This window comes from Cygnus atratus, chromosome 9 (genome assembly GCF_013377495.2).
Source record: "Cygnus atratus isolate AKBS03 ecotype Queensland, Australia chromosome 9, CAtr_DNAZoo_HiC_assembly, whole genome shotgun sequence".
Classification (NCBI taxonomy): domain Eukaryota; kingdom Metazoa; phylum Chordata; class Aves; order Anseriformes; family Anatidae; genus Cygnus; species Cygnus atratus.
In genome coordinates, this window is record NC_066370.1 from 7,205,582 (window position 1) to 7,277,670 (window position 72,089).

A 72,089-nucleotide genomic window follows, 5' to 3' on the forward strand; every position below is an offset into this window, starting at 1 on the left:
CCACTTGAGAAGACATCAGTAAGAGATGCAGTAATGTGATTTGAGAATAATGAAACTTATTGTAAAGATGCATAATATATCCTGACAGCTTTCATACACAGTGTTTTTATATTTATAAAATGGCCATTGCCCCTTGGCTCTTGGGCTGTGTGACTGTCTCAGGTGACTTTTTGCTCCAAATGATATGGGGATTCAAATCAAGAGGAAATGTTCAAATGATAAAGAGGGGGAGAAGGGGGAAGGACATGTGAGATCATTCTACTCAGGAGAACAAATTAAAATAAAATAAAGGCAGATCAGAATAAATCAAGACTTTAACAGAAGATTTTAAGATTTCCCTTGTATTCCCCAGCCTTGTTTTTCACTTAAAAGGATATTCATCTTAAATAAATGGGGAAAAAGAAAAATGTTTAAAAGATTGCTACAAAATACAACAGCAATGTTCTGCAGCAAGCACAATGACTATAATATCAGTCTTTGCAACAGTGCTGGGACTTTCTTCTTTGCTCTTTGTATTACATCCTTAGGCAATGTTTTCTGCAATTGGCACAGGAAGATCAGAGTATTCTTCCATCAGTGACAAAGTTGGGAATTTAGTTTCTTATTCCCTCAGCCTTTCCAGACAAGATAGCACTTCAGTTAATATGATCAATTCAGGAGCATCTCTGAGGTTCCATTAGCTTCAAAGGTTGCAAAACAAAGCACACAATCTGCCTACATAATCTGTGGGCACCAACCATACATTGGACGCTATGAAGAGGTAATAACTCTCTGGTACTGCAACTTTATGGCTTCTCTTTTTCACTAGGACAGAGTGTACTATTCCCCTATTTTTAGGCAGAGCCAAACCTTACATCCACCTTGAGAAATGAGCAATTTCACAAAGACAGGCTTAAAGTAAATTCATGATAAGAAAAGAGAATTACCAAGCCCTGAAAGAGAACATGTCATTCTCACCTAAACGTATTTTTATCAGCCTAGGCCACAGCATAGGTGATCTTCACACGAGCACACAGCAGAAGTTAAGAATCTCTAAAAATGACACTTCCTATGTGCAGGAGGAGCCCAAGATGTTATCCCTACCTAATTCCCTGGGAAATGGGGAGAAGACAAACCCAGAGCCCCATCCCACATGTCTGCGCCTTGGCTTACCATGAGGATAAACACATACTGCGGTCTCAGCCTGTGCTACAGCCCCACTCCCAGGAGCCAAGAGCAGCCTGCCTCCACAGAGCAAAACTTAGCCCAGACCTGCAGAGGGAGGTGCCACCTTCTAGACCCCCCAGACTAACTGAAACCACCAGTGGAGCCTGTTAGGCAGCATTACAGGAGTGCCACAAGTGTTTCTGTGAATATTTTTATAAGTTTTATAATAAAATCTACGCAGTGCTTTCCTGACTGCTTATTTTTAAGTTTTCTTTCAGAACACTTAACATCTAAACTCCTAACAATCCCTTACGCCACATCCCAGTGGAAATCCACTCAAGCCCATGACTGGGCTGATCCAGAGACACTCTGATCATATAGGCAAACTCCCTGGAAATCCGTGGGGAGCTCTGCATACAACAGGGAGAAGGAACCACACCTTGAGACACACAGAAGACAAAATCTGCCATTTTACCAACTGGCAGGCTGTTGACTGACAGTACAGGATTTCTCATTGCCCGTAACAACATCCTACAGACTCAAAGACTGACTTTCCTGAATTTCCTTTTTAAATTTGAGTTCTTCATTCTAACTACATTGACCCCTATTAAAACAACAATAAAGGCAATCACTACTGTAGTGGTTACTAGAAATCATTATTTGCATTCAAGCCTCGTAAGCGTCTCTAGATTCTGCTTTGTGCTATGAAACCACAACTGGAGGGAAGAGGTATATGTCCTGAAAAATAAAAATATTGAGAGATTTTTCCCTTTTCACCATAACTAATGGTTATGTTATTTTTACCATAACTAATGCAAGGAAGACAGGAAGATGGGAAGATGCCTGAAAGAGAAAGATCTTTTTGATATCAAAGACACAGAAATGACTAATAGATTTTTGGATTTCTGATAGAGATTTAAAATTGATGCTCTGTTCCATATGAACCCAGATATTCACACAAACGTCAGCCCTCCATGAGCACCAGAATCCATTACTTAGAGAGCAGCAGAGAGGAAGCAGGAGCCTAACGTATTCGTCAAACAAAATAATTTCCATGTTTAATTTTTTCATGGTTTATAAGAATCATAGCTATTTCAAGCAATGTGATAAACCTGCAGGTGTGTAAATCTGATTCCAAAGAGTAAAATCCAATAGGCTGCAAGTACCAAGCTTAGGAAAAAATATTTGGATAGAAATATATATCTTTGTTTCTTTATATTAGTAGCAACATTGTTATAATTGAGAATACTGAACAGTTTCAATCATAAAACACCATTTTTTACTAGATGATCTTTAAGGTCCCTTCCAACCCAATCCGTTCTATGATTTAGTTGTAATTCCCAAAACACCAACTAAACTTCTTGGCTTAAAGTTTTGCTGGGATTCTACTTCATAAAAAGTTCCAACAAAAACTCTTTAGCCTTTAAAAAAAATAAATCCAAACATTATTCTATATTTGTTTTCTTCATTTTAAAACTTTCTCGTATCTGTACTGTTCAGCCTCTAGAACGGTTCTGTTCTGGAGCGCTTGAAAAGGGTCAGAGATGCACTTGTGTTCATCTCCAACGAAGTTTACTCAAGTCCATTTGAGAAACAGCCTCTGTAAAATTTCACTTTGCATGTGGGTGTTTTATACTCATTATTAAAGCATATAAGTGAGCTCTAAAGATTAAGCTCTGTGTACTTTGAGCAAGCTCTATCACAGCTTTTCAGGGGCCAACAAGGATTCCGCTTGTGTTTGCTGTAAGAGGAGTGCTGTGCTTGGCACGCAGCACGCGAGAGCAAGGCCCTGTGACACCTGTGCTCTCCAGTCTGCCTCTCCACTGCGGGCACAGAAGAGGAAGAGGAAGAAAATCCCGAGGGGAGCACTGGGGAGCCAGCTGGGAGCAGGGCCTGCAGGGTGGTTGTGGTGCCAAGAGAGCCCTGAGAGCTAATGGTTTGCTGGCAGAGTACAGAAAAGAAAGATATATTGAGATACCATATAATTAAAGCTATACTGTAATATGTAGGAAACTAAACGAAACCCAGGCTAACCTAATTCCAGCATGTTCAAGCTTATTAGTGTTTGACTTGGAAACAGTAGGAGTGTGATGGGCACATGTGGGAGTTTCTCTGGAAGCAAAAGGAACAAAAAAGGGCAGAATAGTAAGGAAGAAAGATATGATTGTTATTTATTAATCCTTAGAGTGGCTTGAAAGTTGCTAAGCACTGTAAAAACTCAGAATAAGTGACAATTCCTGTATAAGCATTTAAAATCTAAAAACATATCACAAGCCAAGAAATAAGAGGCACAGTGCTTAGCTCTGGCTGTGTCAGTGGCAAAGGAGTACTTTTATTTGCTTTATGGGCAATAAATAACAAAAAACCTAGAAGACACAGTAGGACTGACAAGGCTGAGCAATCCTCACCAGACAGCGCACACGGCTAATGAAACATGTTGGCTCATTGCCTCCCGAGCTCCTCCACTTTACAGTGCTCTCCTGCACCTGAGCTTTCTTGGTTGAAAAAGGCAAAGGATGAAGTTATAAATCATAGGAGAAATATAATGAGTTTGGCACATCCTACATATTAATTCATGCAAAGCTCTTACAGAACTACTTAAGTGCCTAAAGAAATGAGCAAGCAGCATCTGCAAATTAATATTTCTTTTGCTGCAGAACATAACTTACATTGCCTTTCCAAAGGCAATGAGTCAGGAAGGGGCATGAGGCATGAAGGACGCGAATAATTTGGTCTCCTGCTACTCTCAAACAAAAAGGCATCTCCGAGCACAGGTCATCATTACCAACAATAGCAAGTAGAAAGCACAACTGAGGTAATGTTTGTTGATCTTGATTCCCCCTACAAGGAAAAGAAAAAGAGGATTTTTGCTACTGTCTGAAGTGCACAGAACTGCATGCTCCCTTTCCCACTATTCATTCATGTTCCTGAAATAGCATCTAAGGTGAGTCTCCTGCTACCCTGAAAGGTAAATATACTTCCTTGTGCACTACAGCAGATAAAGTGCCATCACATTTTACTAGAGTTAACAGAAAAAAGTGTAGGTCTGCATAACAAGCTGAAAATATATTTTACATTGCAATATAATATTCAGTGATGTTATGTTACCAAACACCAGGCAACCTGACAGATACATCTGTTAAAAGTATAATTAGACTAGCTAACTTGTATTGGTGACCCTCTCTGTTAAACAAAACAATGGATTTTCATTCAGAGGGGCACCTTGGAAGATTAATGGTAATAATGAAGTGTGAAATATTTCCTTCCTAGGGTGGTTAATCTGAAACAGAGGAAACAATCATTTCACCCAGGAGGGATAATCCTTTGAGGAAAGTTTTCAGTGAAATAACTTATTGCCATATATCATCCCACACATGTCAACAAAGAAACTCTGGGTGTTGTGCTTAATACAATAAAGGCCAACAAGCACAAGAAATTGAATAGGTACAGCATAAAACCAGATACATGGTAACATCAGCAGGGGATAGTGGAGAAGTCAGGAAGTCAGTGGCAGGAAGCAATAGGATTAACAGCAAAGGAGGACAGAGAGCAGAAAGTAAACAACGGGCAGAGAAGATGGAAGTTAATGTTCAAACCAAGACAATGGGAAAAGAAAATTAGTATTTTAGGGTCAATTCTTGAAGCCTGCGCTACCTCAGAGCCTGGAGCACAGTGCAGCCAGCTCCAGGACTGGGTGGCCACAGATGTTTCTTCAGCCATCTGCACTTTGAATGGGCTCTACCAAGTAACACAGCCACAAGTCCATATGGATGTGTGTATATATGCAGAAGAAAAAATAATATTCAAGGAGAAAAATCTTTTTGTTGTTTTTATTTGTTTGTTTTCAGCCAAACCTTTTCAAACAAACGCCGGTGTCCTTAGGAAAGAAAACCCTTCATATCAACTCACTTGCAAACAGCCTTTCAGAATCTTGCTACTAAACCCATGCTCCATCTTCAAAGAACACTCACAAGCCTTTCCTTTTTGGCAGATAAGCCATTTGATCAATATTTTCAACATTAATCAAGGCTAAGAGCAATTTCATTTCTACTCTCTCCCTAAACTGCATTGCAATCTAAGCAAGTGTATCTCTGTTATTTTGCTCAGGGTAAGTGGATTTGGTTGAAGGGGACAGAAGCTTTCAGTAGTAACTAGTTCTGTTCAACCAGTAATGCTTCATATTTATCTTACCTAAATATCAGTACGGCAGGAAATGCTAAATTTTCTCTAGAAAAAAGCTCCATTAAATAACTATATTTCTAAATTGTTTTTTAAATTGTAAGTGCCTTTTCATTTCTTGAACTGATAACTGGTGTTGTCTTGACAATTCTTTCTTCTGCAAGGTTTTATGTTCACAATATGCTCAGCCTGAAGCACTAATTAGAATCAGAAAACAGCTATACTCATTTTCTTTTCACTGTCCATATTTATTTCATGAAGCTTCTTTCTTTCACCTATTTCAGCACTGGTAATTTCCTTTAAAAAGTGTACCTGAGACAGTGACAGTGTAATGCTAGTGGGATGCCAGCACATGTCAAAGGCCAGTGTGAGGCTGCCCTCACCTCCACGCTGTGCCCCACACCAAGCAGGGAGCAGAGTGGTCACAAGCACTGTGCCTCTCTTCTGCTTCTGTACACATTGCCCCAGGCCTGGAGCCAGACTGAGCAAATAAAGCCTTTTTTTTTTTTTTTTTTTGTCTCCTTCACAGAAAAAAAAAAAAAACAGAAAAATGGAGAAGGAGCCATGGCTGCTTTTTTCCCTGTTGACCCGGAAAACTGGGCGAGCAGTGGGAGAGTCACATCACACTAATTCAGTGATACCAGGAGGAAGGCACTTCTGCAGCACAAAGAAGAGGGGCTGTCTTCCTTGAGCTACAAACTGAACATTCCCAAGAGTTTTGCCTACAGCTTCTCCTTCCACAGCGTTTTATTTGCTGCAATCATACCATACTTGTGATAGATACTGTAGAGCTCAAAGGCAGAGCAAAGCCCAAGATTTGAGCGCAGTGACTTAAGCCTCCTTGGCAGCAGGTTCCAGGTATTTCTAATTGGACAGTCTCTGTAGCAGGAGAGAAATCAATTTAGCAGCTAGTTTGTTCTTTGGCCTTACTGACAATCTTAGCTAAATGTGGTACTGGCCGTGCTATATGAACAGCTACAGGATGTTCTCACTAGCCCACTTCCTAAATTCGTGTCATACAGCAGTCAGTACTTCGTTACTGCTAAGTAAAAGAATATGGAATCGAGTGTAGAAAGTATCACACTGGGTATCAAATTCATTACCATATTTCCCTTCTTGAAGAAACAATGAGGCTTGACCATGGCAAGCTCTGTAGCAATCCCATAGACTTGCCTTTGCCTTTTAGAGGACTGTGTTGTCTCTGTCCTTCTGCATTAGACACTTTAGACACTTCACACAACTTGTTTTTTACCCTTTGTTTCTTTCTCTGATATTACAGCATAAATAAAAATAAAATAAAATAAAAATTAAAAAAAAAATTCCCTTTCACAAACCTCTCCAGAGCTAACAGGAGCTTACTGAATGCTGTCTGCCATGCAAACACAAATTTAAGACAATTTTATAGGGCCTGTTATTTATTGGTATAACAGCTTCTTTGTTAGGGGATGGCATTATAATTATCTGCTTTTATCATTAACACTTTGAGTCAGTGGTTAATGCAGGGGTGACAAATCACTGAAATGACCAACAGTTTATGGCTTTTAGCACTAAGGAATGTCTTTTCTATTTCATATCCCTTGTGCGCATCATATTTGTTTTAGATGTCCTTCTGTTCTCTTATACACACGCACATCCATAATTAAATACATCTGATCATAATTTATTCACACAACCAATTGCCAAATCTCCGTTGTTTAGTGTTAGTGCACATTAATTAAACTTTGGAAGGTAGTGGAACAAGAGAAAAAATTCTAAGTATCATAGTAATATCTTTGTTTATTTATGTCTGCTCTGAAGCATCATCGAGCAAATAAAAACCATACACATCTGCTTAATTTTGCTAGCTATCGGAAGAGCAGGGGTGAACTGCCGGGGTCCTCAGCTAAACTACAGAGAATGGAATCTGAAAACTTTCAGGCCAAAAATCGGGAAAACGCTCTACTTTAAATAAGAGTTCAAGTACCCAAGTTTTGCTGGCATTGTGTTGCAGATGTGCAGGCACATCTGCAAAGATCTCTCACCAAATCCAACGCAAACAGTGCACACAAAAGCACTGCAGACCACATTCCCCCATCCTGGGAGGTGCTGAGCTGTACCAGAATGAAAAATAAATTGTCAGCATTAAACTACTGTTCTTCAACAAGAAAAACAGCCAGCTTCTGACACCATTTACATAGAGAGCCTGCCACCACATTGTGTAAGTTTCACCCCATGGATAAGCATTATTCACTGGATACAGTTAGTTTATTTATCTCACCCTCCTGCTCCCATGCTCACAAAAACATACACAGCTTGGAGTGAAATCTAACACACACACACACCTCTTTTTTTTAAGAGAAGAAAGAAAAGAGACGGTCACTTTTGGAAGGAATGAGTAGCAACTGTTAAAACAAAACAAACTCCCCTTCAAATCCAGCGTTAAGCAGCAGGCCAAAAGAAGAGTGAAGCTTAAATGACCTGATCTATAACCAAGGCTAGTTAGGATTCCTTTTGAGTAAAAAATAGAGAAGAACAACTGGCAAATGTCAGCCTCATTATCATGAACTCTTTTTAGCAGTGAAACAAAAATTAGCCCTTCGATCTTTTTTTAACAGACCAGACCATTCTCTACCCTCTTCCCATTTCTTTTGAATAACTACCATATTATGGGAACACCTTTTCCCGTTAGTATTAAAAGCACGTTTCCACCTTAATGGCTATATGCATGCTTTGCACAAACACTTGATGTTTAAATAGTTTGGACATAATGCTGTGAAATAGTGAGTAGAGAAAGGAGAAGCTGAGCAAAAAGAACATTGAGTTCAGAGGTAATTACTTCTGCAATACTTACAATTCTTCACATTCTTCTTTAGAAATACTCAAAAAACGGAACATTGCAGTAGATATAAGAAATTCTGAAACACTTTTATTTTTTTTCAAGTGTTAGTGCCACTGTTTAAAGCCAAGGTAGTATCTTTCAATCCAGAGTCTATAATAAATGCTGCAGACAAAGAACACTGCTGCCCTCAACCCAGTAGATCCCAATAGGGGTTTCTCAAAATAATGAGTTAGTGAGAAGTCAGATCCTAACCACTTGCAAATTACTGAAAATAAATATAAATAAATAATAAAATACTCCAGAAAAGTTAACAGAACTGTGCCATTTCATGCCAGTTTGGGCTCTAGCACAACGCAATTTGACCAAGATACTATCCGACTATCTTTCTAGCCAACAGTTTATCACTAACACATGTTTTTTTACAAGTCTCTTGGCTAAAACACATGGCCGTTTCTCATCTTTTTTTTTTTTTCTTTTCTTTTTTTCCAGTTTCTGGCACAGTTTTGGTCATTGGTTCTTTGACACCTTCCAGTAACCCATTTCAGGCTGATCCTGATACCAGGGCTTTAAGGCTGCTGTGGTCATGGCAGTCTCTCCTAGACATCACCCAACAGTTACTGCTCTCTGGGATAGTGATTGAGTACTGCACTGATCAGCCAATTATCCCTATCTATTAGTATTATTAAATTTAATATTTTACCATTAATGGAAAGACATATCGTTCACATGTTCCCAGCATCTACAGGTAATACTCATAGGAGAGACTCTGACTGATCTCATCTCAGGATTAGTTTTCTGAATCCTTCCCCCCATTCATTTGTTCAGCTTTTTGGACTGGAACAAGACAGTATAGGTCTTAATCATGCTTACCTGCCTAGGGATTTGCATTGCTTATTCACTTTTAGTGAGCCAGGACTACAAAGACATCCCATCCTTACAGCTGATGTTTATTGCTTCCCTAGTGTCTGCAAATATAAATATGAAGCCAAGTCTTTGAAGATTAAGATCTCACATCTACCGTCACTGCCCAGAATCACATAGGGATGTACCAGCTTTGTGTATCTCACGTGAGCTTTCCAGTTTACCTAGCTGTAAAGGCCCCGCTTTAGCTGGCTTGAACCTCCAGTAGGCAGCCTGGATTTAGAAATTCAACTCCACACAGATGGGAAAAAAGACAGGAACTAATATACATATTTCTGGCAGCTGACCGGTAGCAGAGAGAAGGCATTCTGCCTCATACCTCATTCAGAAAAGATCCCTTGGCGTCAACTGCAGTCAGCCAAGGCCATCAGTCACGTTGCTCATGACCCCCAGGAGAGCAGCATGGACACTAAGCATCACACGAGAATTTCATCCTCAAAGGACACAAGGATTCCATTCTGTGACAAGTTTAAGATCAGAATATGTAAGATATATATAACAGCCCATAAGATACACTAAAATGTTAAATTTCACATTTGATAAAATGGGAATAATGATACTTTCTTGCTCCATAGGGATGTTATGAAGCTCAGTTTATTCTTGTGGTTTAGCCCGGCTAAAGAGGGCTGTCCTAACTTTATGAGCATGCTGCTGGATGCTAATAAGTATTTCAACATCTGTCTTAATGTGCACAGTGATTATCTGTGCTACACCTTGAATGCTTGCTGTAAACAGATGCTTCCAACAGCAAAGCACTTCTCACTTTTCCTGGACTTGCAGATGCACGTATTGTGCCATCTCCCCCTCTCGTGACAGCAAAGAAAGTCACAGCAGAACTCCCCCATCCCGGAGTGGACTGTTGTGGTTTAGGCCGGCTGGCAGCCAAACACCACACAGCCGTTCGCTCACCCTCCCCCCTCCCTCTCCGGGATGGGGGAGAGAAACGGGAAAGTGAAGCCTGTGAGTTGAGATAACGACAGTTTATTAAGACAGGGAAAATAATAACAACAATAATAATAATAATAATAATAATAATAATAATAATAATAATAATAATAATAATAATAATAATAGTATTAATAGTAATAATGTGTACGAAATAAGTGATGCACAATGCAATTGCTCACCACCCGTTGACCGATGCCCAGCCTATCCCCGAGCAGCCGGCCCCCCCCTCCACCCCAGCAGAACTCCCCAGAGTCTCTTGAAGTTTCTTTTCTTATGGCTTTAGTTCAAGGCAACAGCAGATCACTCAGGTTACCTCCCTGGACATTCTTTTAAAATATTATTAAAAACATGCAGGACAACATTTTCCATTGTTTCTTATTAAATGAGAAGTGCATTCAGGAATATATCTTATCATCCTAACACAATCAGTTCCTTGAATATGATGCTCAAATTGCAGTATCAAAATAGTTATAGCTGATATTCCATAAGAAAACAGATCCCTGATGCATCAAATACACTTTATGACAGAAAAAGAAAGGCTCACAATGGTGATACAGTATTTATAACTACTACTAGAAATGAAAAATCCACAGTAGCCTAACTCATGATGACACAGTCAGTAATAGCCCAATTTCACTGCTAAGCAGAGACACTATTAACTTGTGACCCAGTAAGTCAGCAGCTGTGAAATAATGTTTCCATTAAAAAAATGGAACATGTTGCTTATAAAATGTTTACACCCAGCTTACCAATTTGTGTAGTAATGATGCTTAAAGTATGTTTCTCCTGAATGGCTTTGAGATGCTAAATGCAAAACAAGAATTAGAGGGCTAGAAAATAGAGAGCAGATAATTGCTAACGAAAAAAGACAGTATTGGCATATTGCGCATACCCAATGAAATCCATATGGCCACGGCTATTCTCAGCTCTCTCTGTAAATTCCACTTTGTGCTTTCTTCTGAGTTTATATGTTCATGTTTTTAATTAAATATCCTGCAACTGTTTGTGTTTCATGGCGCAAAACTAGGCCACGTGAAACTATGGAATATATGAAGTAAATCAGCAATTGGCAGCTGAGAGCATTGCTGCTGCCTACATGAGGAAAGGCACACAGCTGTCCTGCAAGTCCCAAGGAGACAAGCGCAAGAGAGCAGCTAGGAGGCAGGGGGCATCAGACACAGAGGGGGACACCTAAAGTAGCGTCACTTCTTTACGGAAACAAAATAGAAATGTATCCTCCAAAACTTCTCTATGCAAGGTTTCTTGCATTTCAAGATTAGAGAGGCCTAGCCTCAGTGGAGTTACCCAAGTGTGCTTAGTGTGCTTCTGATTTAGTAGCGGGCTTTTAAGTCATAATATGCACAAGAACTCTTCTCGTCTTTTTATTCATTTATTTATTATGTTCATGTCCAGTTCCTGCTCTGGAAACCTTATTTTCCCAAATTTGCTGTTGTAGCTCCTCAGAAAAATTTAGCTTCACTAGGAACTAAAATATCATTTGTCAAAGACTAAATAGAAAAGCCTCATTGCTTTACTGGAGGAGGACAAAAAACATACATATAAACATTTGCTTTTCCTGCCAATTTTTCCATTATTTTTTCTTAATGGAAGAAATTAATCCTACAGTGTTTTCTAATATTTTGAAAATCCAGAAGATCCAGGCTTCCACCCCACCCCACCCCCAAAATAAATGAACATCATACGATTGACTTAAGTGTTGGACTCTCCGCTGTCTAAGTAAACTTTCCTATTGACTCAAAGTTTCGGTATTGCAGTGCTACAGAAATGTGGGGACAGGAATACGGAAATATGTGCATATAAAATTTTAAGATAAAAAAGGGATTAAAAATTGCTAACATAGAAAATACTGAGAACATGGGCAGCAGAGAAACTCCTGCAAAAGTTTGAAAATGAAGTTGGGAAGAGAAGAGGTTTACACATGGTTCATATGTAAGGCTGGATGTAACTATCATCTGACTGGAGGGATTGTGTACCCACTCTGTGCTAGACAACACGGAACGCTTAACATAGCAAAAACCCTGATGGAGAAACAAGAAAATCATATTGCCCTCTTTCCCCCCAGGAAATCTGATTCTCACTGTATGACTAACTACAATGAACTTGGAAAAGAGAAGGAATCTGGATTAGACCTCCCCAGGGCATCTGTTTTGATAGAGCTGGATGGAAACTCTCACTGATACCTGATGAGAAAGGGAAATTAGAAGCATGCATCCTCTTGTAAACACAGGCAAAATGGAAGGTACTTGGAGTGGAAGATACAGTACTCTGAAGCTCAATAACGTGATCAAAGATAAGAACAAGTTGTCCCAAGAGCAAGATTTATTAGCTGCTGTGAAAATTGCTAGCAGGACCTGAACTTCCTCAGATGAAAGAGGACTGAGAAAAGGTGTTGGTTTGTTCTCCTGATCTTTGTCTGTTCACAGTACCCTCCGCTAATGAGGTTCAGTTTGGAATTATGTGCCCAGCAACTTTTTGAAGGCAAAAGCACGGATAAGTTACAGGTAAGGAGAGTGGTATGGTTAAGGAGGATGTGAAGGGGGAACTTTGAGATAAGCAGAAGTCTTCCACTAAATTCTAAATTTATAAGACTGAAAAACACTTTTTGGCATGACATCTGATGGACATTGATGATAGAGCAGAAAATCCACCCCACTCCGTCCTCCCCTGTATTTCCTGAAGAAGCTTCTCACCTAGTATGGCTTCTTGTCTTCAAGAGCCTTCTATAGGCACAAAGATAACTCTGAAAACTTGACATTTTAACACTAGAACACCATTTGCTGTTCTTTAGGCCCTTGGTTCCTACATGCACATGTACGAAAACAAGCATTACTCACTATAATGTTATATACATTGCGTACAGAAGGAATCCTATTAAGACACTGCATAGAGTTTAGTGCGTTAATAGCTCAGTGCTACAAGATGGAAAGCTTTTGAGGGTAATTTGTAGGAAATGACCACATGCCAAACTGCTGTGCAACACGTGATTAATGTCTTTGCTGATATCCCCATTTCTCTGCCAGTTTCCTGCAGCAAATCCTGCAGCAAACTGGCAGCTCCACTCAAGTGAATGAGGCTGAGATCATTGAGATCTGCTGGGAATCTGCCTCTTCTCAGCTCTGTGTTCTTTGGGCAGCCACTCACATCTAAAACCTGCTGTCTGAGAACTAAGGTAGCACTGATCCATGTGAGAATACAGCCAGTCCAATTTCTCCTTCTGCCCCCCTAGCCCCAGGTTACAGGAATATTTCAAAACAGAGTACCCCTGAGCTTTTTCCAAGCCAAAGAAATTATGTTTATATACAGCATCACATACAGCATCAGAAGGGACTATTTCTTCTTGGAGTAAGAACTTGAGGTGTCAGTATCACAAGGTCTTGATTAAGACACAGACAGAAACAAGCCTGAGCAGAGGAATTTAGCTGGGGAAGATTTCTGTATCTACAGTTACACAGCAGCTTCATGGCAAAGCTCAAAGCCATACACAGGCACTCTGAGGGGGAGTCCAGCCTGCTGCTCGAATCTCCTGGAGCCACATTCCCCTCTGGTCAGTTCCTGAGGCAGTCAGGAGCAAAATCTCAGTACCCAACTAGCAAGACTCTCACTTCCTGAGATCCTTGTGCTATATGAAACTGATAAGTTTCTATCTTTTAGCCACCAAACATCTGTTTAAAGAGCACACTAAAGAAATATTTCAGAGGAAGATGAAAGGATGGAATGGGCAGCTCATCCTAGCAGCACTTACGCAATTCAGAAGGTGCAAGGACAGCTAAAAGTGCTTCAGAATTATGACAACAAGGATAAAACTGTGATGAAGATAAGTTTCCATCCTACTTCATGAAGCATAATTCCTTATTTATCTTGTTTATGTGTGGTAACATCTAAAGAGAAAGCATTGATGTTATTGCTTTCATAGCATGTGAAGTGTATTACAAGTACACGAGCTGTGCAACACTTGGTAGGAGAACCTGGGAAAATCAGAAGGCTAAACCATAAAGTATGATAAAAGTATGACTTTTGCATAGATATAAAAATGTTTGCCACCATTTTCAGGTGCAGGAAGTTCTGTAGCTAGAATTCAAAAAAGGTCAGTCCCAACTTTGAGAAACTACTTTATAAAACCCTTCATAAAAAATTAACCTTACCATAAAATGATATTACAGCTATTGCATTAGTTACAAATGTAGTTCTCAGTAGAACTAGAGAACCCAGACCATCTGCTCAAAGTGCCAAGGAGACAACCACTTTACTTCAGCAAACAAATAAAGACATACCATAAAGACAGCCCCACTACAGTTCAGTAGATTTGCTGTTAAAAAGTGATGCCTGTTAGCTTTGCAAGCACCTGGCTTCTGCAGCTTTATGAATTAAATGAGGGAGATAACAGTATTTACTGATGAATCTTCACCACTGATTTATTTGTTTGTTCTTCTTGATATTTATTAACATGATTACCTCTGAAGGGAGAGAAAAAGGAGTATTTATTTTTTATCTAAACATTTTACATGGGCTTGTGCCAACTTTAACAGTTGCCAGCTGTAAAACAGCTGAATATTTACTGCAGGTTCCAGCAGCAGCAGCCCCAGCTTATGGAGACAGCCCCTGGCAAGCCGTTGGAGCTTCTCCTTGAATGGGCCTTAGCTAAATTGCAATGGCATAAAATCATACCTTCCATGCACAGCAACCTGCTTTTATTTATTTTTTCTATTTTAGAGTGTTTTACCTATATGCAGCATTTCAAGTTCTTCTATTGAATTTTTACAAAGATCAGAGAGAAACATATAAAACATCAATCTGAAAGATTAAGAAAATACACTCTGTTTCTATGGTTATTTTAAATCAGTTTTATGCAGGCTTTGACAGGGGTCTATTAAATCAAAAGCCAAAGATTGAAGTGGCAGTTCCAGTAGAACTGAAACAACGCTAAAATAATGGTGGTCAAAGAAAGGGTCAAAGCCTATGTTATAAAGAAAAAGTTGTTCTTAAAGCAATACAACAATTTTTAATCCGCTGGATATTCTCAATGGAGAAAGATGCAAATGAAAGGCTCTAGACTAAGGCAGAATCCACCAGAAGCTTTCCCTGGTCTCAGTGCCTCTACCCAGCCCCGTATCACACTCATATAACCTCAGCAAAGAGTTTTCACTAAAAGTTGCCTTACACACCACCACATGTGATTTCAGCAAGAGGTTAACATTCATCTCCAGGGAGGCTCTGCCCCCCTCCCCTTCAGATTGCACTCTTAGGTACGCGAGCAGAGCATGAGTAAAAATATAGAAATGGCCCCATCATGTCAGATGTGGCCCACTTAGCCAGGGAGCCTGTTTCTGTAAGAAAACGGGAAAGAATATAAACCCAGGAAAATATTCTCATGAGTTCCAGCATTAAATAATAGCAGTTTTTTCAGATAAAGTTAGATACACACAATGGCATAAAAAAGCTATTGATCTACCCGTACTTTGTGAAGGATACTTTCTCTGTTTTTCTAAGACTACTGCCTGATAAGTCAGTGGGAAATGCTCAAAAAAAAAAATCCGTATATATACTCCTACTCCTAATTTTTAATTCCTCATACCATTACTGATCTTAAAGACCTTATAACCTCTTATGCTGTGAGAACTGAAAGATGCTTGTGCAAGAGTTTCTTAGTGATACTGAGCTGCGAATGTCTTCATTTCTCCTTTTAATGCAACTCCTATTTCACACTCATTTAATGATACCTAAGACTACATCAGACAATACTACAACATTCTAAAGCACACAGCATTGCAAGAGCACAGGTTTTCAGACTAAAAAGGTAATATATATATATATATATATATATATATATATATATCAGAAATACCACCCCCTGAAAAGTGGGAACTTGGTTAGAGTGCCAGTGATGCTTGTACAACAGCCAGTGCCAGCCTCTGGAAGTACCTCATCACCTCCATGTGGTAAGCCTCACAGAAAACCTTAATTGAGATTAGTTAGGAAAAAAAAAAACGGAGAAAAGACTGTCACATTAACGAAGATATTTTGCTTGGTTTTAACATCTGGTTTATTTTTGCAGTTCCATAAAATGTGACATGAAACAAAACAGATTTCATGTTGCACCTGTTACCACGAATTTAGGACTTTCCTCCCTGTAAGCGTTCTACAGCAAACCACTTCATTGGTCAGATGGACGTGTTGACCATCTCGCCTTTCTAACCAAGAGACAGCCACCTGCCTCTCATGTAGAGACTGAGTAACTTGGTTATCTGATCAAGACCTTTAATTACTGATTTAGATTCACCTGCAGTGACTCTGTAGTGATCTCCTTCTAACGGCTAAGAGTACAGGAAAGCAAGTCAAGCTACTTGAGAAAGGGTCTGGGATCAGTGCCCTCCTGCTTTTAACTAAGCCTTCCAGTTTTCTGACTTCCATTTTTTATTTTTTGCATCTCAATCTGAGGAAAGCTTCCAGCTATTGCTTATTTTATAATACTGGAATGGGGAAGAGGCAAGGAGAAGGGAGTAGAAGTAAAGGAAAAAAAAAACGAACAAGAACAAAACTATTTGGCACTAGAGAAAATCTGGAGAAACAGGAGATTGGTGAGACTACCCAGGGTTCCAACAGCCATTTAATAACAAAGCTACTTAAAAGAAAAGGCCATATTTTTATTCAAAAAAAAAAAGCATTAGATAAAAACATCTTTACATTGCCAGTTAAGGGACTAAATTCTTTGGTGATATTGCCCACCAGATCCCTCTTTAGAAGCTTGTTCATGAAATTTCTATAAAAATACACCTTCACAAGACGTAAGTCAGCTGAGTAACAGACAATTTCACCAGAAGGAACAACAGACAGAACCGGCTGACCAGGCTCCACTGCGTAGCGATACAGAGGAGCTTCAGCCAGGCTTTATACCAACCTCCTGTGGAGTCACTCAATACCTTTCATCCAGGAGTTAAATCACAGGAAACACGCGTTGTCTGTTAGGGGCAACTCAGCTTCAGGGCAGGCTCACGTGCTGCCTTTACGCAGCTGGAGCTCATGCTCCAAGGCAAATGAGGGTCTGCAGCACAGAGCACGCAGTGCGTGAGCCACCAGGCAGGCTCCCCCAGCTGCCCACAGGTCCTGGGAACGCTGATGGGAGACGAGCAGCATTCAGAGCACAACAGGCTCACAGCCACCTCCAACAGCTGCTTTCTCTCTGCAGGACAGATACAGCCTCCAAGCAGAGAAGGGTGCGGCATGTAGCTTCCTTCACACACACATTCGTGCCAGTGTGTGTGTCAGAAAGGATTCTGTCTTAGAGGAACCATAAGATAGATCTTTGACGCTTTAGCACACTGTCTTTCAGGCCAGAACAGCCAAGATGTTTTCAGAAAAGCTTCTTAGCAATAGCTCTTCTCTTTTAAGACCCCACAGAACAAAGCTATTGCATGAAAACAAGACAAGTGAAAAAATACAAAAGCAAAAAAGGAAAAAAAAAAAAAAACCTTCTCAAGCTGGCAGGTATTTTTCCAGAGATAACACTGGAGCAGAGATGGTAAAGCAGAATAAGTGTGCAACAACAGGAAAAAAAAAAAAAAAAAAAAGAGTACAGTTAAGTAATTTCTTCCGAGTTTTTAATTGGTTGGCAAACTGGTAGGGTTACATAACAAAAGGTGTGTTACTGTCAGTGATGGAGAAAAGACACAGGTATTACACAGGTAATATTGGGGGACTTTTATCTAGGACAAGAAAAGATTTTTCTTTTGCCTAGAAAATTAAGAAACAAGTAAGACATTCTTTTTACTCCAAGCCAAGAACTCAACTGCATAATCCAGCTGTAGTGTTTTTATAATAACCCACTGTTACTGCTTACGTTGTAATGGAATGCCTTCCCTTTTCTTTTAAAAAAGGAAAAAAGAAAGAAGGAAAATAAGATCGTGGGTGTGTAAGAACATGTCTGTCAAAGTTTTCTGTTCAACATAATATCCCAAAGGTAATAGCAGCTGTACATGGGTGTCACCGTGCTCTCTAGTTCCCTTCATCTTCCTCCAGGACGACCTGGAGGAGAACAGCAACCAGAGAAATATTTTCAGATGGAAGGGTCTGCAAAACCACAAATGATGAGTATCCCCAGCCTCTCCACTTTTTCCAATGTATATCTCATAAACACAATCACACTCAATGCCACTTGCTGTGGGGCACAACAGCATGTGGTGGAAACAGATGGTATTTTCCAGACTTTTTAGTTATGGCAAGTGAAGAGCCTAAATAATTGTATGGGGAGACTCTAGCACACCTTGTTTAACTACACAAGCTGGGATAAGACTTACTGCTCCCGAAATAACTTTACCTTTTTCATTATTATAGTTTACTAGGATTTTTTCTTTGACTTTGAACATATCTGTGCTTTCTCTTTAAAGAGTTATTTGGGAATGCACATTATTACTGCTAACACTTCCTATTAGAACTGGGAAAGAGTTTTAGGGTGGCATGCAGCCGGGGCCCATGCAGCAGTCAGCGTGAGGCAGACCTTACCTTAGCATCCCCTATGTGAAGGCAGCAGAACTAGGACACTGCATGACACAGACAAGACTTTTCAAGTTCTCCTTTCTGAAAGAAAAGTGATGCACAAACCCCTCGGATAGGCTTGGGGCTTTCATGCTGCCATTTAGTCCTTTAAATCTAGCTGGACTGTTGTGTCTAAGTGGTCAAGTGGGAGTTTTGAGACCAGAGGGAAAGGAATAGAGACCAGCCTGGAATATAGGAGTAGTAAAATTGTTCTTTCAAACCCTCCACAATCTTCTTTGCTTCTGCTTTAAAGAGCTAAATATTTTGGTAAGAATCTCCACAGGAACATTTGAAAGCCAAGTCCTGAGTTAGTGTCCTAACTTTGCTCAATATGTCCGTACACAAATTGTACCCAGAGACATTTTTGTGCAAATATTTCAACACAATTTATCAGATGCTATCACTTCCCATTTGCATGTAGCCCAGGAACAGAGTTTTGCTTATGTTTGTTTTAAATTCAAAATGAACTAAGATTTTTATTTTTTAAGATTTCTTTATCTGAAATTTAATTGGACAAATGCAGAGCACAACATGCTCCCAAGATTTGATGGTTATGAGCAGAGATGTCTTTCTGAAAATATCCTCATAAAACTTCACCAGAAATCCCATAACTTACTGGATTATTTGCAGAAAGTAAACAGAGAAGAGAGTGACAGAAAGAAAGTGAATTCATCAGAAGATTAAGCTGCACATTCATAATTCCTCCAGTGAGCTCCAGCACAAACACTGCACTCTGTAGCCAGCAGGGAACACTGATATGCCCCTTGAACACCACTTATCTTCATCCTCAGTGGCTCATTTAGACAGCAACCATGTTGCCTGTGCTAATTCTGCACCACCCGACAGTCCTCCTTACACAGAAAATGGACAGTTGAAAAGACAGCAAAGAAAAGAAAAAAGCGTTCAGTGGTCAAGCTAGCAAAGGCCTGAATGAGCTACTCCAAATAAAATTGTTTGTATGTTCACCGGGTGTACCAGTTATTTGAGATATGCATCAGTGAACTTTGGGCATGTCTAAAATGTATTTAGAAGAATCTAAGTAATTTTATCTTATTCAGAGTACTGATGGTGTAAGAAATCCCAGCTTAGCTAGGGAAAGGGTGCGGGAAAATCAGCAGATAAAATTTGGATTAAAAATAGAAGGCCGTACACTCAAATAATTTCCTAGCTTATTCAAATATACTGTTGGCACTAAAAAAAAAAACAGAGCTTAGTGGAAATAGTGCTGTTATGAACCTGGCCAACAGGACACTGCTGAACAGTGATGCAGGGGCTGATATATGCAGGGGAACATGAAGCTGTTTCAATAGCAGGCCAGGGGGCAACAGGGAGTGCACCTGGGCCACTGCTGAGGCTGAAGGCTTCCCTCCACCCTGATCATTTCTAGTCTCTTGATCAGTCCTAGTCTCTACTACACATGAGACGGATGAAGTGTTTTTAGAACAGATGAAAAATATCGGTCAGAGAGGAGGAAAGAAAGGAAGACAAAGAGTATGAAGCACTTCGGAGAATTAAGCACAGGAATCAACAGCACACTACATACAGACACGCATGGAGCAGAAGGAAGGAAGATGTTCTTCAATTCATCTTCTCTTACCAAGAAGAACAACCCCATGAAAATGAATGCTGAGGAGCACAAAGCTGTCATGGAGCTCAGTGCTGAAGACCAAGAATCCATGTTTTTTACAAGCCAGGTTAGTTACGGACCACAAGGCAAATCATGAGCAAACTGTTTAATCCTGTGTAAAAGGTGCAGTGATATTAATGGAAAACATTCTCAGCTGGCTATCAGAATACACAGATCTCCGATTATTCTCACCTCTGGGAATTCTGTGTGTTTCTAAAAGAAATTTGTCTGCTGCTAGAGATCAGCCAGCCTGGTCCAGTGATCTGGCCAGCCCTCATGAGAGTACCTCTATTGCTTGTTTCTGTACTTTATGTATAAGAAAAAATAATACGAGTACTCAAAACTAACATATCCTCAAAATTCCAGATTCACTGAAATAGAAGTGCTATTTTTAAATGTCACAGCTTTTTGAGAACAACCTTTCAGAGACCTTGATACCTACTATACAAACTTAGAAAAGTTTTGATACAGTAGCCTTGTAACTCTACATTAATAACCAAAATCTGTTTTGTAAGGAAGTGAAAAGTGAAAAGCTTTTTGCCTTCCATGAATCATTCTGATTGCATTTCAGTTATTTTTCAACCAAAAACTTTATAACCTTCATTCTTTAAATAGTACACATTGAAAACTTCTGGTCATTTTCTTTCTATAGTACAACCGCAGCATTTTTATTCCCCTGTGAGTTTAACAATATATCTGCATGCGTCCTTCTCCTGCTTCAGATCTCCACTACTGATGGTGTAAGAGAGGTGGATTGTTGCAGGTTGTGTTCTTGTTTCTCCAATTCAGCGTTAGATCTGACAGGAGGAATAACTATACACTTGTCATCCTTTTTCAGACACTTATTCCTTTTATCCCAAGGCCCGGATGCCTTTCGTTAGATTATGCTTCTTCTAGAGCTTTGATCTCCCTTTACAAAAGGCAGAAAGCCGTGCTGTACAGGAATGTGAAAAAGTCCTGGCAAACAGCCTCCAAAATATTGTATCTTCCTTCCCTACTTTTATTTTTTTATATCTTCTATTCCTTCTGTAATTTCCTATAGGGTCCCTCCTAAAACATATGGGTGAAAAGTAAATAATTTCAAACTAATTTCTCACACTGAAAATTTAGTTTTCCTCAGATAACCCCAGGGCACTAATAGGATCTTTTTATATATTCCTGCTTGTCTTCCCTTCCATCCATTAAATCTCTAGATCAAGGGTTCTTGGACTCAGCTAGTGCAATCTTATCATGCTGTTTTCCTAATTTAAATGCTTGTCTTCACAGAATCTAATACTTAATCTTTTCATTGAAAGTCCCCTTAATTCACTGAGTTGATTAAACACTTAAAAATATATGTATTAAATATTCATAAGAATCATTTTTGTCCATCTGATTCTAGCCCTGGAGAAATATAAACAGTCAATAGGGTTGTGCAGTACAATCATAAAGGCATCTTCCTTTCACTTTTTCCCTACATCAGATTTTTTTTTTTTCACTTTTTAGTGGATCACAGGAAAGTATTTGATCACTTCTATACTGTTCTCAATCCTTGTGACTGTGTTTTCCTCATCCCCCAGAACTGCCCTGGCATCACTGTTCCTAATGCAGTCACACTGCTGTATATCTACATCATGGCCACAGTAACACACCTCGTTCTTCCTTCTGAAGAGCTGGTTAGTTTGTGTGCTGGGTAAGCCCAGCTAATGAAGTGGCAGCATAATGCAGTGATGATGCTTTAACCAGGACACTTCTTTCTCCTAAACACAGACTTGTATGAGTTATTCAAAGTGGATGGAGATTCAGAGAGAGAAAAATACCGACCAAATCTGAGAACTGCCTTCACACAAAGCACTGACAGAAGAGGAGCACAAGAAAGCTCAGGCTAACCCACGCAGCTGAGAAGTGGGCACCACCTTCTCCTGCCCCCAGGGGCAGCAGTGGCAACTCTGGGAGAGGGGAGCAGGGAGCACAAAAAATTGCTCCAGTTATGAGCCTTCAGCACCAATGGATATTTGCCATTGCTTAAAATCTGCTGTCCTATGTCACCCAGTTGCAGCACACTCCCGCTGGTGGTGGCTTTGGGTAGACTAACAATTAATCAAAAACAAACAAAAAAATACAGCATATTGCCTCATGCTCACATGAAGAAATGAGAGTACTGAGAAAAGACAGCACCAAGATTATTCAGCAACCTCCATAGTTTATTATTCAACTCCAGCACTGTTATGTTCAAGAAAACGTCAGCAAGAGCAGCAGAGCTAAATTCAGCTCAGTCACATCAATGAAAGGTGCAACCAGAGGAGCTCCTTCTGGAAGGACTGACCTGTCCTGAGTGCGCACACAAAACACAGCTCCAGCAGAAGTCAACGGGAGCTTTGCCTTCAAAGAGAGCATATTTTCTCCTCAAGCATTCAGCAGTCTTTGTGACCTGTGAGACAGCTGACCAACCGCTCAGTTGCTATAGCTCTGCTCATCGAATACCTACTGAAAGAGTGGGCAGTTTGAGGCTTTTTATTTTCAGATGTCTACAGCTGCAATTTTTGTTTTGGAACAAAACGCAAATGAACCCACAGGCAATATAACCTCTCTCTAGAGAGGCAGCCTCATTTCCTAGGCAGCTAGCACAGAGCCATGCTTCCCGTCACTTCTGAGGCCCGGCAGGAGACACCGCGCGTGCCTGCAATACTCCCATCCCAGGACTGGCTCCTGCAGTCCAATCAGGTAACTTGGATATCAACTTCAGTAATTGAGAACATGGTTATATCTGCCATATTATACTTCCACAAAAAGAAAGGGGCTGTAAAAAGAGTCTGCCTTAAGACAGAAAACTTCAGATCATTGTATCAGAGCTTCCATCTCAATGTTTTGTTCTAATTGAAAAGATTTATTTCCAGCAGAGAAAACTATCCTATAAGAAAGTACATTTTTTTGCTCCTGTGCCAAAGAGAATTACTTGGGTTTAGGAAGCTGGATATAAATGAATATTATTTGTACTGAAATTTCTTTTATTGTGGCATTGAACCCCCAGTTCAAGAGGTCCTTGTTCAAGAGGCTGCCCTTTACAGCTTCGAACAGCCTCAAATATCCACGTTCCTGGATGGGTAGCAGCACGCTACCTCACCCTGCTGCTCCGATTTTTCTGCGATACAGTGGTCCTGAGTGGTGCTGTGCTACAGAACTCCACATTAATGGCAAAATTATTCAAAGCCTCCAGTGAGGTTCAAGCCACTACTACTGCAAGCCAGTGTCATATTTACACATGCATTAAATCAGCAAGCGTCTTTTCATTATTTCCAAACTTTGAGATATTTTCATATTGTAACTGTAGCTGTGCCCCAAACACGTAATTAATATTTCTCTTCCACTGGCACCTTCTCTTCATTCCCCTTGTCACCCTCCTGCTGCTGTAATTCCTTCCCAGCTGCTATCCCACACAGCTCCCTCTGATTTGAAGCCACCACCTGACAGAGGCAGGCTTTAAAAGCCGAGTTTGTCTTTATTTCCATCAAGAGCAATCACAGCTGCAAGTTTCAGTACCCACAGAGGCTTTTAACTGTAACTTTTTATTAGCAGTGCTATATTGGGAGTAATAAAAATTCCCAGTTTAATAGTTTAATAAAACAAAGAAGTTAAAAGCCAGCATGGCTGTGCAGGAGCAGCACTGAGACCGGAGGTGCCAAATATTTGTGTTTTAAATGGCTCGGCTTTCTCCTGTACTTTATGTTTATAAGGAAAGGCTCTCCAGTGAGATGCTCTAGGCATAGACAGATTTCTGCTTTAAGCTGAAGAATACCACTGTCTTTTTAAGTACACCCATACAAACATTGAGGCTAATATGCACTGAGGCTCCCACGCACTGTAGCTGCGTATCGGCACCTTTTGCATAGCAATTGGGAGCAAAATGTCCTTTTGGTGTCCCAGCTAGGATTTCTCTAATGTGTTCTGCAACCAGACCTGCTGCCAGATGCTTTGAAAGAGCAAGAGATTTCTCTATTAATAAGGCTTTCTGGGCTTTGAAAAAGCACCCGTTCACATTATATCCATTGAAAATCTGACCCTTATTTCTTATAAGAAATTATTTATTTATTATTATTATTATTTTTATTTAATCAGGAACAAGGTTGGTTTACAAATTTATTTTCAAATAGCAAGGGACAACCATGAAAATCCAAGTAAACTACAACTGGAAGACTACAGCCAAATAGCCAAAAGCAATCCAATGGAACATAAAAAGGCCAGAATTCCAGGTCTATGTATTGCCAGATCCCCCTGACAGTGAGTTTTCTTTCATTATTTTGCTGTGTCATAAACACTACAGGGACTTAATCTTATTTTCACGTGTCAGAACTTAATCTGAAAACTCATCTTATCAGGAACTGGATTAAAACCAGTAATCACAGCATAAAAAATAGATTAAAAAAACTCCACATGAGGGAGTCACAACAGACAACCAGACAACCCTCTACTAGGGCAGCTCTGCTGCCCATCTTAGCAAACCCCCCTTCAGGGAACAAGCAGCTCAGATGTGGTTATCCCTTCCAGTCACTCTTTCTCATTTAATTGTCAAAATCCTCCAAGACTGCATTCTCAGCACTCCTCTTTGAATATGAGGCTATTCAAGTGCGTACACGTATTTGTTATTTGATTCTTCTACACAAGAACATTTCTATCCAACCCTATTCCAAAGGATGTTTCATCCATTTTAGTACTCGTCACTTGAGAAGTTTCTATTTCCTCTTCTACTGGCAACTGTCCTAGACCTTTATTAGTTCCCACCCTTTGTTAATTCCCTCTTAAATGACCTCTCATTGGGCAATGAGGGCAAACTATTTCAAAACATGCCATATGCATTAGCAACACTTATGAAAGCAGAACAGTACCAACTGCTGAGATGAAGGAGGGAGAAGGAGGTAGCCCAGATAGTGTATTATGGGAAATTTGGAGCTTATATTAACTAAAAGAAGCAAATAGACTTCTATCTGTTCCACTTACTCAGTTACTTTCATACTCTGGTAAATGAATACTACCCTGCTTCTTACAATTTTTATAAAGCCTAATTTCTGAAAAATACTACAGTTACCGTTAAAGCGATTTTACATAAAGGGAGGTTGTATTTTCATAGACTTCTTAAGGTAAGATATTCTGACATCTGTTTTGATGCATTTTGTTCTGTTCTTCGCTTGGTTCTGGGAAATTTTTGCATACCCATTTTGGACTAGAGAAAATTTTTGATAGCACAACAGGTATCAGTTCCATTTTGGTAGTAGATAAATACATTTTCAGTAGAAATATTAGTTATTTATATAATCCCTAACCATTTTTATTTATTTAAAACAGGTACTTTTCTACTAAGTTTTTCTGATAAAATTTGAATGAAAAGCTTTCAGAGTGTCAGGATTAAATTAAGCCCCAAAAATAAGAAATTGTATAGTGGTCCCTGAATAACCAACTCATATTTACATTTATACAAGATTTAGGAAAATGAAGTCAGTAGTTTACGGGTGAAGACACTCTCCAGACTTCTAGATTTTGGCCTTTGCTCTCAGTGAAGCAGGCAATATGGGAGCCTAATGTGATACTTAAAACCAAAATGACAAATGTCTTTGTTTTGAAGCTCCCCCCCTCCCCCAAATAACATCCAAAGTTTCCAAGTTTCAGATTCATTTCTATCACAAGTGGAAAACTTTTAGAAACCCAAACTATATTCTATAGTCCTTTTCTGATAATATTTGGTCAACTGGAGCTTTTCCACTACCATCTTGCCCATCTACGCATACATACTATATGCCCAGGCTCCTTTCCTCAGTTATCCTTATTTCTCAGTGATGATGTTTTTCAGCTTTCCATTTCTCACACAGGCTGGCCTGACTCCCAGAAGGGTGGTGTTGCCTACCATATCACATTTTACAAAGCTTTCTCCACAGCCTGCTATAAATGGCAACTGCTGGATTTCCATCTGTAAAATTCTGCAACCCTGGCAAGACCATTTAATTGATTTGTGGTCACGGCTGAGGTGCCAGGTGGGTCTGCCTAGAGTAGGATCAATCCCATGGTACTGCAAAAGCTTAAAGACAAAAGAAGCAGGCACTGGTAACTCTACATCAATAATTTCAAGGTCATCTAGAAGCGGCAGCGGCAACCTGATCTCAGTTAAGCATCTGAAGATTCCTTAAATGAAAAAGAATGAAGACAACTGTTTTTTAAAATCATACTCTAGAGGTATTTTTAAGGTCTACTCAAAGGCTATCCAAAAGCATGAGTTTCCAACTTTGATCCCTTTTGTTATTTACGGCTCAGACATTTTATTTATACATAACTACAACCTTCTCCTCCCCCCCCCCCCCCCCAAAAAAAAAAAAAGAAGCCCCTAGCATTTAAAACGTATTATAGGGATGGTAGTAGGACTTCAAATCTATATTTGTACTTGTAAATACTGCTTTGCTCAGGGTGTTGCACCATTTTGGAAACCAACTTTATTTGGCATTCCTATTTTGGAACATGGATAATCAAATGCCAGGCATAACATCTGAGCAAAGCAGGAGCTCCCTCCCAAAGCACACCACAAGTATCATACTGACAAGAGTTATCTCTGCACATAGCCTTTTGAAAATAGTCAACTGCTGTTACTGATGTCTCATGAATATTAGCAACGCAGCAGATGAAAAGCAGCACAACAGGCTTCTTGAGAAAGGTATACCTCTTGCTCTTCTAATACCTCAGTGATTTACAAATCAAAAAAGTTTCAGAGAGATAACTCAGTAAAAGATAAATATCTTTTATGGAGATTTTGTCATTTCCTAGCACCAAGGGAAGGTAAATCACTGGTTATTTCTCTTCTTTCTGTGTCTAGACTTCTACCAAAGAGCAGGCGAACTTCAAACTGGCTCCCCACATTTCTTCTTTGTAACAGTTATCTCTAGGTGAGGATAGATGGTAGTCTGTCTCCACTTTCTCCTTGCTTCTCCTTGTGAAAGAATATTATCATACAATGGAGCTCAAAAGGCTTTACTCACTTTTCCCTTCAAAGGTCTCCAAATGAGCTTTTTTGTCTGTTCCCACATATTTTCTCAACATTCTCATTTGTCCTAAATATCACCAGACACAAGGAAGTATTTTAAATAAAACAGCATGTGCAAATGCATGCAAATATATTTCTTGGGATCCACTTTTACTTTTTTTTTTTTTCCCTGTAGGTAAAGCACAACAAGATTTAGGAAGAAAACCCAAATTCTGAGAATAACAAAAACATGGAATACAATATTAGAAAGAGCTATGAGTGCTCAGAGAATGGGTTTGGAATACCTGATCATCCTGAGAAACTTAAGGAAAGGTGTGAAATAAACAGGGTGTCATTTGGTGAGGATAAGGGTAAAGCATTACAGTTAGGAATAATCAACTTCCAAAAAATAAAAACCGCAAGAGGTGGGAACAATGCAATAAATACAATTTTCAAAATAACGATACCAGGGTTATGATAGATCACATCGAAATAAGCATTATCATATTGCCGCTCAAAAGCAAGCATCATATTAGGAAATACATGAAATGACTCCTGTATCCACCTTGATAAGGTCTCACATGTAATGCATCATCTAAGCACTACTTTGGAGAAAGATTCAAATCAGCTACATAATATCAACGGGAGAACAATAAAAAGTACCAGAGAATCAGCAAATTATCACATAATCATAAGTCTTCTGAAACCTCTAAGAAAAAGACTGAAAGAATTAGGATTGTATATTTTCTGGAAGGGCTTTTCTCTATATGCAAGATAAAAAGGGGAAGAGTTAAGAAATTGTTTATTGTAAATAAATTGTTCTTCTGCCCTCTGAGGGCAAAAGAAAGAATAACGGGCTAAGCATTCAGCAAGAGAGATGTGTGCCAGACACTAAGAAAACTTGTGTGCAGTGAGAATAGGGGAGAACCATAATAGGTTACTTCAGCACTGAAGACTTCTGAAGAACATGTTGCAGAAACATTTGTCAGAAAAGCTTGGTAGAAGTGATCTTGCCTTGTGGAAAGGCATAGACTAGAGAGTCTCTTTTTTTTTTTTAAAGCCATTTTTCCTATAATTTACTATGATTTTTTAAAAAGCTGTTTGCCTGCAAATATCAACATTAATTCTCTACCACATTAGTGAGATACAGTGGTAGTTTCTTCTTCACTTAAATCTTCTCTCTCAAAGCCCTGTGCTGTAGTCACCCATCTTTATAGCTGATTAGAAAGCTGTTTGGACACCATAAAAATTTGTCCTTCTAGACTGTGCCCAGCACCCCCACAGGAATCCCAGCCTCCGCAGCACAAGGAGTAAGAAGCTGTGACTGGAAAGCCAAGCAGACACAAACCTTCCACTGAGACTGGAAGCTGTGCTTATTTCTGTGAGTGTTACTACAGTAATAATTCACAGCTATGTTCGGTAACACTCTGTAAAGCTTCTTGGCTGCGCTTTCAGGGTTTCATTACAAAATTGCAACCAGCACAAAATTAATCAAATGTTTCAGCAGACCAGAGTGTTTTAGTTTTTAGGAATGAGTCCCTCAGACTAAATCTAAAATATATATGATTTTATTAAGGAATTAAACAAAATGTGACTTGATGTGTAACCACTTCAGAAAAAAAAAAACAAAACATCAATAATATCCAACTTCCAAGCCTGCCCTTTGCTCTCATCCAGAGGATAAGAGAGATAACAGTATGTGTTTTGAAGTGAACAGTGGGAAGTGATCAATCACCCACTATAAAATGCATTTAAGCCACATGTGTAACTTTTGTTTGCTATAGTTAGAGATACCTGGATGTTACAAATGAGACTGCATACTGGTGTCATTGTGCTGTAACACAACTGGATACACGTTCACCAGGTACTTTGTGTGAATTAAACAATGCTATGTTATAGATTAGGTATATTTGATTTGTCCAAGACTGGAGGACATATACTTAATGGGATACAGCACGAGATGAAGGAAGCTAGCTGAGCTGGCATCTTTGTGGTTGACTACAAGACTTTGCAAAGGTCTATCTATGCTTTTCTATTCATGGCATTTTTAGTTCCAACCGACCTCCTTAACTTAATCCAAATTCAGTTTTAAGTATAAAGAAACTCTTGGCCAGTCTGTAAAATAAGAGTATGGCTTCCCCACATCAAATTGTCTGGTAAGGATGCACTCAGTAATTCTCTAAAGCATCCATGGAAGTCCTGGAAAAACCCTGCTCTATTCAGGCAGTGAGTCACTTCCCTAGTGAGGAATGCTACAAGCTGAATTTTTACATGAGACATTTGATGCTCTTTTAAAACAATTTCCAGTGAAACAGTTAAATTGAATTTCGTTATTTACATGACAAAAGTCTAAAGCTTTATTATTCTTCAGAGCCATAACAGTATTTCAAAATAGTTGTATCTGAATATTTTCCAACAATTGATTTTTCTCATATCCAAGTATGTGACTATTTTTAGCTCTTTTTTTTTAATAAAAAGTTTGTTTCATTAAAAAAAATAATCATAATGATTACATAACTCTCAGCTTCTACTAGGGAAAAGCATTTAGAGGAAGCAAAGAGAAACTTAAGTCATCTTGGAAAGGATTTATAACCAGCAGAACTAGCATATGTTCTTAGAAATTGGATTAACTGATTTTCTCTTGAATAAAGACATCATATCTAACTCTTGGCATTTCTACTGCAAGCATCTAATTCTACTCTCATATAAAATAACTAATCAGATTAATAAAGGTTTGGAACAAGCTCTGATGATACAGTGCACATCAAGTACTTTATGTATTTTATGTATTCATAACAAATTAAAACTGTTTAAATAACAGCTTTACACCAGACGCTTGTATTAGCCATCATTAGAAGTCAGAATATCACACTAAGTAATGCCTTAGAAAAAAGAAACCATTTGGGAATTAAGACATAATAGACCCTGATAATAAATGGTGCATATTCCTCATTCTGTCATCGTGGTGTATCTTATTCTGTTGTCATTTCACTCAGAAACTTAGCAATGGGAATACACTGCTTTATCCCTGATACGATGGTTAGATTTAATTGGTGCAATTGCTTGCTGTTAGAATTATAACTCCAGTTTGCTCTAGGAAATTGTCCTTTACTACTTAAGAAAAAAAAATATATTTTATCAAGTGGGGAATCTTCCTAGTACTCAGCAGAGACTTTAACTTGTCCCCTATGCCAAGGTAGCAGAAGTAGGCTCTGGGTAAGGCAGGCTGACCATTTTACACCTTTACATGTCTAGCAAAATTTCTCCACTTATCTTTCAACCTATGCATGAAAACTGTCTTTCTTACGTGCTCTGGGGGAAACATGCTGAGAGTGCGCCTTTGCAGTCAAGGAAGGAAAAGCTTCAGAAAATACTTGTAAGTCTACAGGATCCATTCTTCTGTCACTTCCCAAGAGAGGCTTTAAGCCTATACCAAATCACAACCTTTCCCAGTTAACTCTCTCACACCAAAGAGCCGAACACCTACTATGTGACTTCTGACCAACCACATCTACAACACCTGAATTACATACCAATTATTTAATACCTCTAAATCCAATTCAAAATAAAAATAAAAAAAAAATTAATAGCAAAAATGAGTTAAGCAGTTGTAAATTATAGCATGAAGAATCATTTTTTCCCCCCAAGATTCTTTAAGCAGAGAAACAGCTAAACTCACAGTCAGCAATGATTAAAAGCAGAGATACAGAGGATTTGATGTTCTTTGCAAAACATATCAAGAACCTCAATACTTCTTCTATCAGCTTTCCTTAATACATCCCCTGTACCTTAATAGCTGCCTAGATAGATCTCAAGTGTGAGTCTTGGGTGTTCATGCAAGGTACAACAAACTGACTAAATTAAACCTACTTTTAAAAAAATTCAGAATTTGGTTTGATGCATTAGGCCATAACAGCAAGCCAAGTAAACAGCAAAAAACCACCACTGCTAGTTTACTAAGACGCCAGGAAGGCACTCTTAAATTCACAAAAAAAGGGAAGAAAAAATAATCAGTTATTGCATCAGTATTTTAAGAACTTGTTATGTAATCCACACAAAAACCTCTATTAAAGCTCAACTGGTCAAGCATGCTTCTTCCATTTAGTGTATTTTTGTCAAAATAATAACTCTTTGAAGAAAAGGATTACATACATTTCTTCACTCAATTTTTTGTGTCCCATTCTGACTTCTAAATTAAAAACTACTTATTGAATAATTTTCCCTCAATAAAGTTATAAAAGAAAATTAAAATAGTTAATATCAAAATAACTTGTTTTATTTTTGCTTCATGAAAGTCAGGAATAACTTAAGAATTCCTTTCAGTAAAGCACAGGTAAATTTTCTTAACTGCTTGCTTTACTTTTAGAATTGAAAACCCTGTTCTATCCAACGCCAAATTAAGATGCCCCTGCAGCTTCCCACACCACAATTGCTGCGTTCCTCAGCCTAATTTACTTATTCTCACACCATTAACACAGAGTAAGGAAGTGCTGTAATGCCCATAGTGCAATTAATCACTGCAGGTGGGTTTCTGTGGCCTAAACCCAGGCATCCAATGCCATTACTGATACCATTAAGATGTTCTAGGCTAACCCACATACCTCCTAGCTGCCACCCCAAAAGACATGGTTGGAGTGCCTATACCTCCCCTGTCATTACTGACTTTAGCAGCCTTTAATTGCCTTGAGCAGCCTCACATGGGACTGCTACCGTGTAGCCTCCAGCTGTGGGCCCAGAAGCCCCATATAAGCTCCAGCCTGGGCCTTCAGTCTTGGTTTAAGCTGTGTTGGGCTGTTTGTTTCTTGTCCCTATATGGTTTGAAGTTAATCTTGCTTCTAAGTTGTTGCATTGCTTTTGCTTTGTGTCTGCTAACAGGAGCTGTTGCTGCCATTTTCCTGTTCTGTGCCTTCAGCCCCAGCACTGTGGGACCATCCCAGCAGGCAAGCTGTGGCCTGGCTGGTGCTGTGGCTGCCCTTGTCTCTGCTCACCTCCCCTTAGGCTCTGTTCTGGCTGTCCTCTTATGCTACTAGCTCTATGCCTGTGTCTTGGATAGTCCTGTGTACATGAATGTTATCCTATGAGCTTTTCTTTACTTTATTAGAACATAAATATCATGTCCCTACTTGCATAATTTTATACTTGGCTCCAAATGCCTACTTCATTACTTCTGCTCAGTTGCTGTCTAGCAAGGGAGATGACTTAACTTTCAAACAGCAGATTACATCTTCATTACTGGAGCTCTCTGGCCTTCAACAGGCGTGGAACCTAGGCTCTTATGGGGAGAGTTAGCAACTATCTAACTAGAATAAACAACCATCCTACCACAGTTGCCTATGGGGTTTCTTGGCTGCTTTCCCCCTCACTAGCATTTTAGGCATCCAGCTTGCCAGGTACTGCAATAGGGCACATTTGTGTATACCCCAGGGCTGTGGGTAGCAGTGTATTGCAAATCCTAGCTGTTTTTTGTAGTCCTTGAATTGCATTTACCCATGACTATGCTGCAAGTGATAATGTAGAGAAACTGAGTGTTCTCCCTTGGGTAACAGGGTGTACTGATTGCTGACCCATACTGCTGTTTACCTTCCTTGGTAGGAAATAAGTTTTGCCCTTCCTTGACATTAAGTCTGAAAAGGACAAAAAAAAAAAAAAGGGGGAGCAGGGTAAGAGTAAGGGAATCTGTTGGAAGTCACAGCTTGGGAATTCTGCTGTCTGGTTTGTGTGTTATACTTGAGCTCACACTGCAGAACAGGAGGCTCTGGGGGCTGGATAATGGGTCTTACAGCACTGGGTTGGTGCTGTGAATTCAGCTCAGGTCAGTAAGTTCAGTTGCCCATGTTAATTTTGCTGGTGATTTCAGTCCAGGTCTGTAGAGGATCAATACATACAAATTGGCCCATTGTCATAACTGCCATTATTCATTAAATTTGTCAAGAATATTAAGAAACACCAAACAATGAACCTTATTCTCACTAACAGGCTCCTTGTAAGACTACACTAGATCTAAGCATATGAGTGTAATTTGTATAAGCAGGAAGAACATATCCTTGCTCTCACTAGTGTACCTACAACAGATAAGCAGTTAGTATTTCAAGCCTTCAGTCTGGATGTATGTTTGCTTAAAGCAGAGTTTTACCTTAAATAGGCAAATCTGACTTTCTTTTCTGAATATTGTGATCATTTGAATAATGAATGAGTTTTCTGAGAATTTGTTAGCCTTAGTTTTAAGTTTGTTAAAGGCGGTACCATTAAATTTAACATGTCTCAAGATTTCTTTGATCTTGGATAAGTTTTAAGGTAAGAAGCGCATAGCCAGACAATACTATGTCAATTAACAATAACATGAACAGAAGAATATGTGGAAATAAGCTCTGTATATTTAAGAGTGAGTTTCAAGCTATCTAACACTACAAATACTCAAATTCTTTCATCACAGTCATAGTTCTGTTAGATCATGACAGTGCAAAGTAAGTTGTATAAGCACTTTAGCTAATATTCAGATTTGTCTGTCTTCTGAACATAGCCTTAACGCTTGATATGTAGTACTTGTTTAGGCTATACAGATAAACCTTTGTGTTTACTCTAAGCTATCAAGATGTACTCAATTCTAATAGCAGCTTTTGTTTCAGAAAACATTGAGTTCCACAGGTACAGCTGAATAATGGTACTACTCTTATGCTATGTATGAAGATAGGAAAACACTGAATTAACAAAGTTAAAGAACAAAGTTAAGATTGAATACTTAAACCTTCAATAACTTCAGTGCCTGCTCCAGAGTAAGAAGGATGTGTTATGTCTTTATCCCCCTGACTGCCTAAACCAAACACTGGGAAGGCAGCATTAGCAGTTCCAAGGGGAAAAGGAGCTTTGCACTTCTGCTAGAGTGATCCCATCTGGCCTAATTAAATGATCTGCATTGACAGACTTCTGGGGGAAGTCTTATTGTGCTCTCCCAGCTGGAGAATGAAAATGCGATTGCGGCCTGCTTGAGGGAAATAATATGGAGGTGCCTCCCAGGGAGCTGGGATATGCTTGAAGCTTTTAAAAAGGCAGGAGCAGCAGGTGAGGATAAAAATCTAGGGAAACTATCATCCCCAGCTTTATGAAAAGCCAGTGACCCACTTTCTGCTTGAGATAAAGATATCACCTGCAGGCCTAGTTCCTCCTTAGTGTACAAGGCCAATCAAGAACTATAAAGGAAGATTTCCTACAGAAGGAAATGGTACTGGAACAGGATCATGAAACATGGACTGCAAATAAGCTATGACCAGTAATATAATGAGTGGCTGAGAAGAGCAAAATGAGCAAATGATAGATTAATGACATGAACTGCCACATCATGCCCTCAAATACTGTCAGGTTCCATGAAAATCATAATCCATTTAAATGTAGAGTCTCTTCATCTGCTGTTGTCTCTTGCTGAGCCCTTGGAATTTGTTTGCACTTTTTCCCTAACATGTAGGAGTGTTTTACCTTTGAGCATTGACTTACATTTCTTACATAGTTCTGTGGTCCCAGAAGGCAGTGTTCGAGCTGAGATATTTAGTCCCAGTTAGTGGTAAACTGTTTCTCATTCTTCCTCCTCTGAAGGTGTTGAGAGCTGTAAAGAAAAAATCCATGTAATTCATACAGATGGGGATGTTTCTGGTTTTGTTGTTTAATATGCCCCGATATAGTTAAAGGATTGGTATAGGCATCTTGTCTAGTGACAATCCCACCTATTTAGTGGCAATAACATTCAGTAAGTCTGTGAATTAGTGAATTGAGGCAAGAAAATGTGTGTGGTCTTCTGTATTAATGCCTTGTTATCAGTTATGGTATAAAGACCCATTTGATAGGTGTTTTGGAAAATACCAAGAGTAGCACAAACTCTTCAGAGAGAGATCAGTTTGTAAGATGTTGCAAAAGGCTGACTTTCGTGCTACATGTACACTAAATAAAGTAAAAATACTCTATCTGAGAGATGTGAGCCGAAGCAATAGTGATTATTGGGGTACTATACCAAGCAGAGTGAAAGTAAATGATTCCGGTGAATCAATTCAACTTAAAGGAACATCCTTTAAAACTGGAAGCGTGGAGCTCTAATCACTCAATTCCATTTGTCAGCGTCATGGCACATCACACAAATAATGCACAAATCACATAGCATGTTGCCAATGATCTTTGTGTCTATATAGTAGTCTCAGGGTTTTTATTGCTTAACAGTCTTATATTCTTTGTGGTGTAACTCAGAGATGGATTTATATTAAAACATAATCATAGACCTGGCTCAGGCTTCACAATCTATAATTCATGTGCAGTCCTGAGGTCTTCTGTGTGAATTTCAAATGAACAGCATGATGTTATACTTGGTAGCATTTTTATCTTGTGCTAATATCACACTGAAACATAAGCTTCTTCAAGAGGTCAGCTGTGAGTTTTATCAGCTGTCAAAATTCAAAGATAAAACCTCAGTACATATGCAGATTCCACGTGTTTAATGACATTTCTTTTTAACTGTATTCTCAAGTAACTGAGTAAAGTTCTAAATCTGATTACATATCTAGATTGCAGTATAATCTAGATGCTAGGCATATGCACCCCTGGCCATCAGGTTATATATTCAGTCAAAAGAAATCTGTGCATAAACTTCAAGTGATGAATAAATGCTATTACTCTTCAAATAAAAATGTGGAATGAAAAAATTTGCATATGTATATGATGCTTTGCCTCGTGACTGCAATCTGTAATCACAGGAAGCACATGGGTACCTTTTAAAGGTCTTTTTTATTTGTTTGTCCAGTTAATCACAGATTGCTGTTAGCCTTCCTTTCTGTCTGCTTTAATGAGTAAACTAATTCATTTTAAAAACAGCTCTTTCCCAATGAAGATGCAAGTTCTCAAAACTGTAACAAATATGTCATTGGTGCAAAAGGACATGAATGTGATTAATGACTAGCTCATTAAACTGAAGATGACGGGACTTGAGCAGAACTCTCACTTCTGCTTCTGCACTGCTGCAGAACCTATAGTAAATCACATCCTTTCTCACTCTCTCCCTTCATATCCTTTATATTCTGTCCTGATGTGCATTTGCAAAGCTTCTGCTAGTCTTTGCACAAAGTGCACTGGGGACTAAAGGGCCCACACAATATTACAAAACTTGGACACAACAAATACAAAGCTACTTATTTCGCTTGGTTTTTGGCAATATTGTCCACAAAGTCAAAGGAAGCAAATTGAAACACTCCTTCCTTGTTCACTAGGTTTTAGTTCAAATGAAATCTGAAGTAGTTTTGGATGAAATACAGATCAGAAGAATCAGATGCACCTTTTCATTGTTCCAATGCACAGTAGCGACCAGAGCTGAGTGCTTTCTTTGATAGCCAAGAGTTTTAAAAATTAAACTTACAGTAAATTTCCGCTAGTTCACACTAGTTCTGGTCTTATTTAATAGATTTAGCATCTTCAACAGCTATATTGCCATCAGTGATTTAAAGCTTATTCTTCCCCTGTTCAGACGTTCTAGATGTATAGGCACCTCCACTGGAAATGTGATGACTGTTGGTGTCAGCACCACTGGCAGCTCAGCTTCTAAGCAGCTAGCCTTCCATAGCAGTCTTTGTTGGTTAGTGCTAAAAGGAGTAAGACATGAAACAAATGTGCCTAAGCGTACACGTGCCTGTGAGTAGAGTGCAGTTATTGGTGGTTCAGAATTTACAGCAAGTGGAATAGTAGTGTAGGGAGATGCCATCTTACATAGCTGTTCTTCCAACTAGTGTTACACCTGAGGGCATAAAACTTAACAGAATTGTAAGTTTAATAGACTCCAGAAAAGACAACCTCACTTCTGCTAGTGTTTTTGTTCTTTAGTTACTAGCAAAAATTCAGAGCTATAAACAAAAATCCCTACATGATGATGTAATATTCAATTTTCTCACATTCAGTAAGAGTTGTATTATTTCTCTTCATAATGACAATAATGAATTCCAGATCAGACACTTCCTATCACTTAATGACCAGCCAGGTTAAGTGCCTCAGGCAATGCCAAGAGCATCAACTCCTCCAACCAGCCAGCAACTGCCAGGAAATACCTGCCCCCGAAAATCGTTATCCTTAAGCACAACAGGAAAGATGCACTCTGGAGAACTCCAGCTTTGAGTTTCTGACCTGCTTGATTTAAAATTACTGTTACACAGACTAGATGGGCATATCATAAAACTACTCCCTAGGCACAGGTAGCAGAGAACAAAGTGTTTGTATTGGGTAATTGTTTGTTGGGTGTGACTTAGAGTTAAGGTGAGACTAAAGTCCCTGTCTTCAAAATGCTGAGATTGCTGTCGAAGGAATATTAGAGTAGTGACTTTGACCTTCTCAGATTTTGTGGGTGAAGAAGGTGGTGCTGGTTTTAAGCTAAGAAATATCCTTCTTTCAAATACTGTAGTTCTAGTCTGTAGAAGCAATTGAGCTGGAGGTTCTTTTAATAATCTGTGTGCGGTATATGGAATAACATTCTCCTGAAAGATTTTCTGACTCAGATCTGGTCTATCCTTGCCTATGGGTTGCATGAAATAACCTAACTGTATTAACATTTAGAATGTACTATGTCAAATTTCTTCTGTCCTTGCCCAACTGAGGAAGATGCAATTTGAATTGATCATTTATGGGAGAATAATATCTAAGCTTCAGTTGCATGTGAACAGCTTAGCTATGGATTTTCCTTTTTATTATACACTAGATTTTAGAATTTCCAAGTATTGAAATCCTACAGTAAATACATGAAGTCTGAAGAAACTAATTTATTTAGCATAAACCGCATTAACAGAATATTTTTATAAAATTAATGAAATATAGGAGTTTGCTTCTATTTTAAAAAACGCTACTTTTCCAAAGACTGAAAATGCCTAATTGAGATATTTACAGTAACTTCCCACAGAAGAACAGCTGCTAGGTAGCATCTGATTACCTATATTCACAGCTAGGAAGTAGATCCAGCAGTTTGTGGCACAACTACGTGAAAATGAAAATAACTGCTATTTTTTGTTGTTCAACACAGGCCACAACGCCAGCTATTATAAAGGGCCCTGGATGGCTGCTCGTTGGCTCTGCAGTGTTCCAGAGGGGCAGCCTAATCTGCAGGCACCCCAAAGCACGAATGAATTTGCAGTCCAGGACTCTACACCACCATCTGTTCAGCATTCTGAACAGCCAGGCTCATCTTCCTCCAGCCCCAAAATACATTTTTTATGGCACAAATATATTTTTCTATGAGCAATTAAGGCAGCTCCAGGAGATGGATTATTATAAGATGCACTTAAGTCACTGAAATGTTAATTGGATATTCTGGACCAGCCAGAAAAAAAGTCAATTTTCCAAAGTTTAACTGATTTAGAAGGCCTGGTGAAAACAGCCCAACGTACTGTCCCCAATAAAACAAATCAAATCCTGCTCGTCTAGTTCCACAAGTATGCACTTTATCAAACTATATATGAATATGCATGCAGATTATAAAATTACTGGTGTATGGTAGTGTAAGGAGAAGAATCATTTAGCATACATCATGGAGAATTTTCTGTAGACATTGCCTACTACATCTTGGAAATGAAGAGGAGGTTTGGGGAAAGAAGTGGAATAATACAAATTGTGATAACAGCATATTAAAAGTAGAATTTCTTTCCAGTTTATCTAGCAGCGTAGTTAAGCATACTTTAAGTGCACCAGTAGAGAGCACATCACTTTTGTGAAGTCTGATTTTACACAGCATCTGCTGTACTAAAGCGCAATATATATGCAGCAAGTTTCTCTATTTTTGAGAATATATGGTATTGTTTGGTTTAGATGATAAATTATTTGTATTCCTATGAATATGAAGTCACAGTTCCTATTGTGTATAATATGCTATTTAATAAGCATGTATAGTTGTGCTGGGCATAGCACACCACCACTACAGGTTTTGCACTAGAGTAATCCATCTTGTGCTAGACATTGCCATACTGTTTGTTATTGCAACTCTGAGGCTGAGATCTGCTTCACTGAGTTTTTTAGTGTGTTTACCTGGTTAGCTGGCTTATGTTAAGCACTCATTTTGTTTTCCCAATATATGTGGATCAGAATGGTGCCCATTTACCATAGAATTGTTCATACTGAGATGGTAGAGACTGATGGCATAATTCTTTACAAAGCATGTAATATATAAATGATTCTACATAATTCTTGAAGTGTTTGGTGTATTTCAGCAACAGATTACACACTTTCAGATTGTGAACTAAAGCTTCCTGTAAACTAGGTTACTTTTGTCCATGCAAAACATGCTTGGTCTCCTGAGAGTAATGTGGTTTTGGTACTTTTTGAGCACCACCAAAATTTTATTTTTACCACTGCATATATGTACACCCTTTCAGACTAAAATAAATGGCTAAACAATATTTTTTGGTAAGTTAGGGTGGATATTAGAGCTTCTGCTTAATTTCTCCATTGTATTTGCAAAGTCAAAGTTAGATGTACTCTGAAACAATTCAAATATTAGTCAAATACAGATCATGGTAGAGTAAACTAATTGTCAGGAAGACAAGTCACATCACAACTCTGACACAGCAATCGTGTTCAGTTTGGCAAGGCTCACTCTACAAACAAGCAATGCAAATTAACCCTTCCTATGTTGCTATGTTGTATATAGTCAAGTGGGGGGTGGGTGGGGATAAATGTCTGGATACAATGACATGTCAAATGAAAAGAAGATTCTACCCTCTATAAGCACAAGCACTGTAGTTTCTCTTTCCTTGAGTCCCATCTTTTCCATACAGAATCCCAGCTGCCTAGTTTCTTACAACTTTATTCTAAGTAATTTGCCATGATAAAGCTATTAAGCCCTCAGGCCACTTTCCACATTGCTGTGCTGCGAGTGAGAAGAACAGGCTTCGCTCAAATTGCCTCCAAAGCCCAGGTGGAGAATGCAACTTTTTTGACACAGCCTGTGACACCCTCACTGTCATACCAAAAGCAGGTACCTCAAGTCCACTCTAGAACTGGTTGCTCTGTTAATTGTGATGCTTGTTCCTGGCTCTCACCTACAGCTATGATTCCGTTAGCCTGGTCTCCTCAGTTGATGTGACTGCCCATTTTCTCTAGCTGGAACTTCAGTCTCTTCTCTATAATCAGACAAACATCAAAATCACTGCAGTGGATAAGAGCTTTCAGTAGACCTAGAGCTGAATAACACCAGTTCAGATACCATCAGCATCCTACCATTATTTGGTAAGTGCCAACAGTAATGTAGAAAAGAACATCACGTGCATGTACCACACTGACAGATGTTCATTTTCTGTACTTTATTCCGCACCTCTGGTCTAGGACAGCTGTCCCACAGGGACTCTCTTGGAACACCATGACAGGGCCCAGCTCATTCCCCAGGGGTCAGGGGTAGGCAGCTCCTGCTGCCAGCTGCATAGTGGTGAGGAGCCATTGGTTCCAAGACTGCTTACATGGCAATATGCAACTGCAACAGCAACTCCTAGAAGCAGTGGCTTTGGAATAACCTCCTAGCCAATGGGGTGGACAGCCACACAAGGTTTCCAGTAGAAATATGTCAGCAACATGGAAAAAAATATGTCTAAACTGGCATGTTTTCAAAGAATAGATAAGTTTTTAAAAATTGGTACTTTACAGTAACCTCATACTTATCTGGAAGATAACCAGGTGTGGCTTTTCATCCCTTCAACTACATTTCCCAATAGAGAAGAGCAATGGGGCAGATGGCTTCCTTTTGATGCTATGAAAAAACTTCCAGACTTTATACCTCACACAAAGATAGTACACCACCTCTTGTACACCCTGACATTAAGCATGGTTCACACTTTTGGTTTGGGAGCCAAGTCTTTATGTCCATATAATTTTTTTGACTTTTCTAATGTGATGTGTAAACCCATTCTTCCCCTCCTCCTTCCTAGTGGATATGTGACTTGGGATGTGGCTGGTCGAAGCTTGCAGGCAATTGCAGAAGCCATCATTTGGTGCTAGCTTTCTAAGAGCATGTAACATTGTATAATTGCCATTTTTGTATATCATGTCTGAAATCCAGCTTGGAGCAATTGGATGATAATTGGCTCCCACTCTATGAATATTTTTTTTTTAACTTTGGAAGTCAAAATTAATGTCTCCCCCCCGAGTAATATCCATTTCACTTCTTTGAATACATTATGGCTTCATTTTCATTTTTAAATCACTCTTTGTCAGTTCTTGCCTATCAGGCTTTCAAGTATTCAGAGATATGAATCAGTTTCTTTCATCATTTACACAGTGCTTGTTCTAGAAGCCGTTACTGTTACGGTTTAGAAGTCTACTTTAAAAGTCTTTTTTTCAGTCTTAGAAAAAGAACTTCCTTATGGCTTCCAAGAAGTCTAAGATCACTAATGTGAAAAAGTAAGGAAAGAAGTGCAAAGAGGCAGAACAGTATATAGCATGCTGTACAAATATAAAATGAACAAAAACAAGGAGTTTTATTACAAGAGCCTGTTAAGTAGAACATTTATTGTCTTACAGTATTGCAGTTACAAAAATATCCTCCCCTTCCTAAAATCCATTTTAAAAAGCCAAGTATCACAGAATAGAACCAAATATCACAGTATTTCCATAAAGCCTAAAGAGCTTTGTACCTGTGTCGAACCCTTGTGCAAAATGTAGCTAATATCAAACCTATATAGTTGGGAGAGAAAGTCTAATGTGCTTTTTCTCAACAATTTATTTTTTCCAGGTTCCATCCTCTCCATTACAATGGTTTTACTGGCTGAAAGAAACTTCGGGACACTAACATTGTCTTTCATTAAAAAAAGAACAAAAATATGATTAGCTGTATCACTTGCACTGAAAAAAAACACCTTGTAATATTCCTTTTCTATTACCACATGCCTGAAATGAGAGATGGGAAAGTGGCTACCCTTCATACTATCCGTTTCAGTGCTACAAAACAATCAGTATTGTCAATATATTGGTGTAATGCTTATCAACAGCAAAGCAGAACTTAAAGGACCCTTTAAGCAAAATACCTAACAACAAACATCCATAGACTCTTTTCTAAATCTTACTCTATTATCATCTTAGCACAGATGGGCACTCACTTGCGAAACCACTTGTCCTTGGGACTAAATAAATAGTAGTCTCATTTTATATATATTAACCATACACAACAAATGATTACCAAAAGGTCTCATTTCAAATTATGCTGAAATATGCTGAGGGGCAGGTCAACAGCTCTTGAAACACTGACTGGTGGCACTCATGAAAGAAGCTCTGGAGTGTTTTTCCCTCACATCAAGACAAAGTTTACAGTGTGAATACCAACAAGCTCAGTTATATGATCTGAATGCCACCTTATCAAAACCCATGAGAAAACTAGTGAATGTTTTCAAAAATCATTTTTTTCAAAAATTATTAAGCCTCTGCTGTTAGAAGTTCTGTTGAAGCAGCTGGAAGAAGAGGGGGGGAGGAGGGAGGATGAAGGGCTCTCCATTTGTATCCTCCTCTCAATGGACAACCAGGTGAAGATTTTTAGTTTTTTTTTTTTTTAATGGTCTTTTTTTAGCCAGTTAATTAACAATGAATTTATCCTTTCAGGTTTCTACAACGTCTATGACAACTTCTTTCACTCTAAAATTACAATTATTAGAGCCAGGAGGGGGAACAGCTTTTCAGTTTCACTAAAACTTTCAGATTTCAAATTCTTCCTTTCTGCACAAAGAAAAAAGCAATGCCTTGCAGAGCTTCCAGGGAGGTAGCAGATCTCTGGAACAGCCCACTGCTGAAGACACTCACTAAGACTGTTCCAATAAACACTCATTACCAATATCAAGTTGGGCAGGTAATCTGGGATTCAGTGTTTGCTGAATTTTAGATGTCCAAGTGGTTTCAGGTTCTTCCAAATGTAGATTAGACTGCCCCCTATTAATATACTAAGATTTAACTGAAATAAAATAAAATAAAAAAATAAACATTTCCACAAATGCCTTTGTTTGTTTCTAGCAATTTAAAGAAATGGATTTAAGGCAAATTGAGGAGCTGCTCCACTAAGCTAAGGTTGGTGCTTGGTGGGAGGGTTATGGCAATTGTTTCATTTCACTTCTGCATTTTAACTTTTCTATTTGCATAGATGTTGCACTGTGAACACAAGGCATTAGGCATATGAAACTGAAGGAATCTTATGATACGCAGACCTGAGGTTTGGTATTTCCACTGAGTTGTCAGATGCACGCTGCAGAATTGTTGTGGGACCTGTAAAAATGATTCTGCCTATCTCCTGAGAAAACTGATAACACTGTGCAGTATCTAGGGGAATGAAAACTTTCTAAATGGAAAAGTAGATCAAAGATCAAAGAAATGGCAGAGGAAACGGAGAGCAAAAAAGATGATTAAAATGCACAGTAGCAGATTGAGAGCTGAGAGACTGTGAGAGAAAAGTAGAAGCATTGATCTTTTATATAGCAAATTAGTACAAAAATGATGGAGAAGCTACATATCACAGAATCAGAGAATAACCTGCATTGGAAGGGACTCACAAGGATCATCAAGTCTAACTCCTGTACCCACATATAACATGTAGCATGAGTAATACTATTTGATTTATATTAATAAAGACACATCCACATCTGAAATACCCACCAAAATTTTTGTTAATTAGTACTACTCATAGTATTTTGCCCACAAATGTCCCAGGTGTCTTACAAGTGATGTAAGACTGGTGAACTCTACTCAATAACTCAACAAAGCCGAGATGATAGACAGTTGGACTTGAAATGTCAAAGTATCTTACTGATAAGACTTTCCTGTTTCTGTAAAATCATGTGCAGTCTGGTAAGCAAAATTATTCCATTGAAACATTTTGATTAGTTTACGTCTTCTAAAGCTTTCTGACAGATGTGGATTTTAGAGAGGGATTTGATGGAGAGTACAATATCTGGCAAATAGATACTGCACCTAATGAGCTTGGAATCTAACATACAAAAGTTTGCCATAGGACATAAGCTCCTGAATCTCACTGCAAAATTCAGAAGCAGTGAAAAGAAACCTGGTGTTATTTTTTAATATGTCCCTACTTTTAAAAAACTGCCTTCAATGTCTCAAAATCAACAATGGCTTATGCACAATTCAGGTATGTAACTTCTAAAATTATGGCATCAACAAGGTGTTACGTGACCTTAACACCCCTGCACAGAGTTGTGGCTTTGTGCCAATTTCGCATAAATACCTCCTCTGCTGCTTCTGGTCAGCTCAAGGCTTCTCTGTCGAGAGGCTGAATCATGCTTGGAATCCATTTTTTCAAAAGTAGAAGCTACAAATATAGGCAAATACTGCAAATTCTTTTCCCAAAAAGTGTTGCCAGTATTTATTTGTTTTTTAATGAAGAATTGAAAACTAGATAATTTGACAGATTCCCTTCTCTGATTTCTATAGATGACTTTTTTTTTTTTTTCTACTTCTCCTCCTCCCTATAGACTCACCAAGATATAACAGGAATCCAGAAAAACTGGCACTAGGCTTATCTTTGAAACCTCAATGGTGTGTGGATTTGAAATTGTAGTTATTTTTTCAAGAGCTGAACATACTGTGATACAGCTGTAAACATGGGTGTGAAGACCAGGCCTGCTCTCTCTACCAACAAATGTGAGGATTTTGAATATTCAGAGTCACAGAATGGTTGAGGTGGAAAGGGGCCTATGGAGGTCATCTGGTTGAACCTCCCTGCTCAAGCAGGGACACCTCAAGCAGGTTGCCCTGGACCACATCCAGGCAGCTTTTGAAAAGCTCCAAGGAGGGAGGCTCCACAACCACTCTGGGCAACCTGTGCCAATGCACTGTCACCTGCACAACACAGAAGTCCTTCCTGACGTTTAGTCAGATCCTCTTGTGTTCCAGTCTGTGCCCATTGCCTCTTGTCCTGGCACTGGACACCACTGAAAAGAGCCCGTCTCCGTTCTCTTTGCACTCTCCCTTCAGGTATTTATAGACATTAATGAGATCCCTCCAAGCCTCCTCTCCTCCAGGCTGAGCAGTCCCAGCTCTCTCAGCCTCTCCTAACAGTAGAGGAGCTCCAGGCCCTTGATCATCATGGTAGCCCTCTGCTGGACTCTTTTGAGTATATCCAGGTCTTTCTTGTACTGGGGAGCCCAGAACTGGACATGGTACTCCAGATACAGTATCACCAATGCTGAGTAGAGGGGAAGAATCATGCTAATTTGCCATTGGCCTTCTTAGCAGCAAGGGCATGTTGCTGACTCCTGTCCAACTTGGTGTCCACCAGGACTCCGAGATCCTTTTCTGCAGAGCTGTTTTCCAGCTGGGTGGCCCCCAGCATGTCCTGGTGCATGCGGTTGTTCCTCCCCAGGTGCAGGACTTTGCACTTCTTGTTGAACTTCATGGGACTTGTGTCAGCGCACTACTTCAGCCTGTTTAGATCCCTCTGGGTGGCAGCATGGTCCTCTGGTGAATCTGTCACTCCCCTGAGTTTTGCATCATCTGTGAATTTGCTGAGGGTGCGCTCTAGCCCATCATCCAGCTCATTAATTGTGTTAAACAGGACCGGACCCAGTACTGATCCCTGTGTTACTCCGCTTGTTAATGGCCTCCAACTAGACTTTGTACAAGTGAAATACCCTTAAAAAATCCTTTTCTTCTCTTTTCTTTTTTTAAACATTCCCTTCTTAAATTTTCTTAGGGGCAGACATATGATTTTTCAGCTTTCACTTAGTAGCTGAATGTGAGCTTGGCAACTGGGAACCTAACTGCTCTGTTACCTGCTGCTATTGCAATGAGAACAGTTGTCAGAGTGCAAAAACTAAGTGATTTAAAGTAATAATTGTTTCCAAACTGTCATTTACTCCATTTTCAGCAGACTGACGCCTGTTGCCATGGAAACAGTCAGAGAAGAGTACCAGAGAAGTTGGATTCCCCATTTGTTCGTACAGCTCTGTGCAAGAGACAGACTGTGACAGTGCAGCCTCCGATGTCCCTGTTCCTTTCCAGCTGGTTCCCTGTGTGAATCCATTCTCTTCATAAAACAGTCACCCAAGCAATATAAGACAATTTTACCCAGAGGTTCTTCAGTCCTTGAAGAGAGGACTCTTCAAGTTGTAACAGTTCCTATCACATAAAACCAAAAATAATAAGTATCCTCTCTATTTATTGCATCTTTAGTAAGAATCAGCAATATGTTTATTTACACAGTCATTAAATTGAGCTAAAATGCCTGCTTCCTATCTTTAAGTTGGACTTCCAGTCCCATTTTGCATTAATGAATTATAGGGTATACTTAGGCAATCTAATATCTTCAGCACAAAGATTTTTAGGTGAGAGCAACTTAAAAATTGCTATGTAATGCAGTAAACTGGATAAATATGCAGAAACAATGTCTGATATAAACAGTCACGAGAAAACATCATGGGACTGTGTGGGAAGATAATGCGTGTACAAGCAACTGAAAAAGAGTTCATCAGTGTTTAGGTCAGAGGGAGGAGGGAATGCTGCATTTAGACTCCTTCCTGTATGTACAGACTGCATGGGATGCTGTAGAAACAAGTGTACAGAGTAGAAACCTGGGTGAAGTCTTCAGCTGTGACATTTACCTGTACAACCAACATTTTCCTGCCCACGTCCTGTATGCCATCCCATCCACTCACTGGGGCCATTCTCTGCATGGCTGCAGGCTCCCTATGAAAGCAGCTGCATAGCCACCACCTTCACACAAGGCTGGAAGAGTATTTGCCTCCACTGGGGATTCCCCTTGCACAGCTTACTCTGACTCTCTTCGGAACTCTGCATGTAATCAGCTGCTGCATTTCATTATGCCCATTTTGTATCATTAGGAACTGAACAAGTTGGCAACTGAGTTGAGCAAACAGAACCGAGTAGTTTACAGGCTAGCAAAAAGGATGAGAGCTGTCACAGTCACCAGGGAATGAAACAGATGCAGTTATCCAGAGCACAAATTAATAGGTTGGAGTCAGACCCTGACCTGAAATTCAGATACCAGCCCTGGAACAGTTTCTGCTAAGCACAACCACTTTAATATCAAAGGCTTTAATATAATTAAATATTCATTAAGTAAATCTTAAATATTTTAAATTCTATGTGACAGTAATTATTCTGTTCTTTTGATCACAACCTTTTATTTTTTTCCACTGTATTTCCATAAAGCCTCCAGAGCTTTGTACCTACGCTTTCAGTGCTCAGTTACTACTGTGTTGATTTAGATCAGTGACACCAGAGGCAGAACCCACAAGGCTCAGGGGAGATGATTGTTTTTCTTATGGCTACTTGTTGGTGAACTAACACTGAGAAGCGATTGGATTGAAAATATCCTACAGGCAATTAAAAATACATTACAATGTCTGATAGACCTAAAATTATACTTGGTACACCAGTCGACACTTGAATAACAGATTGTCCATACATCAACAGCATGCTTTCATTCAGCACTTGTTATAAGGGCAAGCAAGTATTGAAACATGGAGCCCCTGCAGTGCAATACCATACATGCCTCAGCCCTTACTCAGTATTCATTAAATAAATCAATTAGAATACAGTAAACAATTCAAAACCAACAAGTTATTATCCATTGGTTTCAATGCATGACTGACTGCTTGTTGTTAGCCTCCTCCAGCTATGAAGCTGTATGGATTAGCTTAAACCATCCTCCTGAGAAAACGAAGAACACATACGGCAAGCACACGACCTACAGTGAGCATGACCCTGTACAGAGGCAGTGTGCAGTGAGCAGACAGCAGTTTGTGTGCCATGGGAACTCATTTGCTTTTCATTGTATGTCCATATCCTGTGTAGCATATTGACCTCTCTGGAACAAACAGGGGGAGTAACAGAGACATTGCTGTTTGTACTTTGGACAAGACACCAAGAAACTTGCTAGTCAGGCAGAGATTTTTGATACCTGGACTACTTCCACTCTGATTTAAATCAATGAAAGTTCAATGAAAGCTGTGTTAGGTGGGAAAGCTTACCCTGAGTTTCCTTTGGAATATCTGACAGAGAAGTAGGCAGACTTTTTTCTCACATCTTTTTTTCTTCAATATTCAAGAATAAAAAAGGTTTCTATAAAACCCACCTGTGTTTTCAACATGGATTACACTGTGCACTTCACAGGCTTTTGCTGTGACACTTTCATGCCGCCTGCCAAATGTTTCAAAAGGTCTCTGAGTTTGTGAACTCAAGGTCAACTAATTAAAGCAAATGGAGAATTCTGAAGTCATGAAAAACATAGGGCATCAATAAAACATAAAGCCTAGTAGGTCAGTCCAGAAGTCAGCAAGTCTATTTTGCCAGCCACTGAATAATGACAGGGATGGGGAATGCCAAGTAGCATTGTGGAGCTTGTGGCAGTAACAAGAAGAAAGGTCCACTCGCCCCCACATTCACTGCCCAACAGAGAGAGGTATTCAGCCTGTCCTTCGTCACTGAATAATAAAGACTAAAATCATCCCCCAAATGGGCATTTCTGATGTGTCATCATTTTCTGTGCCATTCTGCACCTATCAACAAAGAGTTTGATGCAGTCAATGGAGCAGTGGAATGGCACGCAGGAGGCTGGGGATCTATTCTTTTGTCCATCCCTTTAGCTGAGTAACACCGTCTTCCTCCAAAACCCTGCAAAACATATAGATCTTTGCAGAGTAAGACTGGAAATTTTGCAGGGCTGGAACTTTCCTGTAGCTCACAATCTGAACACAACCAATACAAATTAGGAACAGAATAGGCTATATTATTACCTAGTTCTTCAACACAGCTACTGAATAGAAAGGAGGAGAACAGTTCTTACTTGCTCTGCAATAACCTCTCCAACTCTGCCTGAATCAGCACAACCCACATGTGGGTGTGCATGTAAGTACATCCTTTTGTCATACGGAGGCACTGTAATTTTACATAATCTTGCTATAAATTATGCTCAAGGATGCCACTAGCATGAACAACTGCACCTGGCTTGCTTTTCCAGTATTTTGTCAGCTATACAATTCAATTGCCTTTCTTCTAACATAGGCTTCTCTTTCCCGTGAAGCATTTTGTATTGCTATTTATGTTCTGGTAGTTTCTACAGGTTGTAACAGAGAATGGCTCGTGTTCTATTATACCTAATTATTATCATGTCCAGACATAGCAAAAGCCTTAAGGAGCTCCTGATCAAAAAAGTCAAACAGCACATAAATGGAAAGAAAAAAAAACCTTCTTAATTAGAATTTTTACTTAAATTTGCTATTTCTGTGTTCCCCAGATCCCTTGGGCAGGATTATGTCAAAGACTCGAGTTACTGCCAGTACATCCACAGAGCAAAATGCAGCACCTGTGTAGCGACACTCGCTTAAGACCCACTGCTGTATAGTTATGCTGAAGTGAAGGCCAGTGAGAGCAAGTGCCAACACAGGTCGGTACTTTCCTTTTCCAACACACTTCTGTTCTGCAGCACCTCAGAGTTCTCTGCCTTGTGTGTTGATTTTAGTACAAACATGGCCAAGGACAGGAGCAATTTACCCACACACCGACCAGTATCCAATCTGAACGACCAGTCACCAAAATAACTACGAGACCGAACTTCAGGTATTCAAAAGAACTAGGAAATAACTGCCCACAGTAATCTGTAAAAGAAAGGAAAAAGACACCAACAGAAAGACACAACAATTTAAGAGAATGTTAATTTCTTAAAGCTATCTGGATGAGATGACAAAAATCACAATGTATCTAGATATTACCAGATTAAAAAGTCATTTTTGTAGAGAAAATGTTGTGCTGTTAATTTAGATGTTTGGCTTTATTTAGCCTTTAAAACAGTTATTTGTTCTTTGTTTCTGGTACATTATAAAGCGATTCAACAGGAAGAATTGTTATCTGTTAGGAAAGGGTCATAGATTATGAGGGGGTAGAAATAAAAGAAAAATATACTCATCACATTTCTTAAGAATATATCTTCTTTGGGTCAAGACCAGGTATATGCATTTCAGCTAGTGTCCATAATGACAGGCACGAACCTTTTATACATTGCCATAACGTCACGTTTATTTAGCATAAGGAATTCAGTAGGTGTAGGTCATTAAAAAAACCCTTGCAAGGAAGCCCAGTGAGATAAAAACCTGCATGGCAAGCTGACAGAAAACAACACAAGGAAAGCTGTGCAAGGAACCAGCAAATAAGCAAGAACTTGGGCGGAGCAGAGGGAAGGCACTGTGGTCAGCTGCACTTCCATGGTTTGCATTAAGATTACACCAAGGTGAAAAATGGCCTTAACCAGGGCTTTGGGGGCTGTTTGGCTCTGTTATAGGCCTGTTCTGTTGACGGTGAAAAAATCTTTTCACCTTGCTGTGAAATCAAAGTGTGGAGTAGAAACAGCAAGATGTGTATCTTGAAACCATAATTATGAAGACACTTCAGGGAACTCTTGGCTGATATAGTCACCAAAGTCTTGTGTCTTAGTTCTCTCACTGTAAAGTGATCAGTCTCTTTACAAAGCAGTAATAACACCATCCAATGTTATTTTTAAAGACTGTTCCAGATACAGCAATGAAAAATTTAATATTTTATCAAATAAAATCTAGAAACATCAGTGCACATTTGCTAAAAAGGTGTTTAAAACTGATGCTGTTTTATTGGAAACAAATGATGATTTACTTGTCGTTTTATCTCTAAGAGGCATCACAACATCATCAGCTGTTTCTAATTTCTGAACACAAACCAGCAAAAAGCCACCTTCCTCTGTAAGAGACATTCCATAATGGGAAATAATGGGAAATAAGACATTTCTCTAAAACCCCCAGATTGCAGCTGGCCTGCTTGTCTGAAGGAACACTTCACCAAAAGGATCTCACAGTCAGTGAGCTGGGGACTTTTCCTACATCACCAGCTGCTAAAAATGTAATTCTGCTTTGTTGCTTTGCAGTGGAAACAAAGCAACACAATGCCAGATAGAGGAGAGCCAGATGACACAGGAGAATGGATAGCCTCAAATAGGGGCATCTAGCCAGGCTGCTTCAAGTACTCAGCCAGTCTGGCAGCTTGAAATATCCATCCTGGATTAGGCCATTATTCTGGCATGTCTAAATGTTTGTCCTTAGCTGCCAGAAGCACCAAATATTTCAGTAGGAGATAAATCCTTCCTCCTCAAAAAAGCTAGTAAATTGTCCTTTTTAGATTGAAAATCCCACTCCTGATTCCAGACCCAAATCATTGGGGCTTGGTTTTTATACTTAATCTTCCATAACTGTGCATGTTACTGATCAAAGGATTCTTAAATCCTTTCAAAATAGTACTACACTACTTGTCTGAAAATGAAAAGTTGCACACTAAACTTTCCACATAGAAACTCTGTCTCATTTATTCTGGCAACAAAAAATATTGACTACCCATAGCTTCGTACAAAGCTAAAAGAATTTCCAGTCATTTCTTTAGTATTGACCATCTTTCCTTTAATATTGACCATCTGTCAGATTTCAGGGCCCTATTGATGACAGAATACAGGTTTCCAGTGAGGTGTCTGCATGGCCTCTGTGAGAAAATTAGAGTGCAGTTTTGTAATTCCTCATGTGCACAGTGATAATGCAAAGTAAGTACAGGCAATTCAATTATCTTTTAAAGAAAACAAAAATATCTGACAGCAAGCACTCCAAATCCTGGTAAGATTAAGGGAATGTCCAGCAAGGTGGTATAAGGTGGCTAATGCAGTCTGAATTTCCAGTCTATTGTACAAAACACAACATTCCAGATGAACACAAAACTCCAGACACTATAGTCAATCCTCACATACCAGATCACCTCTAAAATCAAGAAAAGCATGAAAACAGAGAATAGTGAGCAATTTTCACCATCTGTTACAGCCCAAGGACTATGGAATATCAAGCAAAGCAGTATTAAAAAAAAAAAAAAAAAAAGGAGGTGGTTTCTTGCCTGACGTGGTTAAAATATAAAACTGTTTATGGCATTGTAGATATCAAAATGGTTCAAGAAAGATTTAGATAAATAATAGCAGAAATAACCAAAGATTATTAAACAACAATAATACAATGTAGTGGGTTTCCATGGCAAGGCTTTGTAGTGGGGGTCTGCACGGGTGGCTTCTCTGAGAAGGCCCCCTCAGAAGGCTGAACTGGGCCTTGGGTGTCTCAGTCTGAGGACAAGAAGGCTGCCCAACGAGAAGGTGCTTGAAGACGAAGCTGTGCCCTCCATGGCAGTGCACAGAGAACAGCTGCAGATCAGCCAAAACAGTGACGGAGACTGGAGCGAGCCCAGCAGAGGGCTACAACAATGATTAGGGGACTGGAGCATCTGTCATACAAGGCCAATGTGGCCAAGAAAGCCAAGAAGGCCAGTGGTATCGTGGGTTGCATTCGGAAGAGTGTTGCCAGCAGGTAGAGGGATGCGATCCTGCCCCTCTCCTCAGCCCTGGGGAGACCACACCTGCAGTATTGAGTCCAGTTCTGAGCCCCCCAAGAGGACATGGAGTTACTGGAGCGAGATCAGCAGAGGGCTACAAAGATGATTAGGGGAGTGGAGCATCTGTCATATGAGAGGCTGAGGGAACTGGGCCTCTTTCTCTTGGGGAAGACAAGACTGAGAGGGGATCTTAGCAGTGTGTCTGCAGGGAGGATGTCAAGAGAATGGGACCAGACTCTTTCCAGTGGTGCCCAGCAACAGGACAAGAGGCAACAGGCACAAACTGAAATGCAAAGGTTCCAGCTGAAAAGGAGAAAAGACTTCTTTACTGTGAGGGTGACAGAGCACTGGAATAGGTTGCCCAGAGAGGCTGTGGCATCTCCTTCTCTGGAGATACTCAAAACCCACTTGAATGCAATCCTGCGCAATGTGCTCAAGGTGATCCTGCTTGGCAGAGGGGTGGGACCAGATGATCTCCAGAGGTCTCTTCCAACTTCAGCCATTCTGTGATTCTGTGACGAAACTCTTAATAACCTCATAGCACAATATGGCTGGGGGTGCCTTGTTTCACAGTTTCAACACAGAACAGCTCCTGAAAGCTTTGGCCTTGTCAAAGCATTTATTTTTATTTGCTTGGTTTGGTTTGGTTTTAAATGCACTGACTCATTTGACCAAGAAGTCTAACATTCAGCATCCGGGTTCCACCTCCACATAATGGAAGCAACCTCTCTTCATGAGGTTTCTAGTTTCAATTGGCTCTTCCAAAAATGTATGTCACTGCAGGGAGTTCCACATCTTCCTTTTGCAGTCTTCCAACCAGACAGGAGAGCTCTTCCTCCGAACGAGGAAGCAAGAAGCCACAGAAGTGGTGAGAAGGTTTCTCCTGAACACTAGAGATGAGGGCAAGGGGGGACCTCAGATTGGCCCCCTCTCTTCCCCCCACCTGCAGGCCTCCTTCCACCTAAGGGCCTCTTTCAGGCCGCAGAAACCCACTCCCAACACAGCCATGTTTGGCCTCGGGCATGGCACACCATCACAGGGCCATCACGGAAGCCTCCTGATGTCACAGTGGCATCTGCCCCCCATATTGTGACAGGGCTCTATAAAAGCCCCTGCGCCTGGCCCACCACTCGCTCAACTTCCAGGTCCTCTAGCGATTGCCAGCATGGCTGGAATGAAGAGGTCCTGGGAGACAAGCTGCCCACAGCTGCGTGGGACTCGATGGTTCCTGGAACCAAAGAGCAAGTGGCGGCAGAGAAGTGCCAGTGGATGCGGAGTGACTGGGGCAGCTGATGCGGAGCCCATGGAGGTGGATCCAGGTCCAGAGGTCGAAGAGCCGATGGAGGTGGATCCACCTCCAACCCATGTGGTTTGGCACAACGTCATCGTGCCAGGGCTCCCACCTGCAAGGAAACATCAGCGTTGCAGGAGCGCCTGGGAAGCTCTGTATCCCCGGCACAGCCTCCGCCGCCACCGTTAGCTGGGAGAGGCCATCCGGGAACCATCGAGCAGGCTTGCCTGCGGGATGGCCTCCTTCCACATCCCCCATTCCCCATCCCCACCTCTCGTTCAGAGGTGTCATCTCTTCTGCTCGGAGTCCCAAGGAGTGGGCAGGAGTGGACTTGACTTCCTTTGGGCTGCTGCACCAGGGCAACAGGAGGCCCGCTCAGAAGGCTGTGCTGGGCCTTGGGTGTTCAGTCTGAGGATGAGAAGGCTGCCCAACGAGAATGTGCTTTAAGACGAAGCCATGCTCTCCATGGTGGTGCACAGAGAACAGCAGCAGATCAGTCAAAACAGTGATGGAGACAGCTGTTCCTCTGAAGAAGCAGAAGACTTCAGATCTGCCAGGAAGAAGCACTGGAGTGCAGCCTGAAGTCCACTCAAGATGCTTTGTTACCAGTTCTTCCCCAGACAGGGCCACAAATTGCATTAATAATAATAACTATAAAAAACCTACAGTAAAACAACTTTCCCCTCTTATTTGGTAGCATTTTTGCGACTGTATGTGGTCTCCTGTGTCCCCTTCTGGTCTCCCCAGTACAGAAAGGGTACTGATGTGTGTAGTGTGGGCCCCACCCCAGGCATGTGAGGGAGTGAGGGGCCAGGGCACACGACACACAAGGGCAGGCAGAGGGATCTCCTTTGGTCAGCATTAAGGAGAGAAGGCTCAGGGGTGGCCCTGACTGCTGACTACAGCTGCCTGCTGGGAGGGAATAGAGAAGGTGACACCTGCATCTTCTCAGAGGTGCTCCGTGGCAGAAAGGCGAGTGGTACCAAGGCCCACACTTCCATATGGAGACATCCCGGATAGAAAAAAAGAGAAGCTTCCCCACAAGGGTGTTCAGGCAGAACAAGTGTCCAGAAAAGCTGTGGCATCTCTGTCCTGGGGGGTAGCTGGTCTTGACAGAACTAAGGCTGAATGTTAGAAGCCTAGAATGATAGAATGTTTTTTTGTTGGAAAGGACCTTGAAGATAATCAGGTTCCAATCCCCCTGCAATGGAGAGGGACACCTCTCACTAGACCAAGTTTCTCAAAGCCCCCTACAACCTGGTTTTGAACACTTCCAGGGATGGGTCACTCACAGCTGTAGTGGGTTTATGTGACAAGGCTTTGGTAGTGGGGGGGCTGCAGGGGTGGCTTCTGTGAGAAGAATCCAGAAGCTGCCCCATGTTAGATAAGGGGCCCACCACTGGCCAGAGCCCAGCCAATGAGCGATGTTGTTCATGCCTCTGCGAGAGTATACTTAAGAAAGGAGAAAAAAAAAATCTGCTGCACAACAGCAGCTGGGAGAGTGAGGAGTGAGAAACAGCCTTGCAAACACCAAGGTCAGTGAAGAAGAAGGAGAAGGAGGTGCTCCAGTCGCTGGAAAGGAAGTCCTGCTGTGGCCTGTGGAGAGGACCATGGTGTAGCAGGCTGTCCTCCTGCAGCCCATGGTGTACCATGGTGGAGCAGATCTCCACGCTGCAGCCCATGGAGGAGACAATGGTGGAGCAGGTGGACCTGCCCTGAAGGAAGCTGTGGCCTGTGGAGGACCCCTGCTGGAGCATATTCCGGGATGGAACTGTAGCCTATGGAGAGGAGACCATGCAGGAGCAGGTGACCTGGCAGGAGCTGCTGCCCGTGGGGGACCCAGGTTGGAGCAGTTTGCTCCTGATGGATGACCTCATAGTACGGACCCATATCTGGAGCAGTTCTTGAAGAGCTGCTGCCCGTGGGAAGCCCATGCAGGATCAGTTCAGGAAGGACGGCATCCCGTGGGAGGGACCCCAAATTGTGTAGAGGCAGAGAGTGACCATGAAGGAGCAGCAGAGACAAAGAGCTGTAGACTGACTGCAACCCCTATTTCCCCGTTCCCTTGTGCTGCTCAGCAGGGGGGAGGTGGAAAAGGGTGAATGGGTGGAAGGTGTTTTTGGTTTCTTTCCTTTGTTTCTCACTTCTCAAGCTTGCTAGTAATAGTCAATAAATCTTACTAATCTCCCTACTCTGAGCCTGTTTTGCCCGTCATGATAATTGTTAAGAGATCTCCCTGTCGTTATCTCAACCCTTAAGCCCTTTGCATTGTATTTTTCCCCCTTTCTCTTTGAGGAGGTGGAGTGAGAGAGCGGTTGTGGTGGATCTTAGCTGCCCACCTGAGTAAAACCACCACATACAAGAGGCTCGGAAAGTCAGTGAAGAATGACTAAATTCTTGTTATTACAATCTTTTATACAGAGCCACTGGCTGTATAGAATCTAACGTGTTACTCATACATTTGACCTGTCCTCTTATGGGTTCTTAGGCATACCCTACTGTGCCTTAAGGATGTAATTCTTAAGCTATGCTCTGTGAGGCTGTAATAAAGGATCCTTGACTCATTTACAAGTCCACATTTAAAGCTATCCTTCCTGTTAAGATATTTCCTCAGTATTTTATGCAAAACTGTGCTTCTCCCTTAATGAGTGACCCAATAAAGTAGATATGACCCCAGTACATAAAAAAAACCTGCAATAAGCTTTGCTGCTGCATAATGGTTTGCACACACACACACAAAAGGTAAATACACACACATACACACACACACCAACCAACCTTGCAAACAGATTTAAGGCACCATAACTATCCTCCTTGACTATTTCACTCCCCTTTTCTTTAGTCACTAGCCAGCTTCATCTCTGGCTGTCACCACAGTTATACTTAAGATCAGTTTTGCTCATCAAAGTCCATATAAATCTGTACAAGCAGAGGAAATAGCACCAGAACGGCAGCTTATAATACTTGAAAGAACCATTTCCACAGCCATTAATTCTTCAAACTAATGAGAAATATAGGTCAGGATATATCTAACTTGCAAGACCTATCCTATGTCATAATTGACAATGAGGACATACAACTCTGGACATATTCCCAGCTGACTCTCTAATTTTTTCCCCCAGTATAAATCACAGGACAATGAGGTTAAGTCCTCCTGACTGCTGGTTAGAATTTGCAGTCTGCATGCTCAAAAACATTTGAACCTCTCCTATTGCTTCTCTAGTGTCTATTTAACCTCAAAAACTAATTGCAGGTGGGAGATGGCCCCCAAATGGAAATTTGTCATTCCATGTGCTAGAGACTTGGCACCCTGTGCTAGTTCAGAACTAAATGAATGTTGTCAGTAATTTACTAAAGTGCCCTACTTAAAAGCTGTAATTTCCCGAGCATATGAAGTCCTGTCTTGCATCACCCCAAGATGTCATTCCATGTATGTAAACCACTGTGTCTAAAGGTGTTTCTTGAGTTGGCAGTACTTACCTTTGTTTCAAATCCAACATATAGTCAATATTAAAAATAAAAGTGGAAGGATATGTGTGAAAATGAGCATTATCTTTGTATTGAACAGTAGATAATAATTGCTACCAAATATTTTATTTTTTTAATGAAAACATAAGATCAACAAATTTTAGGCCAGCATTCTCAAATCCAAGTGACACAGAAGAGGTGTTTAAGGCAATTGTAGGTCTTGAAATATAAGAACTGGTTATCAGGAATGCTGGACGCTCACAACTGTTAGTGACAAAACTGGCCACTAGAAACATGCAAAAGTCTGAAACTCAATCCCAATGAACATCTGACTAGTTATAGATGCCTAATGTTGGTCAACAGTCTTTTTATTAACCTATAGCCTGTAAGAATAAGAATAATTTGTGTCATATACTAAGGTTTTCATTGACCTGTTCCCCACCAGTTCATTTTTAACCATCCATGTCTTTCTTTGGTCCTCCTTTTCCTTACATTATAAATGCCTAATGCTAATAAAGTTACCAAAAGGCACTTCAAATTTCTTGACAATCAAAGCCAGTTTTCTTCAGGTATTTACAAATTTAATCTAGGGTAGCATTGCAGCCAAATCTTTCCAAAATCCTGATTCAGCTAGGCAACAAGCTTTCTTAATTAGCTTTCCTCTCTTTTCACAAATTATAATTTATATCTTTTATTTTTTCTGGTAATTTTTCTCTTTTCAAAGCCAAACAAGCTTTTTGTAATGAAGTGTAGAGGGTTCCCTTTAATAGTACATTGCCTTAAGCAAATTAGTTGGCCTAGCTGAAATTGAACTGAACTGTACACTAGCTAGTGCTACAAAACCAAAGAAAAAAACAAAAAACAACGTGCTCTCAGTTTCTCTCTTCCTGGAAGCAGAAAGTCTGAGCATCATCTTTTTAAAGCAATAAATAATAAATACAGTTGGGAGGGCTAAAAGATTGGGGATATCTTGCCATTCCTTCTCTCAGACAGTCTTTCCCCACATGCTTAAACCACATGCCTGATGGGCCACCCTGTAGTCCTCACAGATCTTTGAGCATGCACACACATTCCAGGTTTCACAGGAAAGGCAGAAGATGATGCAGATCAGCTGTTTTTGGCATAATCTTTTCCTCAGACTCAAGGTTAGACTCAATGAACAAAAACATTCCCTTGAATCCCACAAATTCATTGGTTATGTCTGTGTGGATTGTTAGGTTGTGGGACACAAAGCAAGCTAAAGCACTAATTGCTACACAACCCACACCTACATATCCATGTTTTTAAGATGCTGTTGCTCAGTGTCACATGTCCACAGTTTTCTAAGGCCAAACTTGAATAACCTTCATATCCCATCAAACTTTGCTGCATGAGAATTTTGACCCCACAAGGAAGAATTGTCACAGCCTTGTTTGCCTGATATTGATTAGTGATGTTACTATTAATTTAGCATGGCACACAGAACGAGCATAGTCATTTCATCTACACTGCAATACACGAGTATTGCGTTTGCCCTTGAAAAAGTATAGGACAGACATCAGTCTCCTCCCTTACAATGTTCCAGGACTTACTCATTCAGGGCACCACATGGAGTGCATTTAAGAAATCTGGGTGCAGGGCAGAGAAAGACTTATGCATAAAGTTAGACTTAGGCACAAAGAACAGATTAGATGCTACTGAAAAGTGTATTTAAATCTTGCTGGCAGGAAGACCAACAAAGTATCGATTGTGGTGAATTTCCCAACAGCCAAGATTTAGGTCTACTTTAGAAGAGAAGCAATTACTAAAAAAAGAATGAGATCAGAGTTCATGAAAAGCACTGAATTAACTAGCAGTGGAAACTCTCCAATGTTTAGATTTATCCCCTTGTTATACACTAGGAATCCATACACATGGCAGTGAAAGAGCTGTACCTACAAAAAAAAACTTCAAAATTAAGAAGTGTCATGTCTGAATTGGTAAAAAAACAAAACAAAACAAACAAAAAAAAACCATGTAAAGTATGACTTCTAGAGAAGACAGGTATTCTTATGAAAGAATAAAGCTACAAAAAATGACCTGCTAAAAAAGCAAATATTAGTTGTTAAATTTTTCAACTTGAAGCAAAAGCTCTTGAGAGTTGAGCTGTCTGAAAACACCCCAAGGAGATCAGAAATTCTCTCCTTACCAATGGTTCTAGGTATATATCATATTTGTCTCATGGAATTTCATAAATAGTTGCTCTAGTAGCTAAGCTTCAATGGAAGTCCCATTAGTAGTATGTCACATATTAAGTCCCACAGGAGTATGCAAGTGCTAAAAATGCTGATGGCTGCCTTACTGCTTGAGATGTGACCACAAATCATACTCTCCTCATGTCTAGCACTCTAACTACATTTTTGGTCATACCAATAATTGTGACTGAGGGTATGCTTTAAATTAATTCACTTATATGACTTTGAATTAAAGCAAGATTTTTTTCTCCTCTTCTGAAGACTGATGTTGTAGCCAACCAGCACCAAAAAATGTTCGAACTTGGTGGAAACAGTTTCAGGAAGATTCAGCACTCAGACAGCTGAAAAATTCCTAAGGCCACTAGAAAGCAGTCTTTATTAACAACTCTTCCTAACAGGAAAATGGTATCAGAAGCTTCTTGGTATGGCTAGATCTTTTTTTATTCTTATTAGAGAAAATCTGGATTTGTGGTATTTTCTTTCTTTCTTTCTTTTTTCTTCTTTTTTTTTTTTTTTTTTTTTAATTGCACTAGTTTCAAATCAGTCAAGACTGAAAAATTTCTTTGCCAAATTTTGGTAAGTACAGACTATTTTATTTCCAATTTACAAAACTTCATAAACACAAACTAATGCATGCTGACAGTAGGTATTATAATAATGGAAATGCAAATGTTACCATTGCAATAAAATATTTTCCTGTTTTCAATGGGCATCAAATGAAGGAAAAAACGAAAGCTTCAAATATAACCTTTTACTGGATCTATCAACATGTGATAAAGAAATTAATTCCCAGTTTACATACTATAATGTTTCAAAGAAAATGTAGCTCCTTTCCTTGATAAAATGACCTAATAGGATGGGCAAGTTACATGTTTAGTGTACAAAACAGAAACTCAAGCCATCTGAGTACAGTGTTTGCCCTAATCACTAAAGTAGTATAATACAGGGCAACTTATTTACTGCCTTAGCTCTGTTTACTCTTAGAAACGTTTAGCTCTTCCTACTGGTCGACTCAACCACATAATTTCATTGTCTAGCATATTAAAGTCTTTTCCTAGTAGGTGCTCCTATTTTGCAAATCACAATAATAACTGTGAAACAGAAGGAACCGCCTTTCCATCTTTCATGTCATTTCAAAGTGCAGAATTCAAACAGAGCAGACCAAGAAAAATCATCCTACATTCTGCTTAAACCTTTGAGCCTTGTATTTCCAAGTCATGAGGCACCTGTGAAGATGCAGAACCAGACCATGAGAATAGCTATCCATAGGGATGTAGCTGGAACTTAGGCTGGGAAAATCTGGGCTCAAATCACAGTAATGATGATTAGGACGTGATACCCTCAATCTCCTGTTCAGTATTTACATTCTCAAGGCAGTTTGGCAAGAGCCCCAGCCTAGATGGGAAACAGGGCAGAGATATTGTTGTGACCACATCCTGTAATTCAAGAATCCACACCTCACAGACCAGTGCTATCAGGGAGGCTACACTTGCTTTGTGTATCAGGTCAAGGTATACCTTAGCCAGGTTGTTCCATGTGGGATGTTTCTGACATCTGTGCTCTATCTTTGCCCTGTCTGTCCACTTCCATGATTTCTCTCCCTTTGATTGGCCTAAAATGTGCAATGTGTTCCCTGTCTATTTCCAAAAAAATGCTGCCTTTCTAAAGCAGACTTCAGCTGTGAAGGCCATGAGGTGAACAAATTATATTTCGCCCTTTGTTGAGTGATTTGACATCCCTTTGGAGTCAAACAGTCTCCAGACAGGTATTTACAGACACAGGATAGAAGGACTGATACATAATTAACGTGGCCAAACATACGTGGCATATTTTAGCAGCAGGAACACCACATTCTCATCACAGCAACTCAAATATTTATGTTTTTAAAAGACCAGTAGAGCTTCATACTAACTATTAAATAAGATGAGAAGAGAAGAAATAGTCCATGAGTATAATCTGGGAGATTTAATGTTGCAGCCAATAGCACTTTGGTAGTTGTTTAATCATTTTAAATAGAGTAGCTTTAGAAATGAAGCAGGTCATCCCTTAGGGTTTTTTGAATTCTCCACTGTAGGTTCTCCTCACCTAAGAATATAATGTCAACGAAATTTAATCTGTCAGGAAAAAATGCTTCAAGTTAACTGATTTTTTTTCCTTTCAATTTCCTTTCAGACAGTTTAGTTATGCTTTTGAAGTAGAGGTGAAATATTGTTGGAAAAACCACACCAGGCCCACTTTTCAAACTGACTGCAATGTGTATAGCATACCTATGGTTGCAGCTTTGCAAAATTTTGATAAATGAGAGAGAAAATACAGGCAAACATCTCTGTAAAAATACAAGGAACAATATTCTAAAGATCATTTTAAATAATAAAATATACTTGGCCCTGCATTTGAAAGGAAAAAAAATAACTAAAAGCAAATACAGAGAGGAATTGAATCCAGTGCCGCCCAAACTGTAACACTGCTCACCCTTGCATTTCATTTTAAAAAAACATATTTTTTTGCCTGTTTAGGGATTATTCTTTTTTACCTAATCCTCTTTAAGTACCACAAAGCCAACATTAGGATATGAAGCCAGCAGTGTCCCCTGCAGAGGCTGCAGCTGTCACTTCCAAAACAGCATTTCTTTGGAAACCAGTAAACAGCCTCGCCTTTAACAGTCTGTTAAAGATCATATTCCCAGGGTGCTATCTATTCTGCTTTATGTGTGATCATTCACCAATTTGTACTTATTATGTTATTAGTGCTGAAAGATGTTTTCCATGAGAGGGTGCAAGCTTTCAAGCTCTTTCTGGATAAAAGATGAAGTTAAAGGCTTTCAGCTCTTAAGGGAGAGATATTTGGAAATGTTTGGTTTTTATGGAACAGATCTGGTTTTGTCCAATCATAGAATCGTAGAATTGGAAGGGTCCTCAAAGACCTCTTGGTTCACTCCTCTTTGACTGCAATTCGATAGTCAGTGTGATCCAAGCTTGTGTGAGCAGAGTTCAAAACAGAGAGATGTAAATATTACAGAAGTCATTGTCATAGTTAATACCTGGATTGCCAGGCACATTCAGCAAGTCAGACATTTACAAGCTGTGGAAACAATCTCTTTTTATATCTTACTGCAGCTGTTTTGTTTTGAGATCTAAGCAAACTAGCTGATGCTAGATGTTACCTCTGACATTCTTTACAGAACTGTAAGAGCCTTCAGCTTCTAGACTTAATCTGGCATTTACCATGGAATGCAAATTAATAAACTAAACAGAGTTAAAATGTGAGTCCTTATCTTGCTGAGGAATTGCTTACTTATACCTTGAGATATCATTTTATTTTAATTAATATGGAAATAAAACCTAGGATTGAATGCCAACGTCTTTTAAAACACCACTAAAAATAGCTTGTACTTTCAAAGGGCACATATCCCCAAGATTCACAATGACAAAAATTTCCACATTTTACAGATAGCAGAGGAAGTGAGGTGACTGCCCAGTACCACTCTGAGTCTGTAGAAGACAGAACTAGGACACAGATCTCTTAATTCCTTGTTTTTCGGCTGCTGTCACAGTGGTCAGCCAATTTGGTAGCATTTTTGTAGAATGAACTTTCCCATCAATTGTTAAAATAAGCAATTGTAAAACATATAAAATTCTACAGGCAAAATACTGGTGCAATTTTATGCTTCTATTGAGATACACGTCTGAAAATAAGTTCAGTAAACTTTTTCTGCTTCTAGTAACAAGAATTAATTCTCTTTAAATACTAGTACCTTTGCTCTCAGAAAACTGAGACCGATATCACTGAATTGGAACAAAACACTGTGCACAGATGTGGAAACTTCACTACATATGCCCCACACTTTGCAGGGGAGACTTGGTTACTCTGCTGTGTCCCATTCAAAAACTGACAACTACGTTGTCTTCCATATGATGAACACAAATATCACCAAGGCATTGCATGCTACACCAAAGTAATTCTGTGTGTGAAAACATCCAGTTATGAATGGGTATTTCTGAAAGTACGAAGCTGCTCATATCCATTAGAGCCCCAAAGTGCTTCTAATTCCCTCCTGAAAAATATGTTGAGTTGAGAGGAGCTATGACAGTAATAACAGAAACAATCTGATGCCTTACCTAACTCTAGTTCTCAGGCACATGTGCTTATGCAGTTACACAAAGAAATTATATTTCTTTATATTATTCAAGGCAACTATCTTTATCTGGTTGATACAGCACATTTTTCTTCAGTGTCTTTACAGAAGGATTTTAGTGGATCAAACTGAGTTAGCAAAGAGCTATAATTTTGGAATAATAACCAGGGAAGAAAATGTCACAGATATTAATTTTATACATAGTTTTGTTTTGAAGTCACCACTCATATGTGTGATTTTAGATGTTTTAGAATCAGCTTGAAGACGTATACTTTATGATGTTCATGTCTCCAGTAAGTCTCCACGGTGTCTCCAGTATTTCATATTATTTGAATTGTGTGTTCAGTCACATGCATAACTAAAGAGAAAAAGAACTTGAAGAGGTAATTCATTATTTGTAAGGTGAAGCCCTAGACTCCAAAACTCCCCAAAGATCAATTTAAAATAAATCTATAGCTGAACTGACTTAAAATAATATACAACTATGAAAATTTATATTTTTATCTTGAAAAGATTAAACCAGACACAGTACACAGTTCCTATTCCTAACTTAGACAGCAACAGCAGCTGCTAAAGTGCAGGGAAAAAACACTTGGTTTTGTTGTTGTCCCTTCCTACCACACCAATATTTGGCTCTGGTATTTAGTTAGATTGGCCAGTTCTCCTCTACTTCAACACACGTGATTAACTGACCTGACTAACCCCAGTTACGAAATGTGACTAAATTTAGGAAGATGACAAGAATGTCCTGGTGCTTACCTGTATCTACAACTGCAGCAAAAAGTTCTTGTGTGAGCATCCTTTTTGTTTGACAGTAGAAATGATTAATAGAATCATTGTTTTTTAAGAAAATCCTGTAAGAGCTCAGAGGACAAACTGATTGGCAACCTTTCCATGGATGGGATCTGCATGGTGTACTGCTTGGAAGCCCGTCTGATGCCACACAACTTGCCGTTCCCAGCATGTAAAGGGATATAAGACTATGGTATCCTTATATATAAAGATATCTGTGATATCCTTTTATATATATATATATATATATATATATATATATATATAAGTGGTATATATATGGCATTCTAAGTGATAGTTTACAGATTCAGAGTCCCTTTTTTACTGGGATCATAATGAACCATCACCTCCAGGTACAAAACAGTGCACCTTGAAATCCTTCGAGGATTTCTTCCAAAATTTCCAACGTCGAAGTTCTCACTTTTGGCTCTAAGCCTAACAATGTAAAGCATACTCATTACTGCATGGGCAGTTTGAAACACTGGCTGCAACTACTAACCATCTTTCCAGAAAGGCAAGTTTAAATGCTTTGCAACTTACATATGTGAGAAAGCATTAAGCATTTCATTGCTGATAGTCAGATCTGAAATATGCAGTGAGGAGGTTCAATTTAATTACAAGAAAGGAAATATTCTATTTTCATATTCAGAACTGAGACTGGTTATGAAAATATTTTTCTCCAGCATTCATTACTGTTTGTTCGAATACTCTATAGGTATATGAATACTTCAATATGAGAAGCCATTGGGGCTGTACACTGTTTGAACTCTGCCTTGTTTCAAAATACTTCAACTTGAGACAAGAAGGATGTGTTGCATATGGAGAGCCTACAAGGATGGCTGCGTGGTGGACAAACTTATAACGGGTGGAGGCATTCAGCACCAAGAAAACCCTGAGTTCTATGCAAAAATTAGGCCAACATGGTCACTGACTAAAAAACATAAGGTAGGAAGTATTTACTGGAAGAAAAATTTTCATAGCACAAATTGCTAAGGTCAAGTTTTTAATTTGGCATTATCTGAAAAATCAGAGACATATGTCAGTAGATCATGCACTTATCTTCACATTCCCAATACAGATCCTCTTTCCTATGGAATACCTTTTCCACCTTAATATCATATTAGATTGCATTAATAACACTCAAAAGATAAAGGAAGTTGGATTCATTTTAGCCTCAAACTCTGATCACACTGATCTGTGTATTGCTATTATTTATGATCCAGAAGGGATTAAAACATAAAAGTCTGAGAAAATAAATACTTATCTATTCTTAAATGTTCCCAAATATGTATTTTGATATACTAATCCAATAACACAGTATTTTTATTTTACTTCCTATAGAAATACAGAAACAGCGTATAGAAGTATAATACAGAAACACAGAATAATAGGTTAGAAAATAAAAATAGAGTAATAGACCTTTCATACCCAAACTATAAATAGTTTCAATGCATGAAGCACGACAGGAGATTAAAATGAAATTAATTATTCTTGGGCATGTATGATGTACCACTTTGTAAATCCTACACTCTAAACAAATTGAGCATTTAGAGATAGATGAATACTGGGAAATGGCCTACAAATTTCCCTTGCCAAGCATAAAATAGACTGAGCAGTTTTGATACTTCTACTGCTGTCTCTTCAGAGTAGATGGAAAAAAAAAATGTTTTGGCACTTGCACAAAGAGTTACTTGACAGTTACTGAGCCTGAGATTTGTCCCTAGTGCTGAGACCCTCTCAGTGCCTGCAGCAGGGAATGGCAACCCTAGCAAAGCAAGCAGGGGGTTGCTTTTTCGTGAGAAACATTCTTTGAGGCAATCTTGCCTTACAAATCAGGTCCCCTTCTGGCTGGAATATCTGAAAAGCAAAAGGGCATTTTGTCCTATTGCATAAGAGTTACATTTCAGCTTCTCAAAGTCTCAGAAATTCCTTGGCTGTTGTCCAACACAATTGTTCAATTTCACCAGTATTCCATAATACTTTCTAGAAGGTATCAATCTACTACGCTGTTCTCCTGATGAAAGAGACTAAACACAAATCCAAAATGTACTCTACTACTGCACAGTTCCAGTAATGCTCTCTTTTAAAATTCGCATTTCTAATCTTAATTAACTACCCTAGCAATATCGAAATCCTTGCAATATATAAACTATATTGTGATCACATTATTGACCCTGACAAGCAGTTACTCACTGAAATAGTTCTGTTCAGGTCAGTAGAAAAGCTTGTGTGAATGATTTACCAGACTACAATCTGACTAAATATCTCAAAAAGCTTTGAGAAGCAATAAATTTGTTAATATAATATATGAATACACAATAGATAAAAGATTATGATTCAGAAATGCAATACACCCTGTCCAATACCTACTTCTTAATATGTATATTCAGGTAATGGTCTAATTCAAACCTTATAAAAACTTTTATATAACCAGTTAGCATTTATAGTAGTGCCCAATACATTGTTAACAGTGGTAATAGCCTGTGCTATATCATTATAGATGTTTGAGATAACTTTGTCAGAGATTACTTAGTCCCTTCCATTATCATATTCCGTCTACCAGTACACTCTGAAAGGTTAAGCATGTAGAGTGAAGTTTTCCATATCTGAAATTTTCTTCGAATGTAAACCTCCTAAAACTCAAAGGTCAAATAAAACATGGTCTTGCCATTTCTGTGAACATGTTCAGGAAAATCTACAGAATTTTTATTTGCCTTTAATAATTCATGTGGAGGATCCCAAGCAATGCCATTATTTGAAGCAGGGAACTGAAATTCAGCAAGTCAGTAGTTCTGGCATCAAGACTTAGCCTAGTCCCACGGAAAACTGTAGACATTTGATCAAATTATGATTTTTAGAAACATCTCAGTTTATATACTCTCAGGTTTCACTTCGGGTATTGTGGCATTATTTAATTCCTCGGTGTTTGTTAAGTAGACCATTTACTGACAAACTTATTGCAATTTTATTGCATATTATTATATTGCCCTCACCCAAATACCACGTCTTACCATGAGTCTGAAAGGGAAAGTGTGATGCATTTGCTAACATTAATTCCTGGCAATATATGGTGGTCGGTTTTTTTTGTTGTTGTTATTCGTTTGTTTTTTTTGTAATAATGTAATGTAACCTTCACACTGGCACTTTTTTAAGAAAATCTAACCAGATAGAAATAATACCACAAAATCATTACTGAAATGAAATTTTATTTCTCAAAAGCTGCATTTTTCCCTAATGGGTGAAAACAGGTCACCCACTGAGGTCAGCAACTATGACAACCTGTTGTTAATATGGATTTTCTTCTTTGAAAAAACATTAACTTTTTTTCTCAGCTAAGTCTTTAGAATTGTGAAGGTAACCTCTCAAAAGGCCATGAAAGGAAGAAAAAAAAAAAGAAAGAAAGAAAGAAAAAAAAGGATACATACATTATGAAAGACTCTAACTATGTAAGACACAGGAAAGAAAATCAAAACGATTTATGATAGAATAGTTCAGTGCAAAGGACCCACCCAGCCCAGCAGCCACCTGCCTGACCACCACAGGGCTCCCCAGAAGCTGACACCCGTCAGTGCAGGCACCATCCTAGTGCCTCTCCAACACCGACAGGCCCGGAGCACCAAGCACCTCTCTGGGAAGCCTGTCCCGGTGTCTGGCCACCCTCATTGTAAAAAAAATTTTTCCAAACATTCAGTCTGATGATGATAACAGTCATTATGAGGTTGAGTAACAGCTTAAATGAGCTGTAGCTTACTTGTGCTTTTCAAAAAAGCCCCTCCAAAAACAAAAGTACTTGTGATAAGCTTGTGCTGCTTTCAGTCCCACTGTCAGGATTAGAATATTCACAACAAGGTCCTCTTTGAACTAACCTTCTCCAGTTACAGTCCTGCTAAAGTAGCCAGAGTTTTCATTTTTGTAATCATCACTTATCCCAGAATAGGCTTTTTAGTCCATTTTTACTTGATTATTTCTCACTTGTGGCAATCTATAGGATTAGAAGGAAGATCACTTCACCAGCTGTAGGACCTTAGCATCATACACAAAAACAGACATATACTCTCATCATCTGTCTCCAATATATCACAACCAATTAAATAGCTCACTTCAAATGATAAGGTTCCCTCTCACAGCAAAAGTTATTGTAATTACTCTCTAAGTGTTTGACATTGTACAATTAAACTCCATTCCATTTCCATTAGTCAAGTCTACAAGGCCATATAAAATCTGTGGATGACAAAATGAGAAATTACTGCCAGGATTGGAGGAAGACTGGGTCATAATTCAGAAAGATTTTTTATCCTAAATTCATCTAATCCTTCCTAAATTATGACCCAGTCTTCCTCCAGAAAGGGTAATACTTTCATACTTTGTGTCAGCCACAAATTTTATAATTGCACCCACCTCGCTCTTGTAACAAGGCCACTAATGGAAATGTTAGACAGGACTGTTCTCCAGACCCAACCTTGAGAAACAGCATTAGTAACTTTTCTTCAGTCTGGTAACTTTCCCTTCAGTGTAATTCACTGAAGCTGCTACTACAGCAAGCTCTTTATCCACCCGTCAAATTAATCCCCATGTTCTCCTTTCTTAATAATAATTTCCCTTGGGGAACTATATCAACTACTTTGCTTAAATTTAGACAGATTAGGTTCATTGCATTACCCTTGTCTAAGAAGTCAGCTTATCAAGAAAGATAATAAATTAGCCTGATACAACCCCTACTCGATGAAACTATGTTGCACATTATTCCATGTCTATTTACCCCTGAAACCTTGATTACTCTTTCATTCAAAATCTGAAGACTTTCACATGTCACTGAGTTCAAACTCAGTGCTTATGCATTACTTAGATCATTTTTGCTTTTGTGAATGTATTATCTTTGTCATCCTCTATATTTTAATATCAATATATGTAGTAGGCCACTGTGGAAGACATTATAACAAGTAGACAGTGGTTTCAAGCTGAACATAGGCAGAGCTTAACCGTGGTTGTTTCTTGTAGAGATCTGCACTGTAGCAGGAGCGATTGCTACATAACCGTGATATCAGGATGCTCTGCCTTTAACAATAGCACCTGTATGTACATGTACTGCTTGTAAGGGCTTGTTCCTATGGAGATGTGTAAGAGCTTAATGCTCTCAATGAACCTTGGTGTACCAGAAAGTTCAGCATTGTAAAGGTCAAAGACTGGTAGCTTTGTTCCCTTGGAAGAATGGTATAAAGATGTGAAGAACAGTGAGTGTGGTGAATCTCCCTACAGGCCGGATGCATGCAGCATGTCATGACCAACATGACGGGTCTCATCCAGTGCTGCATTCACCACTACAAACATTTGCCTGCTGACATTCTAGAAACTTCAGAAAGACCATGAAAATATTTGTAAGATCACTCAAATATGCTTTGTTGCAATTTATTTTTATACAATCATACTTATTGTGGTGAAGTTTTATTATCCAAATTCTTTTTTAATGAACAACAGGGTCCCATTTACTTCATTATTTTTTTCCTTCAGTACATCTTGTTGCCTTTCTTCAAGCATATTTAACTGACATTATACATAACAAATGTTACGACATATACATAGACAAAACCCTTTACTCAGCAACCGAAATACGACTTTGTGGTAGGGAATGTTCTGTATTAAAGTGACTTCAGAGAAACAGCCACCACCTCTTCCTCTGCTAAACATAACATGCAATCACTTTCTGTAGGCACTGCAATATCCAGAGCTACATGGGGAAGTCTAACCACTATAAACCATATGAGTGGTCTCTGCTTGGGGAAAATTCTACAAGCTCAAGCCAGGATTTTTTTATGAACTACAGTTTGTTAAGAACAAGTCACCAAGAATAAAATGGATTTAGCCTGCATGAGCTTTAGAGCTCAACAGGTTATTGATATTGATTTGGCATTCAAAAGAACACCACCCGAGCTCTTTCAAAAGGACCTAACTCAGCAAGAAATACAGTAGCACCATTTAAGTCAGGTTTTGAATGCTATAATGATGGCAGAGTTCGAGATATTACAATTCCTGTCATTGTCAGCTTGAAGCATTAAGCATACAGCTGGATAACTGAGGGGGAGAGAGATTTTTAACAGATGGAAAAACTAGAGTTACTTCTTGACATCAGCCCATTCATTATTAATTGGCCTTTAATATACTTAAAAAGTCAAATTGAACCAATGATCAACTCAAAGCTTACATGGATTTGTAACAGTAGTATCCTAGCCCACAATCATTTGAGAAAAGATTTGAAAACAAAAAGTGGACCCAAGAGAATGAATTAATTCTAATGACGACATGATTAATTCATCTATATTCCCACATGTAGTAAAGGCGATCAGAGATATCATACCTTAATAAGGCCCAGCTCCCCTTCTATCTATATTTTCTTTCAGTTTTTCATTACTTATATTTTTAAGCATGCATCAGAATTACCCTAACAAAACAAAACAAAAATTCCATGTTTTCTGCAAAGTTTTTCAAGATGCCTTGCCTCAGTTACATATATGATGGTTGTAATTGATGTGTATGAAATAATGATTAACATTGTGCTCAGAAGATGAGCAATAGCCCTTAAAAAGTTACAAACAACTGCTTTTTTTTTTCCTTTGTCCTTAAATAGATGTAGTGAGATACCATATAAAACAGGTTAAATACAGATCTCTTCTGTAATGCTTGACAAGGGTAGAAATCAACATGCATACAATGCCAACTGTAGAATACAACTAATATTTTAATTTCAAAGGAAACCTTAACTTTCAATTATTGTATACAATGAAAATAAAAGAGAATACTCTTTAGGAATAGAATTTACCCACTGTCAGACAGACATCAAAAGACTCAGGCCAGAGGTGGTGATGATATATGCCACAATGAAGGAAAAAGAAGATACCTGTTTTGACAGGAAAGGTACAAAATCCCTGATTCTTGAACCTCAGAGCAGTGCAGTGGGGCCCATGAATGCTAAATAAACTACTGCTGAGCAACCAGTGTACAGAACTAGAGTTAGCATAGGATCTGTTCATCCCAGCATAAAGCTCCTGCCACAGGCAAGTAGGAGGTGGATATCAGTTACTATTCTAGTCCCATCCAAAACATATTATTTTTACTTTTCATTCAAGTCCATTCAGGAACAAATATCACCTTTGTCTCCATGATGCACCTTTCAATGCTGCATCAGCCTCAGTACTGTCTAGTTCTCCCCATGTATTCAAATGCAATCTCTGCCTAAAAATTTCGACACTGACATGATTTGTTTGCTGTAAGATATGACTCAAGTCAAAGATGGACACAGAGAACAGTCACTGAGAGACATGCCAAGAGCATGTCATAAACTTGCTTTGAGTATCTGAACTTTTGAGTACTTTGGATCTACAAAATAAGGTGGTAAAATCCTCTCTGAATAACCCTGTGACGTTATTTCATATCCTTGCACAGCAGATACAAGATGGACAACTAAAAACCTGCAAAGATATTCCTTTCTTTGTACCTGGTATATCCTTGTCCCCGTGTTTGTAGATGAATTGACCCCAGGAGGAGGGAACGGAGGAAATACAGATTGACACAGTGGTATCCTATTGATGCCACAGTCAGATGAGTAGCAAAGAAAAACTCTTAGAAAAACAGCACTAAG